General features: G+C 39.3%; 1 long non-coding RNA gene across 4 annotated transcripts; it reads right to left on the bottom strand.

Moving 5' to 3' along the window:
- Positions 1-41,253: 41,253 nt before the first annotated feature.
- LOC109575770 (uncharacterized) lies at positions 41,254-63,343 on the bottom strand. 4 transcript variants are annotated; one of them, XR_011562668.1, is made up of 4 exons: positions 54,096-63,343; positions 47,146-47,270; positions 46,423-47,046; positions 41,254-44,716 (listed from the first exon to the last, which is right to left on the bottom strand). It is a non-coding gene; the product is annotated as an uncharacterized lncRNA (long non-coding RNA). The 4 variants fall into 4 exon arrangements; XR_011562669.1 differs by lacking the exon at positions 41,254-44,716 and having other exon boundaries at positions 44,739-46,638; positions 46,875-47,046; XR_011562667.1 differs by lacking the exon at positions 41,254-44,716 and having other exon boundaries at positions 44,739-47,046.
- Positions 63,344-72,089: the final 8,746 nt, after the last annotated feature.

The following is a 72,089-nucleotide window of genomic DNA, read 5'->3' as shown; positions in this document are numbered from 1 at the left end:
TAGAAAGATGGTAAAAAATAACTCTGTATGCGAGATAGCAAATGAGACACAGATGTATAGAACAGTCTTTTGGATTCTGTGGGAGAGGGAGAGGGTGGGATGATTTAGGAGAATGGCATTGAAACATGTATATTTATCATATGTGAAACGAATCGCCAGTCCAGGTTCAATGCATGACACAGGGTGCTTGGGGCTGGTGCACTGGGATGACCCAGAGGGGTGGGATGGGGAGGGAGGTGGGAGGCAGGTTCAGGATGGGGAACACATGCACACTCATGGCAGATTCAAGTCAATGTATGGCAAAACCAATACAATAATGTAAAGTAATATAAATAAATTTAAAAAATTTTTTAATTAAAAAAAAAGATTTCAGACAAACAGTAAATTTTACAATATTACAAAAAAAAAAGAATGAAAGGTAAAGTGGAAGCACTATCTTCTTATGATCTTGCCTCAGAAGTAACATAGCCTCAGTTCTACCATAGCCTATTGGTTGGAATAGTTCCTACCCATATTAAAGTGAGGGAGAGGGGAAAGGACAACATAGACCTCACCGCTCAGCAAGGAGAATTTCAGTTACTTTGTAAGAATATGTACAATCAGGTATAGTGATGTGTGAAGCCATCTTTGGAAAATACAATCTGCCACAGCCACTGACTACTTTAACTGTTATTTTACAGATAAGGAAACAGAGGCCCAAAGAAGTCTATAGGATCCAAATCACAGTCACTAGCAGAACAAGACTCTTCAGTTCAGTTGCTCAGTCATGTCCGACTCTTTGCGACCCCATGGACTGCAGCATGCTAGGCCTCCCTGCCCATCACCAACTCCCAGAGTTTACTCAAACTCATGTCCATTGAGTTCGTGATGCCATCCAGCCATCTCATCCTCTGTCGTCCACTTCTCCCACCTTCAATATTTCCCAGCATCAGGGTCTTTTCAAATGAGTCAGTTTGAATCAGGTGGCCAAAGTATTGGGAGTTTCAGCTTCAGCGTCAATCCTTCCAATGAATATTCAGGACTGATCTCCTTTAGGATGGACTGGTTGGATCTCCTTGCAGTCCAAGGGACTCTCAAGGGTCTTCTCCAACACAACAGTTTAAAAGCATCAATTCTTCAGCGCTCAGCTTTATTTGTAGTCCAACTCTCACATCCATACATGACTACTGGAAAAACCATAGCCTTGACTAGACGGACCTTTGTTGGCAAAGTAGTCTTTTTAATATGGTAAAGTAGTAGCTTTTTAATATGCTGTCTCATTTGGTCATAACTTTCCTTCCAAGGAATAAGCGTCTTTCAATTTCATGGCTGCAGTCACCATCTGCAATGATTTTGGAGCCCAGAAAATAAAGTCTTCCACTGTTTCCACTGATTCCCCATCTATTTGCCATGAAGTGACGGGACCGGATGCCATGATCTTCATTTTCTGAATGTTGAGCTTTAAGCCAACTTTTTCACTCTCCTCTTTCACTTGCATCAAGAGGCTCTTTAGTTCTTCAATGTCTGCCATAAGGGTGGTGTCATCTGCATATCTGAGGTTATTGATATTTCTCCCAGCAATCTTGATTCCAGCTTGTGCTTCCTCCAGCCCAGAGTTTCTCATGATGTACTCTGCATATAAGTTAAATAAGCAGAGTGACAATATATAGCCTTGATGTACTCTTTTTCCTATTTGGAACCAGTCCTTGTGGTTCCATGTCCAGTTCTAACTGTTGCTTCCTGACCTGCATACAGATTTCTCAAGAGGCAGGTCAGGTGGTCTGGTATTCCCATCTCTTTCAGAATTTTCCACAGTTTGTTGTGATCCACACAGTCAAAGGCTTTGGCATAGTCAATAAACTAGAAACTGCATATCTCAACTCCTAGTCTATGTTCTTTTCCACTAAGTCACATTGTCTCATAATTTTTATAAAATTCACACTGGCGAGATTTATAGAGTTATTGCATAGACAGTATTTAGTATAGGTGAAGTCTGACCTGGCTCCTAGATAAGGTTTTCTTGATTCAGTAAATTCAGGACATAAAGAAACCGCTATTAGCCAGCAGAGCAATAAAAGTTAGGGATTTTTTTTTTTTAATAATTCTCTGACTGAAAAATTTAAATCAATGGAGAAATGTTTTACAAGTTAATCTTCCTCACTGCTGAGGACATTTAATGACATTACAAAATCTACAAGTATGTTTTCCATTGATAGTTTCATCCTTTTTTCAGGGAAATGGAGTAATAACAAGTAATTCTAGTGTGATTTAAATATCTAACCACAAGAATCAGGTATAGTTATCTAACCATTCTAAATTTCAACTGCATTACTCATTTTGATATGTTTTACTCTTTCTAATGTATACATTATTATAAATGAATCAGCTAGAGGCCCACCAACTATTGTAATGAATCAAAGTGTCGTTTTAAAACAGTTTTAAGTCATCCACAACAGAAAAGAGCAATTGGAAAAGGAGATCAGAAACTTCTGCCAGAGTAGCTTATATAAGACAAACACTCATATGCTAGTAATAACTAGAAAATCTCAATAAGCTACCTAAAAAAGTCATTTTCTAAGGCACTGGAGAGCAATCAAGACTGCCAGAACTTGAGAGCTAATCCTTGAGAGAAAGCAGATGCACTAGACTGACCATGACACCTCCTATTACCATTTCTTTCCTAAAAGGCTCAGGGCTAGGCAGTCAAGAAGGAAACAGTGGTTCAGAGATTGTGTCAATTACATAGGGTTAGAAGATAAAAATTGACACTTACGATAGCCAGGAATGAGAAGGAGCAGGATCCAGGAGAAAAAGGAATCACAGAGAAGTGAGTTAAAAATTTTCTGCCAATTTGCTAATTCCTAAATTACAAGTGAGCTATATTGCTGGCTGTCTTTTGGTGCTGAAGAGATAAAAAAAAAAATTGAGGGGACTTCCCTGGTGGTCCAGTGGTTAAGAATCTGCCTTCCAATGTAGGGTCTGGGCGTTCAGTCCCTGGTCTGGAAACTAAGATCTCATATGCCATGGGGCAACTAAGCCCACAAGCTGCAATGAAGACTCAGCACACCCAGGGGAAAAAAAAAAAAAAAAACCAACACATTTTAATTTGAGCTCCACCAAAGAAGAGATGATCTGATAAACACCTCAGGCTTTCAGTTCAGACTCCCCAAAGTCTCTGCTTTTGTGGTAAAGCAAAACAAAAAATAGACCAGCCCTCACAAAAACTTAAATTCAGCTTTGAATCATCTTCCTTAGTGACTGAATCAAGATGGCCATTCTATCGTCCATTTTTTAAAAAAAGGAAAAAATAACTCATATTTTGAATAGGGTAACATTATCCAGAGCCTTTACAATTTTTTATATAATATATACATTCTTTTTAAAAAAACTATTTAGCATACCAGGCATAGAAAAAAATCACCAAAACCAAAGTGGGGGTGGGGGGGGGGAATAGAAAATAGACAGTAGACCAGAAGGTGATCCAGATATTGGAGCTATCAGACATAAACTTTAAAATAATTTTAATTAAAAATTTCAATAAGATAAATGACAAAATAGAGACTTTGATCATGGTAATAGAATCTATAAAATACGATAGCTGAAAATAAGAACTCAGTAAACAGAGTTAAAGGCATATTAGATACAGAAGAAGAAATTAGGAAACTGAAAGATAGGTTAATAGAAAACTAAGACTAGAACATGGAGGGGGAGAAATATACAAGAGGAGCACAAGAGATATGTAGGATGTGGTAAAATGGCTAATATCTCTACAACTGCAGTTTCAGAGAAGTGGTAAGAAACAATGATTCTAAAACTGAATGAGAGTTTTCAAAAAATGATAAAAGATCTCAAGTCACAGATTAAAGAAACTATTTAAACACAATTGAGGTAAATACACCCCCCTCCCCCCAAAAAAATCACACTTAAATATTTTGGGCAAAGCTATTTAAAGCTAAAGTCAAAGAGAACATCTTAAAAGCAACCAGAGAAGACAGACACACCTCCTTTAGAGAACAAGAGTTGTCAACAGAAAAAAAGAAGCCAAGCAATTAAAGTGCAGAAAAAAATCAATTTGTTTGGCACTACATACCTGGCAAAAGATCCTTCAAATTTGAAATTGAAACAAAGATATTTTCAGGCAAATAAGAACTCTGAAACCTTATTCCAAAAGATCCACACTAAATATTCAAGTGAGTTCTTCAGGCAAAAGTACAAAGATTCCGGATGTAAGCAGAGAAATACAGGACAGAATGTAGAGCAAGAGAAGGTAAATATGTAGTTATATTCAAATGATTGTTGACTTTATAAAACAATAATACTGTAGGCTTAAAATACATGGAGAAATAAAATGATAACCATAGCACAAAATGGAAAGAGGTTAAATAGACCTCTTACTGACTGGACAGAGGTAAAAGCATCAATTTTTAGTGTATCTACTTAGTCAAGGATATCTGTGGTAATCTTAAGGATAATCACTAAAGGAATAGCATTGAGAGGGAAATTGATAATAAGAGGGAAATTTTTAAAACTTTAAATATTTTATTCATGAAAGTCAAAAAAGGAGAAAAAACAGAATAAAGAACATAAGACAAATACAAAAAAAGAATGTAACTATAACCTGAATATATCAGTAATTAAATATGTGAGTATACAGTAATACATTGTTATAGTCTTGATGTCTATGTCCCTTCAAAATTTATATTTTGAAACCCTAATGTCCAAGGTGATGGCATTGGAAGGTGGGACCTTTGGGACGTGCTTAGGTCATGAGAGTAGAACTCTCATGAATGGAATTGGTGCTCTTATAAAAGAGGCTTCTGAGGATGTGAGATCAAAGGGAGAAGATGCCAGCTATAAACCAGGAAGAGGGCCCACACCAATTGGCCAGACCATGCTGATGCCTTGATCTTGGACCACCAGCCTCCAGAGCAGTGAGTAATAAGTTTCTGTTGAGAAAGGAATGTGTAAATTTCCCTTTACATATTTCTTGCTCAAGGAAGTTTCAGATGTTACAAGTTTTTGCCATTACAACTCTTATACAAGTATGAGTTTCTCCAAGGTGTTATAAAACTAGAATCACTAAAGGCTGTACATCTTTATCAGTTCTTACCAACTTGCCTCCATCATATGACAGCTCCCCTTTCAGGACATTCTTGCCAATGCTTGGTACTACCAGACTTGTAGAAACTTGCCAGTCTGGTGGACAGGAACTAACACCTTATTGTTTTCATTTTGCTCATGCATGCTCAGTCACTCAGTTTCTTCTGACTCATTGGGACTCCATGGACTGTAACCCGCCAGTCTCCCCTGCCCATGGATTTATGCAGGAAAGAATACTGGAGTGGGTTGCCATTTCCTCCTCCAGGGGATCTTCCCCACCCAGGGATCAAACCCTTATCTCCTGCAGCTCCTGCACTGGCAGATGAGGATTCTTTACCACTGAGCCACTTGGGAAGCCTGGCATTGTTTTAATTCCGTTTACCTTATCACTGGTGAAGCCGAAATGTCTTTCATGTGTTAACTCTTAGGGTTTCTTTTACTGTTTGGCTTTTTCTTTTTCTTTCTTTTTTTTTTTTTTTTTTTGCATCATTGCCCCTTTTTGGGGAGTTATTTTTATTTTTCGTATTGACTTGTCCCTTAATTTATTTCATCAACTAGTTGTTGGCTTGGGTGAGTAGGTCCATAATGATGCTCTTCATCAAGGTGGGAACTAAAGAAATTCAGGCACATTTTCCACGAACAATGAGTTCAGTATCAGATAATGTACTGCAAATAATTACTCAAAATGACTAACTTTTTTTTTTTAATTTTTATTTTATTTTTAACTTTACAATATTGTATTGGTTTTGCCATATATCAACATGAATCCACCACAGGTATACATGTGTTCCCCATCCTGAACCCTCCTCCCTCCCCGTACCATCCCTCTGAGTCATCCCAGTGCACCAGCCCCAAGCATCCAGTATCGTTCATTGAACCTGGACTGGTGACTCATTTCATATATGATATTATTCATGTTTCAATGCCATTCTCCCAAATTATCCCACCCTCTCCCTCTCCCACAGAGTCCACAAGACTGTTCTATACATCAGTGTCTCTTTTGCTGTCAAAATGACTAACTTTTAACTTTATAATACCTTTTGCATACAAATTTTAATATGGCTAACATATTCATTTTCCTCCTTGATGGGCTTTTAAAAAAATATTTATTTATCTAATTATTTACTTACTTGGCTGAGTCAGGTCTTAGTTGTAGGATGTGGGATCTAGTTCCCTGACCAGTGATCAAACCCAAGCACCCTGCATTGGGAGCCCAGAGTCTCAGCCAGGGAAGTCCCTTGATGTGCTTTTAATATAATAAATTTTCTTAGCCTGTAGATTAAAGATATTCTCTTGTTTTAAAGTTTTATTTTCTCTCTAGATCTTTATCTTTACGAATTTCATTTTGCATGTGACATGAAATAAAAATCCAATTCTTTTCCCATACTCAGAGCCAATTGTCTCAGTATTATTTATAAAAAGATCTATACTTTCCTTATTGATTTATCCTTCCAGCTCTATTACACATAATGTCACACTTGCATATGGGGTCTAACTGCCTGTCCTGTGCCAAAATCACACTATTTTAATTGCTATCATTTCATATTAAATCTTGTTATTCAACAAGGTAAACTCCCAATTTATTCTTTAAATTATTTTGGCTCTTTTGGACACTTTATTATTCCATATAAATTTGTATTTCAATTTGTCAAATTTCAAGATTAAAAAAAATTGGAATTTTATTAGAATAAAGTGACTTTATGGATTAGAGAGAAATGACAGATATTGTTTTCTCATTCATAATCTCTTTCGTATGTCCATTTATTTAATTCTATCTTGTCAGTCAGTTCAGCCACTCAGTCATGCCCGACTCTTTGCAACCCCCATGGACTGCAGCATGCCAGGCCTCCCTATCCATTGCCAACTCCCGAATTTTACTCAAACTCATGTCCATTGAGTTGGTGATGCCATCCAGCCATCTCATCCTCTGTCATCCCCTTCTCCTCCCTCCTTCAATCTTTCCCAGCATCAGGGTCTTTTCAAATGAGTCAGTTCTTCTAGATTATCACAGCATACCTGACTTGAGCTCCCTACGTCATACAGCAAATCTCCACTGGCTATCTATTTTACTTACTGTGTATGTTTCCATGCTCAGGTGGCACTAGTGGTAAAGAACCTACCTGCCAATGCAGGAGACGTTAAGGGATGTGTGGGTTAGATCCCTGATCAGGATGTCCCCCTGCAAGAGGGCATGGCAACCCACCCCAGTATTCTTGCCTGGAGAATCCCATGGACAGAGGAGCCTGGAGTGCTACGGTGCATAGGGTTGCAAAGAGTTGGACACAGTGGAAGCCACTTACCATAGTACAGCACAATGGATACGTTTCCATGCTGCTCTCTCAATCCGTCCCACCCTCTCCTTCCCTCATTGTGTCCAAAAGTCTGTTCTGTATGTCTGTGTCTCCTTTGCTGCCTTGCTAATAGGTTATCAGTACCATCTTTCTAGATTCCATATATATGTTTTAACATATGATATTTTTCTCTTTCTGACTTACTGCATTCTGTGTAATAGGCTGTAGGTTCATCCACTGCAAATACATAAAAATCCATGATTTCACCCTTCTATGAAGTCAGACATATATAAGAATACTAATTTTCAGCAGTGGCTTTGGAAGATGGCTCACTCTTCAGTCACTCTTTAAGTAACTATAGTGAAAAAAATGAGCCTGAAGACAGAGGGAGGAGCCAGGTCATGAATGACTCGTGTGCCAAGCTGAGGAGTTTGTATTTCATCCTGCAAACAATTAACTTAAATCAGATTTGCATCTTGCATTTGAATTTTAGAAACGGATTCAAGCTCACAGACTGAGCATGTATTCTAAAAGTAGACACCCCAGTTAAGGGACTTCTCTGGTGGTCCAGTGGCTAAGACTCCACATTCCCAATGCAGGAGTTCAATCCCTGGTCAGGGTACTGCTGCTGCTGCTGCTAACTCACTTCAGTCATGTCCAACTCTGTATGACCCCATAGACGGCAGCCCACCAGGCTCCCCCATCCCTGGGATTCTCCAGGCAAGAACACTAGAGTGGGTTGCCATTTTCTTCTCCAATGCATGAAAGTGAAAAGTGAAAGGGAAGTTGCTCAGTCGTGTCTGACTCTTAGCGACCCCATAGACTGCAGCCCACCAGGCTCCTCCGTCCATGGGATTTTCCAGGTAAGAGTACTGGAGTGGGGTGCCACTGCCCTCTCCAATCTCACACGCTAGTAATGCTCAAAATTCTCCAAGCCAGGCTTCAGCAATACGTGAACACTGAACTTCCAGATGTTCAAGCTGGTTTTAGAAAAGGCAGAGGAACCAGAGATCAGATTGCCAACATCCACTGGATCATCGAAAAAGCAAGAGAGTTCCAGAAAAACATCTATTTCTGCTTTATTGACTATGCCAAAGTCTTTGACTGTGTGGATCACAATAAACTGTGGAAAATTCTGAAAGAGATGGGAATACCAGACCACCTGACCTGCCTCTTGAGAAACCTATATGCAGGTCAAGAAGCAACAGTTAGAACTGGACATGGAACAACAGACTGGTTCCAAATAGGAAAAGGAGTACGTCAAGGCTGTATATTGTCACCCTGTTTATTTAACTTCTATGCAGAGTACATCATGAGAAACTCTGGGCTGGAAGAAGCACAAGTTGGAATCAAGATTGCCAGGAGAAATATCAATAACCTCAGATATGCAGATGACACCACCCTTATGGCAGAAAGTGAAGAGGAACTAAAAAGCCTCTCAATGAAAGTGAAAGAGGAGAGTGAAAAAGTTGGCTTAAAGCTCAACATTCAGAAAACGAAGATCATGGCATCTGGTCCCATCACATCATGGCAAATAGATGGAGAAACAGTGGAAACAGTGTCAGACTTTATTTTTGGGGACTCCAAAATCACTGCAGATGGTGATTGCAGCTATGAAATTAAAAGATGCTTACTCCTTGGAAGAAAAGTTATGACCAATCTAGATAGCATATTCAAAAGCAGAGACATTACTTTGCCAACAAAGGTCCATCTAGTCAAGGCTATGGTTTTTCCAGTAGTCATGTATGGATGTGAGAGTTGGACTATGAAGAAAGCTGAGCACCAAAGAATGGATGCTTTTGAACTATGGTGTTGGAGTAGACTCTTGACAGTCCCTTGGACTGCAAGGAGATGCAACCAGTCCATTCTAAAGGAGATCAGTCTTGGGTGTTGATTGGAAGGACTGATGCTAAAGCTGAAACTCCAGTACTTTGGCCACCTCATGCAAAGAGTTGACTCATTGGAAAAGACTCTGATGCTCGGAGGGATTGGGGGCAGGAGGAGAAGGGGACGACAGAGGATAAGATGGCTGGATGGCATCACGAACTCGATGGACATGAGTCTGAGTAATCTCCAGGAGTTGGTGACAGACAGGGAGGCCTGGCGTGCTGCAATTCATGGGGTTGCAAAGAGTCGGACACGACTGAGTGACTGAACTGGAACTGGATGACAAATAATTAGCACAGAACCAAAAACAGAGGTGATGAAGATAGAGTGGGGAAGACAAAATCTCTGAATTGTAAGAGAGGGGCAATTGTATTATATACTCGTAGTGAGACAAAGGGAGAAATCTAGAATGGTTCCCAGGTTACCAGCTGGGATGACTAGATAGATAGAGGTACCCTAAAAAGACAGAGGGAGATGGTAAAGGACAGGGAAGCCTGGCATGCTGCAGTCCATGGGGTCATAAGAGTCAGACACACACACACACACACACACACACACAAAAGAGTCAGACACAACTGCACAACAAAACTAGAGAGGGAATAAAGGAATACAGACAGGTGTTCAGGAACATATACCGAGTTAAGAAGTACTTGCAGACAGATTAGTCAAAAGGCATTTGGAACTCTGGATCTATAGCTGCTCAAGGGGAACCCAGACCTGGGAGATTGCTAAGGTTGTAGGTGTCAGTGAGGTGTCACTGACATGTAGGTGTCACATGGAAGTGTAAACTAGTTCCAGTCTCTTTTCCCTATGACATGCTGTATCCATCTTACGTTACCCTAAGGTCTCAGTAAAGTACATTCAAGGACTTAAGCAGATGAGAAGTTGCCTCTTGAAGAAAATTTGGCCTCAGCTTCAGGGACCTTCATGACCCATCTCCATTTGCAAGTGAGTTGACCTTTCATTCTGGTAAAAACACAATTGAGCATTATCTTTATCTTTCATAAGATGTCACCCCGCCATCTGCTCATCTATAATCCAAAGCATATCGTTCTGCCATCAACAGTATATGCACACTTAACTTCTCATCACAGAAGTTCACCTGGAATAGTCAAGGCCCTTAGGTTGATAGGCTAACGCCTGAGATTTGTCCTCTGTCCACGCCTCTAAGCCTTCCATAGGCTACTTTAGTATTAATGGAGCACCACATTAGCTTAGTTCCTCTACCAAGTACCACTCCAGTGTTATTCCCAGACTGCAACAAAGCTCAGCATAAGAACTAGATACTTGAATAAGGCCCAGTGCATTTGCTTTTCTGGAGATACTGTCTTCTGTATTGTTCAATGTCTCCTATACAAATTTTTTCATGATACATTTTTCCTGCCTTTATTTCCAGTAGGATTTTTATTACAAATACAGTAAGTGCTTATTGTTTAAAAAGTTTTTTTCCCCCAAGCAATATAAAAGCTCCCGTATCCTTCTTTTCTTGCCCACACAGTTCTAACTCCCAGGGGTATTCAAGTAGTCAAGATTCTTTCTATTGTAAGTGACAGATCTGTAATTTGATGGAAGTTAAATGCCGGAGAAGAAGGGAAGGCCGCTAGGGATAAGGCAAGAAATCAAAGCAAACACTGCTGAAACCAGAGTGGTACCAAAGGCCTCAGGGAATGAGCCTGGGGTGTGAGCTTCTGGTCTCTGCTTTGACATGCACATTAGTTATTCTTAGTTATCTTGGGTGGTGAAGAACAGGGCTTCACATGACTAAGGGAACATACCCTGCATCACTGTCATCCAATGAGAAAAGGGATGTTTTTTTCTCCCTTAGAAAAATCCCAGGGATATGCTCTGATTAGCTTGGTTTGGGTCAAAGGAGTATCTGCAGTTGGCAGTGCTCAGAAACTCATGACTAAAATAGAAGGGGAGCTGTTCCCTTAAGGAAGAGGGACACTGTTATCAAAGTAAGGGGAAAGCATGCTAGGCAGCAAAAGTGTCAGGCAACTTAATATTACCATCAATAGTTTCCTGAGTATCTTCCAAACATTTTCTCTATATTTACAAGCATATAAAAATACTTTTTATGTTTTACACAAATAAAACATACTATGAAAAGTTCCTTTTAGGAGTTTAACAAGCAAAAAAATGTCCTTTCACTAAGTATACTTAGATGATATGCTTTCTCTTGATCAGATAATGATCATTTTCTAATCCACCATTTTTTTCTTGGATATAAAGAAGCTCAGAGCTAAATTTAATGTTCAATTACCATAACCATACTAAATCTCATGGTTAGAGTATTTACTTCCTTTTTTCATGCTTTTAGATTTCTAATTCCTAGCTCATCTAGCCTTATTGTATAAATGTTTTTTTATTGTAAACCATCTAAAATTCTTCCTCAAAGAAGACAGGATTTTTACAAGTTCGTCTAACACTTATTTTTCAACTTTATTATTTTTCATGATGAATGTTTATTATACAAAATTTAGAAAATAAGTGGGAAAGTAGGAGAAAAAAGAATAATCCATGTTCCCACCCCTCAATATTAACATTTTAGTGTACCACTTAATTTCAAGACTAGGAGAAACAACCAAGACATATAACCAGCTCAACTGAATAGACTCCTTGCTAATCAAAAAAAATCTCTGGAGCTTTTGACTTATGGGGAGATCCAAGGAAAGGAAAACACTGAACAGGAAAAAAGATCTCTGAAATTTTGACAGTGGTTGTCCAGAATCTATTCTCATAAAATTAGTACTAATATAGAGTCTATTAATCCATCCTCCCAAATGTAGTCAATCAGCACCTAAATTAAGATAGAATTGAAAAACAAAATGCTGCCTTTTTGTTAAGCTTCTGCAATTGTATCCAGCCACAAAAATAAGTGGGAAAATTATTGCAACTAAAACAAAAGGTCTTATTTTTCTAGGTTTCATAGCCAAAATAGTGTTTTTAAACACATTTAATAACTGTATTAGAAACCTTCAGATTCCAAATTATGTAAAGTTAAGGTAACAGTAACAAAAGACCAGTCCTAGAAAAACTTTGAGAATCATGTGCATACCTGCCCCCCTTTAACCTCTAACTCTAAAAGAAAATTAAGTAATCATACAAGTGTTTTTAAGTCTGTATCAGCTGGCTTGGGCTGCCATAACAAAATGCCACAGACTAAATGGCTTACGCTTATTTTGTCATGGTTCTGGAGATGGGGAGTCTGATATTAGGATGCCAACATGGTTACCTCCTAGTGAGGCCTATTTTCCTGACACAGATGGCTGCTTTCTCACTGTGTGGTCACGTGGCCTTTCCTCAGTACATGCACACAAACAGAAAGCTCTGGTCTCTCGTCTTAAAGAACACTAATCCTATTGGATCAGGGTCCTACCATTATGACCTCACTTAGCCTTAATCACTTCCACAAACACCTTGTCTCCAAATAAGAGTCACATTCAGGGTTAGGGCTTCAAGATATCAATTTGGGTGGGGGAGAAATAATCCAGTCCATGGCAGCCCCTTTGCTCTGATAATCACACTTGCATGTGTGCTCACACATGCCCAGTTGTGTCTGACTCTTTGTGGCCCCATGGACTGTAGTCTGCCAGGCCCTTCTGTCCATAGGATTTTCCAGGCAAAAACACTGGAGAGAGTTGTCATTTACTATTCCAGGGGGGTCTTCCTGACCTAGGGGTCAAACCTGCGTCTCTTCCGTCTCCTGCATTGGCAGGTGGATTCTTTACCACTGTGCCACCTGGGAAGTCACATCTCTGCAATAATTTAATTTAGCTCTTCATATATTGAAAATCAGCATTAGAGAGGGGTGAGTTCTTTACCTCTTTTCAGAATAACAGTTCACCCACCAATAACTTCACACAATAAAAAAAGATGTTTCTTAAAACTTAAATGTGATATATAGGTGTTCTTTGGAAGGAATGATGCTAAAGCTGAAACTCCAATACTTTGGCCACCTCGTGTGAAGAGTTGACTCATTGGAAAAGACTCTGATGCTCGGAGGGATTGGGGGCAGGAGGAGAAGGGGACAACAGAGGATGAGATGGCTGGATGGCATCACCGACTCGATGGACATGAGTTTGAGTGAACTCCAGGAGTTGGTGACAGACAGGGAGGCCTGGCGTGCTGCAATTCATGGGGTCGCAAAGAGTCAGACACGACTGAGCGACTGAACTGAACTGATAGTTGTGAAAATATACATGTATATATACATGTATGTAGGTGTGTTGGTGGGTAGAGAGAGACAGAGTCAAAGTTCTCTATTTCTGCATCATCTGAAACCTTTATCCATCATCCTAAGATATGGGTCCTAAAATACCCAGTATAATATAACATAGCTAGGTTAGTAGGTAGATAGGCACTTTTCACTTTCTTCATGCATTGGAGAAGGAAATGGCAACCCACTCCAGTGTTCTTGCCTGGAGAACCCCAGGGACAGGGGAGCCTGGTGGGCTGCCGTCTATGGGGTCACACAGAGTTGGACACGACTGAAGAGACTTGGCAGCAGCAGCAGGCAGTTATGGAGAAATCACTAGGAACTAGAACTCAGTGACCAAAGTGGGTACACAGAAAAATAACTGGATTCAGAACAGACAGTGCAAGCTGAAATTACAGTACTTTGTTTTGTCCTATATTTTACGTAAAGTCTGCTATGTTTAAATATAGAACCAGGGACTTTCCTGGTAGTCCAGTGGTTAAGACTCCATGCTCCCACTGTAGGGGGTATGGGTTCAATCCCTGGTCAAGGAACTAAAATCCCGCATGCAGTGCAGCATGGCCAAAAAACTTATAAATAACAAAAAGACTATGTTCGGTCAAATTTTAAATAGTCCTATTTTCTGTATGTCTGAGTAGCATGTTTTTCTTTGAATTCTTTCATCCAAAGTAAAAAATTAAACAAACAAACAGAAAACATAAATCAAACATTTCGGCCCTTTCCTGGTCCTCCTACCATGGCCTGACTCTATTCAGAAAGTCTATATTTTTCCCCATGACATCTGAAGTACAATATAGAAATTCATCCCTTTAGTGAACTGGGCCTTTGCCCAAGATTTTTATTTTGCATTTAACAAAATAACAGCAAATTTCAGGTATTAGAAGGATCGAAACAACCTCTTTCTATTCTGTTGTCCTTAGAACACCATCTTTTATTCATAGCTTCTCTTGTGGTGCTAGGAGGCAGATTCTGTTGCTATAGTAACGCCCTGCATATCCTTGGGGATAGCTTACAGTTTTACTTTTTTTTTGAACAACAAAGAGCCATTGATACTACATGTTGCCAAAGGTTACAAAAGTTGAATTCTAAAATGAAAATATTTCTTCTATAGAAGTGGTACACCATATGCGTCCCACAAATTCAAAGAAATATGTACGGATATGACCTTTGTGTGAACACTGATGAATCTAGTATAATACTGTTTGGCTTCAATGGATTATTCACAGCAGAAGTAGTTGAAGTGTATGCCTTGTTTTCTAAGACTACTGTGGGGGATAAGGGGTTTACTCCCAGTATCTGTTAAGATCCAGGAGCAGGAAAGAAAAAAAAAAAAAAATCAAAGGTACCATCACTTACATTTTGTTACTTTGTAATCACCTTCCCTTGCCCACCCCCACTAAAATGAACTGCTATATCAAAATCCAATTACACTTTGACAGTAAATAGATCCTTAAAGAGTGGTTGTGACTGAATCCTTGTTCCTCGGGATAGATATTAAATATATGAGAGTCTCAAGAGCTCTGAAATCTGTATTCCTAGCTTCATTTTAACTTGATTCTCTTCATCTGTGAAAAAATAATATTCCTTAGCTAGCTGTTTTTTTAAAACTAGGAAAAAGTATTTCTTTTCAAGTATCTTTTCAGGATAAGTTATCTCATCCCCCTAGAAGTCTGAAGGGATGCTCTGAGAACCACTGGTGAGAAGTTAGAGGCTCCAAGGAATCACTTCCTGGGGAAACAGCTACAAGAGCTTATAAAGGGTCTGGAGGTAGGAATCTGGATTTTTCTTCTTAACAGGAGAGACAGCTACAGACTGAAAAAATGCAGATAAGATGCATATACAAATACATATACAAGGAATGATGTCAATCTCCTCCACTCACTACAGCCTGGGCAAATTCTCCTCCTAGCAAACTAAGCAAACCCCACAATTCAAGGCCATTTATTCACTCATTTATCAATATTTATTTACTAAGTACATGCTACATTCCAAGCCACTCAAAGGCTTTTCAAATGTTACTAAATGCCTGACTGTACTCTTGAAGAGTTAATCTCTAATTCAATAAAGTCTTTTTTGGTACAGTTTTTATAGCTACCATATGGAGAAATCTATTAAAAATAACAGATTCACAAGGTAATCAGAGCTAGCAACATAAGCTCAAAGACAGTGTTTCTAAATACCATCTCCCACCAAAAGGAACAAGGTTTCCTTAGAGAAATGACTGATTCCAGAAATGATTGGGATAGGAAAAACACAAGGTAGACTAGAATTTCTTATTCAAGAAAGGAAGGAAGTGCTTAAACATCGATAGAGTCATATGGAAACATACTGGGGCTAGTTTGAAGAACCTCCCACTGGCCACATCTTGGACAATTTGATCACCGTGAAAAATGACAGAAACAGGTCATAATGCAGTTGATGAAAAATAACTCAATGAATCCATCATGAAACTCAGAAGAAGGAGAAAATATGGTAGAGGTGGAGAAGGAAGAGGAGGAGGGAAGGGGTGGGGAGAAGAAAGCTCAGTTTTACAGAACACTATCTGTTATAATTGAATTGTCTCCCACCCAAAGTCCATATGCTGAAGCCCTAAGTCCCAATGTGACTGTATTTGAAGACGGGACCTGTAGGAAGGTAATTAAGGTTAAATGAGGTCACAAGGGTAGAGCTTTGATCCTACAGGACTAGTGTTCTGTAGGAAGAGGAGAGGAAGACACACCAAAGGGTTCTCTCCCTCCACAAGTCACACGGGAGAGGCCAGGGGGGACACCTTGAGAAGACAGTTGCCTACAAGTCAGAGGGAGGATTCACCAGAAACCAACCCTGACGAGACTTTGGTCTTGGACTTCCAGCTTCCAGAACCATGAGAAAATACATTTCCGTTGTTTAAGCCACCAAGCGGTGGTAGTTTGTTGTGGTAGCCTGAGGCAACTAATATGCCAACTATTGAATGTCAAGAAAATGATAGAAATAGAAAATCTCTATTTTCAACCCACAGTGAAAAAATCATAACAGATGCCAAAACCAAAGGGTAAAAAACTATTGGTTTTAAAATATCACCACACAGGTTAACTGTACAACAGGGGCTTTAGGCATGATACCAACTTAACCAAATGACCAAACTTAGCATCACCAATAGTGGGACAATCTGATATGAACCTCTTGATGGATCCACTAAGAATTATAGACCAGCTATCCAGTATCCTTGCCATGAATATTTAATCTGTATCTAATAATGAGAAAACAATCAAATAAATTCCAGAAAGGGATTTATACAGCATTTGGTGTCCTATTCATTCAACTTTCCTGTGGTTTGGAATTCCTCAAAATACACAGTTTAAAAACAAGAAATGTAAATGTATAAAAGGTTAAACGTTTTATGGCACATAGCTCACCCTAACTGCTACTGACCAGGCACCTACCAAGACCAACCTGTACAACTTAATGGTTAGAGAGCATGGATGCTGGTCCCCATAGACCTACCTTCCAAGCTTGCTGCTCAGACCTTCCACAAGTAACAGGATCACCAAGCCTTAGTTTTCTGCGGTAAAATGAGACCACCACCTAAGTGATAAGCAGTTGAGAAGATGAAATGAGGCAGATAAACTATCTGGCACACAGGAGACAGTGATTATTATTACCCAGAAGGATGAGGGTAGGAATTGGAGGCTATTTAGTCTCCATTACATACTGCATACTCTGTGGTAACCTCTCTCACTTACCAATCAGTTACTAATAACAAGTGACCGCACTGCATTATTAGTAACCATTTTTGTGGCAGGAGTGTTTTGAACCACATTAAAAGGCAAGGTCCAAGTCTTAACTCTAATATCTCCATCTCCCAAAGGACCTTGTACCACGTTATATGGTGATTTCTGATCTACATGCAGTGCTAGACCAGTGCTTCTTAACCCTGGCTATACATTGGCATCACTCAGGAAGCTTTTCAAAAAATCTGATGCCTGGACTCTACCTCCAAATATTTTTATTTAGTTATTAGTCTGGGGTACAGACAACATATTAAAAAGAGACATTACTTTGCCAACAAAGGTCCGTCTGGTCAAGGCTATGGTTTTTCCAGTGGTCATATATGGATGTGAGAGTTGGACTATAAAGAAAGCTGAACACCAAAGAACTGATGCTTTTGAACTGTGGTGTTGGAGAAGACTCTTGAGAGTCCTTTGGACTGCAAAGAGATCCAACCAGTCCATCCTAAAGGATATCAGTCCTGAGTGTTCATTGGAAGGATTGATGTTGAAGCTGAAACTCCAATATTTTGGTCACCTGATGCGAAGAACTCACTCACTTGAAAAGACCCTGATGCTGGGAAAGATTGGGGGCAGGAGGAGAAGGGGACAACAAAGGATGAGATGGTTAGATGGCATCACCGACTCAATGAACATGAGTTTGAGTAAACTCTGGGAGTTGGTGATGGACAGGGAGGCCTGGCGTGCTGCGGTCGATGGGGTCTCAAAGAGTCGGACACGACTGAGCAACTGAACTGAACTGAGTCTGGGGTAGGACCCTGGCCTCAAGATTTTTTTTAATTCCTAGGGTGATTGTAAAAGCTCATGTTTTGTTTGTGTATCTCCTTAGTGAAATGGCACCAGCCATTGCTGCCAACTTTCTACCTTCTCTGGAGAAAGCTGGTGTGTAAGGTAAAGCTGGGTTTGCATTTTGACGTCATCCTTCTCATACAAGCAATGCTTAGCCTCTTGTCTCCTGAGAGAGAGTAGAAGCCAATTTCAGACAATCTGTCAGACTTTTATGTAGGTTGTATCAGTGAAGAAAACATCTTTCTCCTCTACCCTTCTAAGTTCTTGACTGGGACCCCTATAACAAAAGACAGATTTAACAGGGACTTCCCTGGTGGCTCAGATGGTAAAGCATCTGCCTACAATGTAGAAGATCCGGGTTCAATCCCTGGGTCAGGAAGATCTCCTGGAGAAGGAAATGGCAACCCACTCCAGTACTCTTGCCTGGAAAATCCCATGGATAGAGGAGCCTGGTAGGCTACAGTCCATGGGGTCACGAAGAGTCGGACACAACTGTTACTTCACTTTCCCTGTGGTCCAGCAGTTAAGACCCTGTACTTCCACATCATGGGGCACAGGTTCAATCCCTAGTGGGGAAACTAAGATCCCACACGTGGCACAGTGTGGCCAAACTTTTTTTTAAATAAATAAGTGATATAAATCCATATTCAGTTCAGTTGCTCAGTTGTGTCCAACTCTTTGCAACCCCATGAATCGCAGCACGCCTGGACTCCCTGTCCATCACCAACTCCCGAATCCATATGAGTCATCCACAAAAATAAAGAATATTGTAATGAAGTTTAACTCACGCAGAAAAAAAAAATTTTTTTTAAGATTAACAAAAGAAAAGCATACAAATTTATTTAGCATACTTTTCATGTGATGTGGGAACCTTCAAAAGGAAGACCCAAAGAAATGGTTAAACCTGAGCATTTTTATATTAGGTTTGATGAAGAGCAGAAAGTCATGAAAAAGCAGCAGAGGGCAAAGGGCATGAAGCAAGTAGATAGGGAAGCTTAGCAATAATTGTTCATTCAGAATCCTCTCTGGTCCCTAGATTTTAAGAGATAAGGATGCTCCTTTCCTCCAGATATAATGAGGGCATCTCTAATATGAAATTTTTTATCTACTTCAGGGGAAGGTCAGAAGGTCCTTCTTGCACATGCTGGTTTCTCAAATTCCTTCAGTTTAAAATACTCAATATGACAAAATACCATATTTGGCAGCAGCATGTCCTGAACCCCATCTGTTAACCTAAAATGTGACACAGTTATGCTTTACTTTATCAAAACTTATAATTACACCTAATGTGGCTCTTTTTCCAGTTGATGAAAACTGTAAAGGTGACTTTTCCTAAACCAGAAGTTTGGGTGAGGCTTCACAGCAGAATAATCATATAAACAGCAGAAATGTAACCATAATATTGCAATATTTGATAATTTGGACTTCTACAATTCAGAAAATATTTTCATATATTTCCTAGAGAAACTGAATCAGAAAGCAGACCATTTGAACTCTTAAAGAAATGGAAAAGTGTGAGATCAGAAATCAGAATCAGTGAGCATCAGAATATGAGAATAAGAACATGTTAGCACATACATCTAGCCAGTGGCCGATGCTGAAGAAGAAATTCAAATAAAAAGTACCGAGGCATTGGTTGGAATGCTGAGTATGCCCCTTCCCACAATCCTCCAGCCACAGTGGCCCCTCTGGCTGTAGATCTTAGCTGCAACCCTAGTAATATGACTTATCCAAGTACCATTTCCCTGCCCTTGGCTGTGCCCTTACAGACCTTGAACTGCTGGAAAAGTACCATGTGTCATCAATAAAGTATAAAGGGAAAGACATTCACAAAGCATAGTAAGATATAATTACTAATGATGGTCTTGTTTCTTCAAAGGAACCAGGTTGAGACCACTTCCAAAAACTATTCAATTTCCCACTTAATAGCCAGGTAACCATGGACAAGTCATTTAACCTCTCAAAGTTCAAGTTTTCCTTGTCTGTCAAACAGAGATGATAAAGTACTTATTTTATAGGATTATTATGAGGATTCAATAACAGAATGTATGTCAAATGCTTAACTCAGTTCTTCATACACAGTATCATTGCTAAATGGAAATTATTATTATATTATTAATATAATAAACCCAAACCCAGCAGTTTCTTATATGGAAAAGTAAAGATATGGAACCCAAACTAACCCTTATACCCATTAATTGATGTATGAGAAAGCTTTAAAATTTCCAGACAGTAATCAACTGATTCATCTCAACTTTGCTTTAACAGTATCTTCAAACAAAATTTAGATATCTAAAGCCATTGTCCTTTAAAACCCAAAGACTTTATTGCTTGTAGAAAAGATAGCTTAAGATTTTACAAATGAATTCCCATTCTTTTTACCATAAGACATGCCCTCCAAAAATAAGAGGTGACATGATAGTGGGATCACATCCACTCATTGCCAAGACATTTCTAGCTAATAATAAGGCATTTGAGATCTAAAATTTTTAACTGAAAAGAAAAACTAATCAAACTCATCAAGAAGACCTAAAGAGCCTCTTGATGAAAGTGAAAGAGGAGAGTGAAAAAGCTGGCTTAAAACTCAACATTAAAAAAACAAAGATCATGGCATCACTTCATGGCAAATAGATGGGGAAACAATGGAAACAGTGAGAGACTTTATTTTTCTGGGCTCCAAAATCACTGCAGATGGTGACTGCAGCCATGAAATTAAAAGTTGCTTGCTGCTTGGTAGAAAAGCTATGACCAACCTAGACAGCATAATGGAAAGCAGAGACTACTTTGCCAACAAAGGTTTTCCAGTAGTCATGTATGAGTGTGAGAGTTAGACTATAAAGTTCAGCGCTGAAGAATTGATGCTTTTGAACTGTGGTGTTGGAGAAGACTCTTGACAGTCCCTTGGACTCCAAGGAGACCCAACCAGTTTATCTTAAAGGAAACCAACTCTGAATATTCCCTGGAAGGACTGATGCTGAAGCTGAAGCCCCAATACTTTGGCCACCTGATGCAAAGAACTGAATCCTTGGAAAAGACCCTGATAGTGGGAAAGATTGAAGGCAGGAGAAGGGGACGATAGAGGATGAGATGGCTGGATGGCATCACTGACTCGACAGACATGAGTTTGAGCAAGCTCCAGGAGTTGGTTCAGGGAAGCCTGGCATACTGCAGTCCGTGGGATTGCAAAGAGTCGGACATGACTAAGCGACTGAACTGTAGTGAACTGAAAAGGATGCAAATGAGAGGAAAACTGCTGGGTAAGACAACATGCAACAACAATGTACTAAAGAGTTGGAAACTGGAGGAGAAAAAGCAATATGACAGGCTTGATTGGAACAGAAGAGAAAATTTAGTGATTACCTAGTGTAGGGAAAGAAAAAACTTTTCCTCTATCCTCTCAGATTCCGAACATAGGGGCCTGTGAATCAAACAGAAAAAAGGGAACAGGAGAAAAGGCATACAAACTTTATAGATGTTAGTATTTTACAGACATGAGGGCTTCACAGAAAAAGTTAAAATGGAAAGCAGCAAACAGGGGAGGGGAATGCTTCTCAACCATTTTAACAAAGAATAAAACTGTGGAGGAGTGACTAGACACAGAAAAGGAGGCAAGAGCTCCCAGGAGCGGTGAGTTGTGGGAAGCTGGCTGTTTAACATGGTTTATTGTAAAGACCCACCCAGAGCTGCCTTCAGGATCTTGGTGGTGTAAGAGAGGGGACGCCTCTACAAATTTATGCCATGTTTACAAAGGAAGATTTATGCCCTTTTCTTTTTCAGGCCAGAGGGACTATGGTAGAGAACATTTCCTGTGACTTCCTCAACTGCCACAAAATAATCTTTATGCCAAAGTGGCATATTTGGGGGTGGCATATTCTGGACTCCTTCTCTAGAAAGCAACGGAGAACCCAGACGGAAGCGTTTCCAGAGACAACTTGCTCTGAATCACAGAGATCGACAAAACTGTCGATCGACAAAATCACAGAGATCGACAAATTTTACCACACATTATGAAGTGGCTTAAAGGAGAAATAAATGGCAACCTACTCTAGTATTGTTGCCTGGAAAATCCCATGGACAGAGGAGGCTGACGGGCTACAGGGTTGCATAGAGTCGGACACAACTGAACACGCACACACAGGCAGACAGAGAAGAAACAGAAGTAACCTAGACAGGGTATATACCTAAAGGAAGCTAAAGATTCTTAATACAAAGGTGGAAAGAAAGGGAATTGATTTTAGAAATGCTTTAAAAATAAAAGGGACAAAGCAAAACTGGTACAAAGGTTTTGGGGAGAAAAGTGGAGTTTTGAAATTGTTGTTATCTTTTACTAGCGCTTTTTGAAAGTTTAGGAAACATATAACAAAAGTATCATAACCAAGACAGACATATAAATATAGATAGCATGTAAATCAATTTTACATTTAGTCAACTCAATATGAGGTAAAGTGAAGTTGCTCAGTTGTGTCCAACTCTTTGCGACCCCATGGGCTGCAGCCTACCATGCTCCTCCATCCATGGGATTTTCCAGGCAAGAGTACTGGAGTGGATTGTCATTTCCTTCTCCAGAGGATCTTCCCAACCCAGGGATCAAACCCAGGTCTCCTGCATTGTAGGCAGATGCTTTACCATCTGAGCCACCAGGGAAATCCCAATATGAGGTAAAACAGCTTCTAAATGTAAGGATTCTAGCCTTTAACAAAGAAAGATCTATTACTGTTGTAATGAAACAATTCCCACAAGATGAAGTGCTACTTTTAAGTCCAGATACTGAGTGGGTCTCTGGCAAACTACTAAACCCCTGGAGGCCTCAATCATACTATGGCTACAATAGGCTAAATGGACCCAGAAGCCCCCACCCTCATAAAATGCTGTTTCAGTATAAATGGATATGACTCGAGGTATATAACTCAATGGATATGATCTCAAGGTATGATTCTTCCTTTTCCTTCAGTTCCACTTTTTTTTTTTTTAACATTTATTTATTTATTTTGCTGCACTGGGTCTTAATTGCAGCATATGGGATCTCTGTTGTGGTGATTTCGACTTGCAGGCTTAGTTGCTCTTTCTGTGATCTTAGTTCCCAGACCAGGGATCAAATCGGTATCTCTTGCAATGCAAGGCAGACTCTTAACCATCAGACCACCAGAGAAGTCATTCAGTCACATTTTTAAAATAGAATACTTCCCGCATAAAAATCATTCCCTTACTTATGACAGGATTTAAAACACACACACACACGTTCTTCTCAGCTCCTTTTATGGAACAAGATTACAGGTATTACTAGGTTCCCCAAATCTCACAAAACCAAAATTCTGAATATTTTAAAACATATTGCTATCTCAAAAAGTTGTAAAAATTCTAATCATTTTAATAAAGCTGGTTTGGAATAAAGTATTCATATGTTATTAAAATACCATCTTGAAAAAATTACAGAACACTTTTCAAATTTCACATGCATCTGAGAATTAGTTCTTTAGACATCTACATTGATGACATCTAAATACGGGACGAATGTCTCTCCCATAGAATTGAGAAGCAACAGTGTAGGGTTAATCAGTATTAAGCAAGCTGTTATTATAATTAATCATGTAGATAGATCACAAATGACTCCTTAAGCTTTTTCAGTTATTCTTTTGTGTTTTTTGCAAAATTTCAAAACAATATATTTTTTATCCTATATCTTGAGTAAAAATGAAATCTACTAAAGTTATAATACTAAACATGCACAAATTCTGGTTCCCAAAGCACACTTTCTGGTCCCTTTAGACCCTGGAAATAATTCAGAGTACCAGCGACATTGGAAATGCTGTCCATGATCTTTCACTTTTAAGCATGTTTTTTCCAGTCAATTTTGCAACCCTTTCTTCTCATTCTAGTTATCGGGGGCCTTTTCTAAGTACTGCCAAATAGGAAATTACCACAAAGACAAGTGGAAGGAGAAAACATTTTTAAAATAACTTCACACACCGCCTGCAATTCTGGTAAATGCCTTCCTCTCAGAGAGTGAGGGCATTTTTGAGATTTCTGTCAAATAGCTCTAGCGGAGCAACCCCACAGGGATCCGTGTTCCCTTTTCAGCTCAGTAATCAAAAACTTTGACTGGTCCATGTCTGCTTTTGTCCACTTCTGACCTACATGTTCCTGTGAGGGATATCTTTGTCTCACTTTTCTTTGGTCACTGAGTTCATGTACCTCAATAGGCTAAGTCTCACAGTCCATTAACAAGAATTCTCAGCTCAGCCCCAGGCCACCCAGAAACCCTGGTTGCATGTTCTCGCTGAATGGCTTCACCGGTGGCCCATTCAAATGTGCTCATGTCGGAAAAAAGGGTTGAATGGGGCACCAATGTACACCATTGCCCAGGCAAAGTGACTGGTCTTCTAATAAAGCCTCCCCCGGGGTGATGTTAAGCAGAGTTATCAATGGTGCGGAGGCTGAGCCAGGACTAATGCTCCCATCATGCCATCAACAGGTGGCACAGATGCAGCCACTTCAATATGAAATCACAGTGCAAAGTTCACTGGCAATTCAATCCCCTCTCCAGCTTCCAACCTCCGGATGAAAGTGTAGTTACGTCTCCTTCCCTTGCTGGTTCCTGGGCAAGCTTGCAGAAGACCTTCTGGGTGGGAGAGGAAGTGGGTACGACTTGTTTCCAATTGTTCTAAGGTTTACACCCTCGTCTGAGAAGCTTTCTTAAAGCCCTTTTCTCATAGAAACAGATAAAGCATTGCCTCAGGTAACACCCCCAAAGCACTAAAAGGCCATTTTAGTTCAGCACAAGAATATTTTGATTATGCAAAACAGATGTTACATTATGGCCCTGGGTGCTAATTCTCATAAGAAAACATCTTGAATTGCAGCTAATTTTTGAAGGTATGATAACCAAACCAAGTCTGCAGCACCTCTTTCCCTAGTCAGGGCAAATGAAAGATACAAGAAAAAAAGTTGAAGTAGCTCCTAATTTTTCCTTCTAAGCAGGTATGTTTGAGAAGAAACATAAAAGGAACCAACCAGTTAAGATGTTCACAACTTTTTTTCCAAACTCACTTGACGACCCCTGGATTTCCAAATTATTCACAAACACACAGCATTCCCACTCACCAGAATAGTCCAAAATTAAGTCCCCCTATCACTCAAACTTGACACCAAGACGACCCACAGCACTGAAACAGTGACCCATAGAGTTAACAGAAGTTGATAACAGAAATTCTTAAGCTTGTCTCACAGAACAGAGAAGGGAATAGCTTGTTAAAATCCTTTCTTCATTGATTAACCTCAGTTTACTTAGCTTTTCGGCCCCCCCCCCCTTTTCTTTTTTCTCTTAAATTGCGTACCTTCCCAGCTTCATACAGTCCACTTGGATTACAGGAACCTGTAGTCAGCTCCTGTCCAATGCAGGCCAGCTGGGGCAGGCTGAGACCACGGGCCCCAAAACTGAGCCTGCGCAGACGTCTTAACCCTCACCTGGTGACATCAGAGGACTTGAAAACTCCATTCTCCAATCATGGCTCAGAGCCTGCATTTTGATATGCAGAAACGTCTAATCTAGATACACCTGTGTAGAACACCAATTACCTCACCTTTTCCCCTGCCTCCAATCAACTTCCCCTCTTCCCCTAAGACCACCCTTCTCAGTCCATAAATATCCCCACCCCCACACCTTCAGGGAAGCAGCTCAGGGACTTGTTTTCCAGTCTCCTGGCTTGATTGCTTTGTCAATATACCCCTTCTCAGCTGTAAACCTTATTTTTAATTTGGGGCGGGTGGGCCAAATGAATCTAATTTAGTAACACCATGGGCCCAATGTACCTAATAGTAGTAACACTGCTGCCTCCCAGATTCTTAATCCTTAAACCCTTGTGACAGTCTTCTGAGCCAGGTCATCATCAGAGCAACCTCAGCCTTGCAGGAAGGCTCAACATTCTGCTTGGCCCCTCCCTACAAGTCAAACATATGAAAACTGCCTCAGTTCTTTCAAACCATTTTTTCACTCTTAAAAAATGAATAGAGAATCTTACCATCACATCTTCCCCAGTGTGGAACTCATTAATTCATCCCTAATTTCTTATAATGGACATAGATTGTTTTTATACTTGGAAAAAGTTATTTTTAAAATAGTAAAGTCACTTAGTCTTCAATCTTCTATTGCTCAGAATTGGAATTTTTGTCCCCAATTCCCTAAGAAAATACTTGCATGACATGTTAGTAAGAGAAGCAACTGCTTCAGTTTTAGAAATGAAATACAAGTCCACTGAGAAAAAAATTTCCTGCCTTCTCTCTTCATAATTTCCCTCCTTAATCACATTTAACCCGAAGCTATTTAAGGTGTAAACTTAAATTTTTTTTTTTTTAATCTATGGCTTCTTGTCAGAATAGGTGTTTCTAGAATCCATACTCCTCTAACTGGGATAGCATTTGAGGGAACCTACTTAGGTCTTGGTCCAGGACCACAACCATGTTATGGGATGTGTGTGTGTCTGTGTGTTAATCGCTCAGTCGTGTCTGACTGTGTGTGTGTGTGTGTGTGTGTGTGTGTGTGTGTGAATCACTCAGTCATGTCTGACTCTTTGTGACCCCATGGACTGTAACCGACCAGGATCCTCTGTCTGTGGAATTCTCCAGGCAAGAATCCTGGAGTGGGTTGCCATTCCCTTCTCCAGGGGATCTTGCTGACCCAGGAATCGAACCGAGGTCTCCTGCATTGCAGGCAGATTCTTTACCATCTGAGCCACCAGGGAAGCCCCATGTGATACTGTAGCTCTCCTGTTTTGGTTCCTCTGGTATACTGCCAAATAGAGAATGTAATGGTCCCTTTAAAAAATAGCAAAAGTAAGTGAAAATAGGGTTGGGTTCATAGCTGGCCCACTGACTGGCATTATTTCTCTCATCTCTATTCCTTATGTAGATCAGCTTAAGAAGTCAGAACCTTTACAGCATTTTTTAAAAGATGCCTCTGAATTTTACTTTCTTCACTGCCTCCAAAGAGGCTTCACAGAATGCTCAGAAGAACCGGCCAATCCCCCAGCTGTCCCTTTGCTTACAATTCCTTCCCTCCTCCCTGTTGTCCCCTGCGCTACTTCCCCTCCCCCAACCACCCAAACTTCACTTTGAAGGCATCCTTGACTTCAGAGAAGTTAGAGCATGTCACGAACGTCTTCTTTCTCTATGGCAGGCTAACAGAGATAATGGGTCCCTTGGGAGAGAGGAAGCTGAGGAAAGACAGGGATTCCTTTGGACACTTAAGCAACTTACTGACAAGGCTCAGCAGATTCGGATTAACAAATGAAAAAACGGAAAGCAGCTGAGGTCGTTCCACTAACCCCTTTTTGCTATCAGGAAAAGGCTGCTGGGGGTTGCTCCTCTTGCTTGGTAAGAGGAGGGGAGGTTGTTGTTGCCAAGGGAGTGATTTTCTAAACTATCTTTAGGTCACTTATTGAAGACTCTAAATAAATGTTTCAGATTATTGAGACTATTAATTAAGACTACACCCAGGAAAAGCTGTAGAGCATTTTTGCTCACTGGACAGAAATGGAACAAATGAATGAATTCTAGTTAAGGAAAATTCAATATCAATTTGCAGCTGCTGAGCAAATCAGAAAGAATCTAGCAGAAACCTTTTTCCCCCCACCAGTCTACATTTTTCACTGGAGATAAAGGACAAAGTTACTCTCCCAATCTCCCTAACTTCAGTAAAGAACTCTTAATAACATTCCTTTGATGTTAAAACCTGTCCTTTTCTTACATGAACTAGATAACACATGTAGGGACTTTAACTTAAGAATGTATCTACCAATCTGTCTCTTCAGAATAAAATCTGCCTCCATTAACCTTTATGCTGGAGCTCACTGACCATTGTTCTTATTGGATCTTAACTCCAAAATTTACTCAAACTTGCCACCTCCTTTCCAAAGAAAGACTAAATTGGAGGTTGCAATAGGGAAACATTCCAAATAGGAATTAGACTTCACGTTGGCTCTAATTCTTCCTTTGTGGCGACATAGTAGCCAGATGTTGATGATGCTGGTGAAGGCTGCATAACCATCCTTCACATAAACAGCCCAGTTTGGAAGGCAGAGGGAATAGATATTCATCCCAAAGTACAAAAATAGTATAGATCACATTTAAGGCATTAATACAGATACATAATGAACATTCTTCTGTGTATTCTGTTATTGTTGTTCCAAGCAAGTGGTATTTATTTGGGAAAACTTGTATTTTTTTTACCTTTTTCCCTTGTGACCCTAGAGCAGAATTAGCTTGGCATTGTGTCATCTCTACCCCTAAGGGGAAAATCCCTTCACTGAAGAAAAATCTTGCTCCAAGAATCATATGCTCAGCTGCTAGAATAAGAGAACTAACCTAAAAAGATGCAAAGAAGGTATGGGTGCGTGCTCAGTCATATCTGACTCTTTGCAACCACATGGACTGTAGCTCGCCAGGCTCCTCTGTCCATGGGTATTCTCCAGACAAGTACACTAGAATGGGCTGCCATGCCCTTCTCCAGGGGATCCTCCCAAACCAGGGATTGAACCCAGATCTCTGGAATTACAAGCGGATTCTTTACCGTCTGAGCCACCAGGGAAGCCCCAAGCTCCTAATGCAGTGGCATGGGTGGTGCCCCCTCTGGTGGGGGAACTAAGATCCTGCATGCCACACAGTGTGGCCTAGAAAATAAAACAAAATAAATTTTAAAATAAGTAAAAATACATAAAAATAATGATAAATAAATTTAAAAATGACAAATCAATTATGCCAACACCCCTAGCAAATTTGTCTACGTTTCCAGAGTTGGCCATAAGCTGCAGATGCCATCTTTCTGGACTGCCTTTGAAATTCTGATGTTTTTGCACTTCAAAGAGGTACCAAGACAATGGATGGGATGTAGAGAGTGGGTCCTAGTCCGCAATTCAGAAAATGTTAGACTTATTTTATGAGCCTAAATGACTTTGTTTCATTGTCAAAATCTTCCTTCACCAAAGGATTAAAACTAGCCAGAACACAATAAATTGTTAATTATGTAGTCTATTAATTCAGACTTTCTACATAAAATAATTATCAATGAAGTCTCTATCTCAACTGGTTAGTGAACATCTTTATTATTGATGTGGCAAAACAAATAGGAGGGCCTTTAACAAAATTATTTTAAATCTACTGTCACTTCCCTTTCTTGTAGCATTCTTAAAGACTCTTTATCATCATCAAATGAACCTTCTGTTCACTTCAATTCCATTGACAAGAACTGTAAGCTCCTGTGTTAATTCTATGTAATAAATCAACACTTCTAAATAAGATTTATATATTTAAAAATAAATATTGGTAACGTTACTGCTCAGTACAATTTTCTATATTAGAAAGGCCACATAAAGTTTTTAATCTTTTAACGGCTTAAAAAGTAAGTGGTGACTGGCACCCAAACCTAAAAGAAAGCCAGCAACAGGTCTCAAGAAAATTGCGCAGAGAGCCCATCAGACATTAAGTAAATATACTTTACTTCTGTTTCCAATCCCTTTTTGTTTGGTTACCATGGCAACCTGTTTTGTGGGGGTCACTTGGAATGTATAAGAATTTGCTGCAATTAGATGCTTGCATCCTATTGGCCAGTATGAGTAGTAGTAAAACTAGAAAGAAATAAAAGACAGCAAAAGGCCCTGATGAATGTGGACAAAGCCAACATGAACTTTAGGAACCAAAGAAAAAATTTGTAAGCCTAATTATCTTTCAGAGCTATTTTCAAAGTTGTTCTTAATAAAACATCCACATCCTCTAGCCTGTGATTTCTCACCTTGTTGACCTTCCAAACTACCCTTCAGCTGTAAGACCTATATTGCAATTGATTGTATTTTTGTTATTCTTTAATTGTTTTATGCATATGTCTTATGCCTTTAAGAGATTACAAAAGTCTGTTCGTGGTAGGGGCCACATCTTAAACTTTTGAGGCAGCAAAAAGGAGAAACCCACAGAAGGGGAATTACATGTGATGGGTTGGGGTCTAGGTTCTGAAACCAATGCATTGTACAGCATTTAGCCATGTCCCTTTAACTTCACTAAGTCTTGATTTCTTAACTGATTTTATTGAAGTATAGTTGATTTCCAATGTTGTGTTAATTTCTACTGTATAGCAAAGTGATTCACTTAAAAATATTCTTTTCCATATTCTTTTCCATTGTGGTTTATCACAGAATATTGAATATAATTCCCTATGCTACACAGTAGGACTTTACTGTTTATCTAGTCTCTATATAATAGTTTATATGTGCTAACCTCTGTTTCTATAAGAGTCACCATTTAGGGATGTCATTTTTAGATTATTTTCTTCTCTCTGCAGTGTTAGGCCTATGATATACTGTTTATTTCCTGAATTAAGTTTTAATTGCTCAATATTTTCTTTTAAAATTGTCTTAGGCAACCCTAAATATATAAAGATAATTGCCTTTTCTTCAATACTCACTTTGTTATGGACTCAGACTGTAAATTTTAAATCCATAGTTGGAGGGAGTGAAGGTGTTCTACTTCTAGGATGCAAAGAGGAAGCAAGTTAAATATATAGTTATATTCAGAGAAAAAAATAATAACAGCATCAGTACATGCTCAAAACCTTGCTTAGCCTGACTCATGAGAGGCAAAGCTACATTACTGTTGTGTGTCATCCAGATCTAGAGATTCTGAATGACAGAAATTGTTTACTTACAATAGCCTCATTGTGGTGTGTGTGTTTTTTTATTTGAAATAGTATCTACTAAAGTTTAGACTTATCACTAGACATATCAAATGATTTCAATTCTCAGCTTGATTGTTTACAATTCAAAGATTATCTAAATTCTCCTCCACTCACTATGATCACTCCAAATGCTTTAAGCCCTTGTTCAGCCTGCTCAAGGAGGTTATCCACTCAGGCTTTATTTCAACACCTTCAATGGCAAGAAACCCACCATGTCCCAAAGCCGTTCATCCTGTGTTCAAGCAGCTCTGTTAGATAATTCTTCCTTATATTAAAACCAAAATCCCCCTTCCCTGTTATTCTCAGGCTAGAACTGGTCTCATGACATTGTTTGGAATTCTTTTCCTTTGAGTACATATAAGTTTTCCAAGACTTTCTTCAAAAGGCACCCAGAGCTACACACAATCCTCTGTGCTGACTAATGTTCAGTCGCCCAGTTTGCCCAAGTTCATGTCCATGATACTGTGCATATAATAGATGACTATCACCTCCAGAGGTTAATTCAACAAGCATGATTATGCGTCTGTTTGGGGCTCTGTGCTGGAGATACAAAGATAAATTAGACAACATCTCTGTTTTCAGGGAGACAATGGTCTAGAGGAAGAGCCAAGAATGTCAGCAAATATGTTCAACAGAAGGGATGAGGGCTAAGGCGGAGAATACAGTAACGTTTCAAGAGTATGTTTTCAGTGCTCCCTGGGGAGTAGGAAAGAGCCAGGAAAAGTTTCATAAAAGAGGTATTACCAAGGAATCCACACAGAAAGAGCTTTCTGGGAAGAAGCAATAGTATAAGCAAAAGCCCTGACATAAAGACTCAACATGATAAATTCAGGGAACTCCAAAAAGTTCATTATAACTGGGTATGAAATGCTGGGTATGAAGCATGGGAAGTATGAGCTCATATACATACTCAAAGAAGCATTTGAGTATGAGAACATCTATTTTAATTGATTTTTACCCCAAGAACTAGTCAAATATTAAGCATTACTGATATTTCATTTGAATTGACACTGGCACCCTCAATAGGTTTAAATGTCAAACTGTCACATATCACAAACAGTGACATGTAAGCAAAGCAACTTGAAAGAAAAATGGGAATTCCACACATGAAGCCCTGGACAGTTAGCCATCACCATTTTGTTTTTATTTAAAATGCTGTATATATTAGCTACTTTAAAGTAGATAATCCTCACAAAATAGACAAGTGACTTTTTTTTTTAATTTTATTTTTAAACTTTACAATATTGTATTAGTTTTGCCAAATATCAAAATGAATCTGCCACAGGTATACATGTGTTCCCCATCCTGAACCCTCCTCCCTCCTCCCTCCCCATACCATCCCTCTGGGTCATCCCAGTGCACCAGCCCCAAGCATCCAGTATCGTGCATTGAACCTGGACTGGCGACTCATTTCATACATGATATTATACATGTTTCAATGCCATTCTCCCAAATCTTCCCACCCTCTCCCTCTCCCACAGAGTCCATAAGACTGTTCTATACATCAGTGTCTCTTTTGCTGTCTCGTACACAGGGTTATTATTACCATCTTTCTAAATTCCATATATATGTGTTAGTATACTGTATTGGTGTTTTTCTTTCTGGCTTACTTCACTCTGTATAATAGGCTCCAGTTTCATCCACCTCATTAGAACTGATTCAAATGTATTCTTTTTAATGGCTGAGTAATACTCCATTGTGTATATGTACCACTGCTTTCTTATCCATTCATCTGCTGATGGACATCTAGGTTGCTTCCATGTCCTGGCTATTATAAACAGTGCTGTGATGAACATTGGAGTACACGTGTCTCTTTCAATTCTGGTTTCCTCAGTGTGTATGCCCAGCAGTGCGATCGCTGGATCATAAGGCAGTTCTATTTCCAGTTTTTTAAGGAATCTCCACACTGTTCTCCATAGTGGCTGTACTAGTTTGCATTCCCACCAACAGTGTAAGAGGGTTCCCTTTTCTCCACACCCTCTCCAGCATTTATTGCTTGTAGACTTTTGGATCGCAGCCATTCTGACTGGCGTGAAATGGTACCTCATAGTGGTTTTGATTTGCATTTCTCTGATAATGAGTGATGTTGAGCATCTTTTCATGTGTTTGTTAGCCATCTGTATGTCTTCTTTGGAGAAATGTCTATTTAGTTCTTTGGCCCATTTTTTGATTGGGTCATTTATTTTTCTGGAGTTGAGCTGCAGGAGTTGCTTGTATATTTTTGAGATTAGTTGTTTGTCAATTGCTTCTTTTGGTATTATTTTCTCCCATTCTGAAGGCTGCCTTTTCACCTTGCTGATAGTTTCCTTTGATGTGCAGAAGCTTTTAAGTTTAATTAGGTCCCATTTGTTTATTTTTGCTTTTATTTCCAGTATTTCTGGGAGGTGGGTCATAGAGGATCCTGCTGTGATATATGTCGGAGAGTGTTTTGCCTATGTTCTCCTCTAGGAGTTTTATAGTTTCTGGTCTTATGTTTAGATCTTTAATCCATTTTGAGTTTATTTTTGGTGTTAGAAAGTGTTCTAGTTTCATTCTTTTACAAGTGGTTGACCAGTTTTCCCAGCACCACTTGTTAAAGAGATTGTCTTTAATCCATTGTATATTCTTGCCTCCTTTGTTAAAGATAAGGTGTCCATATATGCGTGGATTTATCTCTGGGCTTTCTATTTTGTTCCATTGATCTATATTTCTGTCTTTGTGCCAGTACCATACTGTCTTGATGACTGTGGCTTTGTAGTAGAGCCTGAAGTCAGGTAGGTTGATTCCTCCAGTTCCATTCTTCTTTCTCAAGATAGCTTTGGCTATTTGAGGTTTTTTGTATTTCCATACAACTTGTGAAGTTATTTGTGACAAGTGACTTTTGAAAGATCTCATCAAACAAAGGCAAAACTAAAAACTCTAATAAGATAAGCAAAATAAGAGTTTAAAAAAAAAAGGGAGCGCTAATCCTTCTACTCTATGTAGAATCTTTTTGTCAGGTAAAAATACTAACAACACATTCAAATCTGTTAAGTCATTGACATATGACTTAAGATATGAATTTACATGTAGAATATGAAGACTTTACAAAGTTTACTAAACTCAATAAAGTTTATAAGCCTCTTTTGCAGAGTTTTTATTTAATAACTTTGGTTATTTTCTTCCTGCCTTAGGAAACATGGTCAAAAGCATTCTCAAGGCCATGTGGAGACCTCAGCAGATGATGCAGTGACTCTACCCAGAACTTTTTGTTGTTGTTCAGTCGCTCAGTCATGTCTGACTCTTCTTGACCCTGTGGACTGCAGCACGCCAGGCTTCCCTGTCCTTCATCATCTCCCGGAGCTTGCTCAAACTCATGTTTGTTGAGTCAGTGATGCCATCCAACCATCTCATCCTCTATCATCCCCTTCTTCTCCTGCCTTCAATCTTTCCCAGCATCAGGGTCTTTTCCAATGAGCCGGCTCTTTACATCAGGTGGCCAAAGGACTGGAGCTTCAAGTTCAGCATCAGTCCTTCCAATGACTATTCAAGGCTGATTTTCTTTAGGATTGACTGGTTTGATTTCCTTGCAGTCCAAGGGACTCTCAAGAGTCTTCTTCCTCCTGTGGACATCTTACAACAGCACCAGTATCCCTGTATCTGAGGGTTCACTCTAGATCTGCAAATAGGTAGGCCAAAAGTTTGTGTCAGGTGTGTGCAGGCTCAATTATGTCTGACTCTTTGTAACTCCATGGATTATAGCCTGCCAGGCTCCTCTATCCATGGAATTTTTTACTGGGTGATTAATGTTTAGCCAATGACAGACAAGAGTCAGAAAGTATTTACTCTGCTTCAAGTGGAACAATTGAAAAAAATTCTTAAAAAAAAAAATTCTTTTTATTTTCGGCTGCGCTGGGTCTTTGTTGCCAGGCAGGCTTTTCTCTAGTAGCGGTGAGCGGGGGCTACTCTCGGTTGCAGTGTGTGGGCTTCTCGTGGTGACTGCTCGTCTTGCAGAGCACAGGCTCTCAGGAGCATGGGCTCTTCAGGAGCTGTGGCACGTGGGCTCAGTAGTTTTGCCTCCCAGGATCTAAAGCAAAGGCTTAATAGTGTGGCACACAGGCTTAGTTGCTCCCAGGCATGATCAAGCTCCCGTCTCCAGCATTGGTAGGGTTGCGGATTCTTTACCCCTGAGCCACCAGGGCAGCCCTCAGAAAAATTCTGTACTGGCTCCTAAGCTCTCCATGGGAGTGAACCCTAGTTTCCCACAGCAGGAACTGCCATGCAAATTTGAGGTTAGTAGACATTTATCTCACAGCAAAGAATGTAAAAGGAACTTTCACATATAAAGATGAGTTGTACATTTTTCTGTTACAAATAAACAAATGTTCAAAATTTGTTTACCTATTCTATGATGAAAATACATTGTCATTAACATACTACCCAGATTTTTTTTAAAGTAAACGAACACCAATCAAACTCCCAGCAAGTTATTTCATGGATATTGACAAACTAATTTTAAAGTTTTTATGGAGAGGTAAAAGGCCCAGAAAACTCAGCAGTGGCCACAGGACTGGAAAAGGTCAGTTTTTATTCCAATCCCAAAGGAAGGCAATGCCAAAGAATGCTCAAACTACCGCACAATTGCACTCGTCTCACACGCTAGTAAAGTAATGCTCAAAATTCTCCAAGCCAGGCTTCAGCAATACATGGACCATGAACTTACAGATGTTCAAGCTGGTTTTAGAAAAGGCAGAGAAACCAGAGATCAAATTGCCAACATCCTCTGGATCGTCGAAAAAGCAAGAGAGTTTCAGAAAAACATCTATTTCTGCTTTGTTGACTATGCCAAAGCCTTTGACTATGTGGACCACAATAAACTGTGGAAGATTCTGAAAGAGATGGGAATACCAGACCACCTGACCTGCCTCTTGAGAAATCTGTATGCAGGTCAGGAAGCAACAGTTAGAACTGGACATGGAACAACAGACTGGTTCCAAATAGGAAAAGGAGTACGTCAAGGCTGTATATTGTCACCCTGCTTATTTAACTTATATGCAGAGTACATCATGAGAAACTCTGGGCTGGAAGAAGCACAAGCTGGAATCAAGATTGCCGGGAGAAATATCAATAACCTCAGATATGCAGATGACACCACCCTAATGGCAGAAAGTGAAGAGGAACTAAAAAGCCTCTTGATGAAAGTGAAAGAGGAGAGTGAAAAAGTTGGCTTAAAGCTCAACATTAAGAAAACGAAGATCATGGCATCTGGTCCCATCACTTCATGGGAAATAGATGGGGAAACAGTGAAAACAGTGGCTGACTTTATTTTTGGGGGCTCCAAAATCACTGTAGATGGTGACTACAGCCATGAAATTAAAAGATGCTTACTCCTTGGAAGGAAAGTTATGACCAATCTAGATAGCATATTCAAAAGCAGAGATGTTACTTTGTCAACAAAGGTCCGTCGAGTCAAGGCTATGGTTTTTCCAGTGGTCATGTGTGGATGTGAGAGTTGGACTGTTAAGAAAGCTGAGTGCTGAAGAATTGATGCTTTTGAACTGTGGTGTTGGAGAAGACTCTTGAGAATTCCTTGGATTGCAAGGAGATCCAACCAGTCCATCCTAAAGGAGATCAGTCCTGGGTGTTCATTGGAAGGACTGACGCTGAGGCTGAAATTCCAATACTTTGGCCACCTCATGCAAAGAGTTGACTCTTTGGTAAAGACCCTGATGCTGGGAGGGATTGGGGGCAGGAGGAGAAGGGGACGACAGAAGATGATATGGCTGGATGGCATCACTGACTCAATGCACATGAGTTTGGGTGAACTCCGGGGGTTGGTGATGGACAGGGAGGCCTGGCCTGCTGTGATTCATGGGGTCACAAAGAGTCAGACGACTGAGCGACTGAACTCAACTGAAGTGAAAAGGCCCAGGCTAGCCAACACAGTTTTGGAGAACAGAGTTAGAGCACTGATGACACTACACTTCAAGACTTACTGTAAAACTACTTATCAAGGACATGGAAGCAACCTAGATGTCCATTAACAGATGAATGGATAAGAAAGCTGTGGTACATATCCACAATGGAGTATTACTCAGCCATTAAAAAGAATACATTTGAATCAGTTCTAATCAGGTGGATGAAACTGGAGCCTATTATACAGAGTGAAGTAAGCCAGAAAGAAAAACACCAATACAGTATAATAATGCATGTATATGGAATTTAGAAAGATGGTAACGATAACCCTGTGTACGAGACAGCAAAAGAGACACTGATGTATAGAACAGTCTTTTGGACTCTGTGGGAGAGGGTGAGGGTGGGATGATTTGGGAGAATGGCATTGACATGTATATCATCATATGTGAAACAAATCGTCAGTCCAGGTTCAATGCATGATACAGGGTGCTCGGGGCTGGTGCACTGGGATGACCCAGAGGGATGGTATGGGGAGGGAGGAGGAAGGGGGGTTCAGGATGGGGAACACATGTATACCCGTGGCGGATTCATGTCAATGTGTGGCAAAATCAATACAATATTGTAAAGTAATTAGCCTCCAATTAAAATAAATAAATTTATATTAAAAAAACTATTTATCAAGACAGTGTGGCACTGGCAAAAGAATAAACAAATAGATCAATGCACAGAATAGAGAACCCAGAAATAGACACACATAAAGATAATTGGTCTTTGACAAAGGAGCAAAAGCAAAACAATGGAGTAAAGATTATATTTTAAACTAATTGTGCTGGAACAACTGGAAATTTACATGCCAAAAAAAATTAATTTAGACACATGCCGATACCTTTCACAAAAATTAACTCAAAATGGATCATAGATCTAAATGTAAAACAAAATACTGTAAAACTCCTAGAAGATAATAGGAGCAAACCTAGATGACCTTTGGCACGGTGATGTCTTCTCAGATACAACACCAGAGACATGATCCATGAAAGAAACAATTGATAAGCTGGACTTCTTTAGAATTTAAAACTTCCGCTTTACAATAGACAACATCAATAGAATTAGAAGACAAATCACAGACTGGGAGACAGTACTTTAAAAAGACACCATCTGATAAAGGACTGTTATTGAAAATATACAAAGAACTCTTAAAACTCAGCAAGAAAACAAACAACTCAGTTGAAAAGTGGGATCTGAACACACACCTCACCACAGAAGATATATAGATGGAAAATAAACATATGAAAAGATGCTCCCTATCACATGTCATCACGAAAATGCAAACAATGAGAAACATAAAACAATAATGAGATAATACTACACACCAATTAGAATGGCCAAAATGTGAGATACTGACAACACCAACTGTAACCTTTGTGTAGAGTTCTACATTTGGGTCTTGTGCCTCAAAAACCAACAGTGCCTCCTCAAACAGAAAATCCCTTTGCCGTTTCCTGCTCTACTTGTAGACAATGCACACGTTTGACAATATAAACCAAACACACAAACTAACTTACATGACTGGACATGTGAACACACGTTCACATCTTTGAAAGTTCACAATTTGAAGGTTCATTCATATGTGGGTGACTTACTGTAATACTAAATGAAAGAGGCCAAAATGAAAAGGCTACATATTGTATGATTTCAACTATATGACATTCTGAGAAAGGTAAAACTGCTGCTGCTGCTAAGTCACATCAGTCGTGTCCGACTCTGCAACCCAAAGACGGCAGCCCACCAGGCTCCCCGTCCCTGGGATTCTCCAGGCAAGAACACTGGAGTGGGTTGCCATTTCCTCTCCAATGCAGGAAAGTGAAAAGTGAAAGTGAAGTCACTCAGTCGTGTCTGACCCTCAGCGACCCCATGGACTGCAGCCTTCCGAGCTCCCCCGTCCCTGGGATTCTCCAGGCAAGAACACTGGAGTGGGTTGCCATTTCCTTCTCCAATGCATGAAAGTGAAAAGTCAAAGTGAAGTCGCTCAGTCATGTCCAACTCTTCTCGACCCCATGGACTGTAGCCTTCCAGCCTCCTCCATCCATGGGATTTCCCAGGCAAGAGTACTGGAGTGGGTTGCCATTGCCTTCTCCGAAGGTAAAACTATGGAGACAACAAAAACATCAGGGGTTGCCCAGAGTGGGGGATAGAAGAGAGATTAATAGAACAAAGAGGATTTTTAGGGCACTGAAATACTATGAATGGTATTAGCATGGATATATTTCATTATACATTTGTCAAAACCCATAGAATATACAGCATCAAAAGTGAACCCTAAGGTAAACCATGGACTTTGGGTTATTATGATGTCAAAATGTTGAATTTTAATGTCAAAAATGTTCATTTTTGGTCAAAAGTGTACCACTCTGGTGAATGATGTTGATAATTAAGGAGGCACTGTATACGGAGGTGTATGTGGAATCTGAACCTTCCTCTCAATTTGGTTATAAATCTAAAACTGCTGCAGAAAAATTGTCCTTAATAAATAAATAGACTCAATCTGTCCTTTCAGAACAAAGGTGAGAGTTTAGCCATGAGTGAGAAAGAAACAATTTTTCAAAAGAAACATGTATGGACAGAGCATATTTGAAATGGCACCATTTCTATTATTATGCAATTTCATTAGCAAAAACAATGTGAAAGTGTTGTTCTCACACCTGCACACTTAAAAGCACAAAAATGATTTTCTAACATTCTCAAATTTTGTAAATAAAGGATTTCATGGGAGCTCTTTTTGTTCAAAAAAAAAACATTAAAATGTAATGCCTTTTAGTTAGTTCACAAGAACAACTGATTGAAATTATCGAAGTTGGAAATGTATTACTCAAATTTTAGAAAAAAGGTTGGATAATTGTTGGATGTGACTGAAAAATACAAACTGTTTTAATCATAGCCAATGATGCATTTCTCTTTTTGTTTTTGAAGTACGCTGTGTTTAGCCACTGTAGCAATCAAAAGCAAGCATCAGAAATAAAAACCAAAAACTGTATCACTGTATCAAAAAAAAATTGTTTTTAAAAATTAATGAAGCCTATTTAAATACATTGCAAAATAGATGTTCTATTAATAAATGATATTTTGAACGAGTTAAATTCTTAGAGTACCTCATTTTAAAAAAATTTCTGTTTTGCGTATGTTTTATCATGTACTAAATAAACATTTATATATGTACATTTATACTTATATTGGATATGCATGCTCCAAATACTGTTATGGATAGAGCACAGGTAATGAGAAGGAAGAATGAAAACCAATGGAAGTGTTTCAAGTTGGGAAATATGATCATATTTGCATTTTAAGAACGCATACCCTAGAAATTGTGTAGCTAGTCATGCAAGTTTGGAGACTGACAAGCTAGGAAACTGAGAGTTGAGTAGGATAGAGAACAGAGGAGCCCGGCGGGCTACAGTCCATGAGGTCACAAAAGAGTTGGACACAACTTTGTCCACAACTAAACAACCACAGAGTAGTTAGGCCTAAAACAACATGATAGCAAGGGAGAGAGAGATGAACAATGGCTAACATGAAAAACAAAAACACGGAAAACCAAATGTATGTGGGGATAAGGAAAAGATCTGAAATAAGGACGACTTGACTCAATAGTTAGGGGCATAAGGAATTTCACTGGTAGTGTAGTACTTACGAAGACAGGCCCTCCCAGACAAGAAATATCAAGAGAACAGTGGATTTAGGAGAGAAAGCTCATATCTGTTGAATCTGAATTGCTATGAGAGATAAGTATTGATATCAGAAGACTGGGCTTACAGAGTCAAGAGTTTCAGCTTATATACTGCTAAGTCATTTCAGTCATGTCCAACTCTGTGTGACCTCATAGACGGCAGCCCACCAGGCTCCCCCATCCCTGGGATTCTCCAGGGAAGAGTACTGGAGTGGGTTGCCATTTCCTTTTCCAATGCATGAAAGTGAAAAGTCAAAGTGAAGTCGCTCAGTCGTGTCCGACTCTTAGTGACCTCATAGACTGCAGCCCACCAGGCTCCTCCGTCCATGGGATTTTCCAGGCAAGAGTACTGGAGTGGGGTGCCATCTCAGCTTATATAATTATACTTTATTTCTTGATTAATGTGGCCTAAAAATGATTGTTTTGCTTTATTTGGGGAAGGAGAAGGGTCAGTTATTTCATCCTGTTAATTCATACTGAGCTTAAAATTAACTAAACTCTTAAATTTTTTACATGTGGTAATGTTAAGGCATTTCTCTTATACTGTGTTTTTGTCATTGAGTCTTTGGACTTAAGAACAAGGCTTCCCCCTTGTGCTTATCCTATTTTATTTTGTTCAAGACAATCCATCAACTGACTCATCAAGTGCTGTTTGGATAGTGACAACTATCAAGGCCATCAGAGTCTCCAATTTTATTTCATTACTTGCTGCTGCTGCTGCTAAGTCACTTCAGTTGTGTCTGACTCTGTGCAACCCCATAGATGGCAGCTCACCAGGCTCCTCTGTCCCTGGGATTCTCCACACAAGATAGCTTCTGTTAATTGAAAATTGTATTATTTCATTTTGCCCCTCCTGGCTCCCAAGCACCTGTTACTGAGTTGATTGGAGGAGAAGGGGACGCCAGAGGATAAGATAGCTGGATGGCATCACTGACTCGATGGACGTGAGTCTCAGTGAACTCCGGGAGTTGGTGATGGACAGGGAGGCCTGGCGTGCTACAATTCATGGGGTCGCAAAGAGTCGGACATGACTGAGTGACTGATCTGATCCTATTATCATCAATATCTGCCCAGCTGCTAATTTATTTTATGTTGTTGTTGCTGTTGTGTGCGTGTTCAGTCACTAAGTTGTGTCTGACTCTTTGTGACCCCATGGACTGTAGCCCACTAGGCTCCTCCGTCCATTGAATTTCCCAGGCAAGAATACTGGAGTGGGTTGTCATTTCCTTCTCCAGGGGATCTTCCCCACCCAGGGGTCGAATCCACGTCTTCTCATTACTACGCAGGTTCTTTACCACTGAGTCACCAGGGAGGCCCATTGTTGCCGTTACTCTCCCTTATACAACCTTTCCAATCCCACTTATCCTCCTTAAAGCTTCCCTCTACCATATTGGAACTGCACTGGAAGAAGAATTAAGGGCTCTACAACCTTTACTTTCCCACTGATTACAATGATGTATCTCTTCATTTTTTCAGATTCATTAATTCAACAAATATTTCTTCAGTGTCTACCATGTCTCAAACTCTTTTCTAAAAGCTATGATCAGGGCTTCCCTGGTGGTTCAGTGATGAGGACCCGGTGCTTTCACTGCCATGGGCCCGGGTTTGATCCCTGACCAGGGAACTAAGATGCCATGCAACGTGACCAAATAAATAAAAATAAATAAATAAATAAAAGCTGTGATCATATTAGACAAAAGTTTTTTTGGGCCTTTTCATAGAATTTTAATATTTTTCTACAAGTATTTTCTACATTTTGTTAGATCACTTTCTAGATATTTCAAGTTTTGTTGCTATAATGAAGGCACAGTTTCTATTATTTTTTAATTGACCAGTGCAAATATAAAAACTCTGTTGTTGTTATAGTTGGTCTGCTATCCAGCACGTCATTGAACTCTTCCATCTGTTTTAATACTCTGCTGGTTGTTTTAAGTTTTCTGTGTCTTTCTTTTTCGTCCTTAACATTTCTTACATCTTTGTCTTGCCTTACTACATTGGCCAATGGCAATTACTTTTGCAAGAATTCACAAACCACTCTCTTGACAATTTAATACAAATCGATAGTGACTACCAGTTTACAGTTTATAAATTAGCTTTTCTTCTTTTTCTGGGAAGAAAGTCTGTTAAATTCTCTAGAACCTCTTTCTCCTCAGAATCTTTAAAAAATCTCAGTCCATATTGTACTGCATATGTGAAAGTTGCTAAAAGAGTAGATTTTAAAATTTCTTATCACAAGAAAAAAAATTCTGTAGTTATGGTGATGAATGTCAAATAGACTTATGGTGATCAATTCACAATATATACAAATATCAAATCATTATGTTGTACACCTGAAACTAATACAATGCTGTGTACCAATCAAACCTCAACAACAAAAAAATCTCAGCCCAGATTTTAAACAATTTTCTAAATGAGATTTTGTATACATTCCCTGAGACTACTTTATCTGCCTAAAGTCATGTTTCAATTTGTCTTATAAGAGATTCAGGTAAAGACTCTATAATAGCAGCTGTAAACATAGGTTAAATATATTTAATTCCTGTCTAGCAATAGATATATTCCTATCACATTATTATACTCAGAGTTGGCCCCTCCAAAAATGATGAGTGGAAAAAGAATGGAATGCATCATAAGGACTATAGCGTGCATGCATGCTCAGTCACTAAGTCATGTCTGACTCTCTGCGACTCCATGGACTATATCCCACCAGGTTCCTCTGTCCATGGGATTCTCCAGGCAAAAATACTGGAGTGGGTTGCCATTTCTTCCTCCAGGGAATCTTCTTGACCCATGGATTGAACCCATGTCTCCTGCATCTCCTATGTTGGCAGGAGGATTCTTTACCATTGAGTCACCTGGATAATGACAAATTTTAATAAGACACCAAATATTATAGTAAAAGGATGAGGGCTCTGAAGCTGAAGTTAATTTAGTATGTCATGGTTGCTGCTGCTGCTAAGTTGCTTCAGCCGTGTCCGACTCTGTGCGACCCCATAGACGGCAGCCCACCAGGCTCCCCCATCCTTGGGATTCTCCAGGCAAGAACACTAGAGTGAGTTGCCATTTCCTTCTCCAATGCATGAAAGTGAAAAGTGAAAGGGAAGTCGCTCAGTCGTGTCCGACTCTTAGTGACCCCATGGACCGCAGCCTACCAGGCTCCTCCGTCCATGGGATTTTCCAGGCAAGAGTGCTGGAGTCGGGTGCCATTGCCTTCTCCAATGTCATGGTTAGTTCAGAGTAAAATCAGTAGTTAGTGCCTAATTTGTACATACTGTGTGAAGAAAGAGATAACCTCTGTATTTTGTTATTTTTCAAAAGCACTAAATTTTTGTTCAGTTGAAAATATTTTCAGAATAAACCTATCTGGCCATTTCATGGACATGACACATTTGTTTATGAATCAATTATTGTAAATGAGATTGAATTATTATGCTTCTTTTCATTATGCAAATTCATTCATTACACTTTTTGGTTTGGGGGTGCTGTATTTCAGTGTCTGGTTATATTAACACTAAAACAAATACTTGACATATATTTGGAGTGTACTCAGAATAAAATTTAAGTGGTTTGTTGTGAAGTCAGGAAAATTGTTGAGACAGCAAACACATAAAAACAGATTTACTCAGCTAATACATGTTACTATCCATTGCTTGGGTAAAGAAATTTACTAAGAAATAGTACATATATATATAGAGAGAGAGAGAGAGAGCGAGAGAAAGAAAATATTTGAGCAGAGTTCAAGGTAACAATTATAGAAAAGCCGCCATATTAATAGGAATCAATAAACTGACCAACTTTTTTCTCTCTACTTTCTGCCAGAGAGACTATTATAAGCAAAATGACAGAAATGGAAAAGGGGAGAAATCCATACACTACATGTAGAGTATATTCTCCAGGATTATATTTCATTTTTTAAGTGATGATATTGTACTTTTTCATCTTCACAAGTTTGAATCACCTCCTCTAATAAAGTTTATTTATCATTTGCAATGACCACTTTCATACTCAAAAATAATAATAATTACATCAAGAAAATAGCAGGTGATACTCCTGATTTTAGCGTTTGCTTTCCAAGAAATGTAAACCATTCATTTAATTTTTTTTCCTGCCATCAATTTACTTAATAATTTGGATCATTCAACATCTCCATTAAAAAACCATAATGTGGCTATAAAAAGGATAAGAAAAACTCATACTAAAAGGAGAGCCAAGCAGCAGATAAGAACAGAGCTGGTTAAAAGCACTAAAAGCAGAAATATTTACAGATCATTCATCTTCAGCTTTTTCTAGAGCAACAAATCCAAACAGTGCTATGCCTTCTGTCGCTTTCTTTCACTTTACAGATGCTGAAAACTTTCAAGTTTCTATCTCCTAGAAGTGGGATAGGAAAAAAAAAGCTGGTTATTATTCCTAAACCCATTGAAATTGCATTTGTGGCATCAAAATGGATTTTTTTTTAAGCAGGATGTTGGATTGACAGTAAAGCAGCTGCTCTGCAGCAAACGAAAGCAAAAATTAATAAGAGACCTTAGCAAAAGAAAGACTATTGGTTTTGCACACCCAGAGCAAATTGGCTGGATTTAGAAGAGCACACTTTGATCTTTTCCAGACTAATTACTGCTCTGTGGTTTGACTGTTTTGTGCATTAGTTGCCCTTCATACAAAACCGAAACTGCTGTGGTACACAGCTGTAATACAAATGAAAATTTGACATTCAGTAAACAAAGCATGGCAAGGGTCATTCTTTTAGCACAATAACTGCATAATACAATTTTAGAATGCCTTTTGTATACAAAAAATTACACATTTTAAGGCAGTTTTGAACTCAGAGTAGGCAGTCAAGGCTGTTTGTAAAGGATAGAGAAATTGCTCCCAACTCTAATCTATAAATACAGATTGAAAACAGTTTATTTCAACATTTAGAAATGCTGAGGAATTTACATATTTACAGAAATAAGTGTGTCTGTTTTTAGAAGATGGTTTTTCATTTGTCTATAAGGTTAATTGGGAGCAGATTTCTTAAGTAGCTGTTTGCAGTGGCAATAATGGTGTTGATTCACCAATTTGATTCTAGATTTGCTTCTGGGAAAGAATTCAGATTATTTTATGTGGAGACTCTATATTAAAGTATTTAATGCTTTCTTTATGTTTCAGAAAATATAATGAATTAACATTTTCAACAACTACCAAAATTGAAGAACTTTCCATTTTTCATTATATAAATATCACCATAATTATTAAAGCATAAATCTCTATCTGCATAAGAAATACATTTACCTTACAACTGAGTTTTCCTTCAAAAAGGGCCTGACTTTATGCAGTTTGTATTTTTAATGTATTTTGACAATCACTCTAACAAGCTGTACAATAACTTATCATCATATTCCCAAAAAGTAGATCAAATATATTGAAAGGCTTTTATAATACCTGACTCAGTTTGTATTTAAACCAAATTAACCTTTGGAGCTAGCTATACAAATGTTACCTAGTTTTTTTTCCAACACACATATTTATGCAACTTTGAGAATATCTATAAATTCAAACAATTTACAATAATCCCATTATTTAATGCTGAAATATGTAAAATACAGAGAAATATTTGATCAAAGAATTGACTTATCAAAAAACATTGCTTTTTGCTTTATTTATGCTTTGTTTCAAATGTTTCAAACATTTGAAAAGAGGTGATTTAAAGAAGATTAATGATACAGTTTACTCAATTAACTGTTCATTAGAAACTGAAAAAAAACTTATCCAGGATTGATTAATAACCAATAACCATAACCAAGCCAGTATACCATGAGTGTTGAAAATACTGAATTCTTCCATTCAACCATTTAAAAATACCACACATTAGATGTTGAGCAAGTTTTATTTCAGTCATTATTTCTTTAATTGCTATATGATTTATATAAATTTTATGACCTTCAGAGCCTCCCCTTTTTGCTTTCAAAATTTAGCTGGATACATTTTTCATAGACACACAAAGCTGCTTCATAAATGCCTGTTTCTCTGGCTCATTTACCTTTACCTCACAGAACAGCTATCTTGGGTGGGGGTTGAGGGGGGGTAGTTACCTATTCACAGCAAGACTTGAGAATTCAGCACAAAAGATTTTCACAATATGTTTAGGAGAGGCCCAAAGCTCCGGTGCTAAGCGCCATGTGGAAAGGTAGATAAATACATAGAGACAGAACTGTAGACTTTAGCCAAGTGGCTTGAAGAATAACAGAGAATCTATAATGCTTTCTGCTTCAGTGGCAATCAAACTCAACCTCTGCAAATTAATCAGCCTGCAAAACACCAAGAATGGAGAAAAGAGGATATTGATTCCTGGAGAAGTCACCTATATTTTATTTTCCCATTAAAAATAATCACAGAACGCTATCTAAAATGTGAACATTTTCCCCTCCCTGAAGTATAAAATAGACCAGTTCCTTTTTGATAATATTTCAAAGATTATCTCAGAATGACTCCATGAAACACTTTGGTTTTAATTTTTATCATGGGAGAAAATTATTAAGTATACCCATAAAAGCATTATTGGCCATGCACTTTTTCCGAGGGTGTTAGTGTCCTGGGGTTATAGTAATTTACTGATGACACTGTTCGGTGTGCTTTCTTTCCTATGACCACTGACTCCTTAATGTCCCTTTCCATTTAATTTTATCCTCAGTTGTCCCTTCAGGTTTGGAAACTATCTGCAAAGAAACAAGAAATTTAAAATTAGTTTTATTTTTCCCTTTTCAAAATAAGTTTCCTGGTTAAACACCCAAATGAAAGACCCCCTTCTGACTTACCTTAACTCATAAATCTAAAGCAAATACGTTCATTGGGTTAAAATTTTTTACAACAAAACTTCTGAAAAATGGAAGTTGGGTTTTACTTAGCAGTGGAAGCTGTTTTTCATGTTTCCATAATTATCCTGTAAAACAATAAATAATTCTTTCATGTGCTATACAATCAATTACAGCCTTGTGATTGAAAGACTTTTTGAATACCACCCCCCACAATAGTTAATGTCCCAAGTTTGTGCTTTGGGAGTTATTAGAGTTAGTTATCATAAACACTGTTTTAAATTTTAAAAACACCTAATTAAATGGAAGCCATTCATAAATAGCAACAAGCACAAATCAGAATGAAATAATAAAGTCTCCATGTCTGTCCTCTTTTCCCACAAGACTCTTAGAACATTTTGTCCCCAGGGAAAAACTGAAATTTGTCAGCTAGCTAGACAGCTTTGTTGAGTAAACTGGCCACCACTGTCACCAGCGTGTTTGGATATTAAAAAATGGCAGCAACTGTCATCCACCGCTAGAAATACTCCCCAAAGCAAGATGGCGCCAGGTCATTCCGAGACCAGGTCATATTGGTCATGCCACTCTGCTTCCTTCTGGCAAGAACTTAACTCCATCCAGATCAAGAGAGGAAAAAAACTCTCAACCTCTGGGTGAAATGTGTTTGCAAGAACTCTCATTGAAAAAACTTATCTTCATTTTCTTAAGGTTGGAGGTTACAGGGTAGTTTTAAAATGGACTTAATACTTGCTGATTACTGAGAAGATTAAAGGCAGAAATGGCCAAGACTGGATGGCAGGGTCGCTACCAAAAACTTCACACCACCACTCTCTTTTAGCCTGCTTTTCACTCCTGTGTATTCAGATGCTCAACTAGATTTGAAAATTTCAGGATTTATCAAGAGCTAGACAAGATAACATATTTCAAACATTTCATCATCAAATGAAGGTTGGTTATAGAGCTGATTGGCCTTTCGCCTTAGGGAAATTATTTCACATTTCTCTTCCTCATTTATAAAGTGGGGTAATAGACAGTTTGTGGAATAAAGCCTCACAAGGGCAAATGAATGAAATTGTACCTTTAAATGGTTTAAAGTCAGGAACAATTTGAGTTAAAAATATTATTTTTCACACATTGTGATCTTACATCAAAGCAAGGGGAATATGCTGCTTATTCATTTGAACAAATCCAGTAGCAATCATGCTTATTAAATCCTTGTACATAGTTCTGTGATAAAAGCTGTGTTGTCATACAGGAGGCTAATCATCTCAAATGAGAGACCTTATATGAAAGTAGTGTATAAAGTATAAAAATATAAAATACTACACTTGTAATAAAAATAGTAATAGTATTAAGTGCTTGTGTGTGAGTGCTAAGTCATGTCCGACTCTGTGACCTCATGGACTGTAACCCACCAGGCTGCTCTGTCCACGGAACTTCCCGGGCAAGAATATTACAGTGGGTTGTCATTTCTTCCTCTAGGGGATTAAGTACTTATCCTGTACCAAACAGTATATTCTACAAGGGTTTATTTACCATCACAGCAACCTTGGGAGATAAATGCTTTTGTGTGTGTGTTAGTCACTCAGTCGTGTCAGACTCTTTGCCACCCCATGGACTGGGGCCTACCAGGCTCCTCTGTTCATGGGATTTCCCAGGCAAAAATACTGGATTGGGTTGCCATTTCCTTCTCCAGGGGATCTTCCTGACCCAGGGATTGAACCCGGGTCTCCCTCATTGCAGCCAGATTCTTTACCATCTGAGCCACACCCTAGGGCTGAAATGTTTTTATCACCATTTAAAAATCTGTACACCTAAGACCAAAGGACCCTGAGTCACTTGGCTGTTTCACACAGCAAGAAGGAGAAACTAGGGAAGAGAGAAACAAGGTCCGTCTGATTTCCAAAGCCCAGGACATGGAACACCCCACACTATGTACACGATGGCTCTGGCAATGATGTTTGCCTTTCCGCTGTATTAGATGGCAATATGGTGGTTTTGTCATGATTGACAATTTATACCTTTGAAAATGCAGATGCTGTTTTGAGTTAAAATGTTGAAACATGGCATATTTTGTACATAAAAGGTATTTTTCTAAATTACTCTTCTAGTGCAGCATTTACTTTTAGAGGAAAGGAAGTAAATAATGGATCCCAGAAGAAATTACTTTTGTTCTTATTTTGTTGTTCATATGAGTACAATAAGTGCTAGAAACACAAACCAATTACATCATTACTTGTTAACTAACATTCACATTTTTAAGTGTTTAGTGCTAACCTTTGAGGCACCAGAAAATATTGCTGACAGTGGCGTAATCACATCATTGTGTATTAAGTGTTTAGTGCTAACCTTTGAGGCACCAGAAAATATTGCTGACAGTGGCGTAATCACATCATTATGTATTCAAATAAACACATGATTGCCAATTCTGCATATGAAATTTCTAACCTGGAAATTTCTTGGTATGAAAATAACAGCTCCAACAGTAATTCACTAAGTCATCTGAGTCAAGAATTTATAGTTAGTCGTAGTTCAGTCGCTCAGTCGTGTCCGACTCTTTGCAACACCATGGACTGCAGCATGCCAGGCTTCCCTGTCCAACACCAACTCCTGGAACCTACTCAAACTCGTCCATTGAGTCGGTGATGCCATCCAACCATCTCATCCTCTGTCGTCCCCTTTTCCTCCCACCTTCAATCTTTCCCAGCATCAGGGTCTTTTCAAATGAGTCAGTTCTTTGCATCAAGTGGCCAAAGTATTGGAGTTTCAGCTTCAACGTCAGTCCTTCCAATGAGTATTCAGGATTGATTTCCTTCAAGATTGTCTAGTTGGATCTCCTTGCTGTCCAAGGGACTCTCAAGAGTCTTCTCCAACACCACAGTTCAAAAGCATCAATTCGAAAAAAAAAAATCTAAAAACAAAACAAAAGCATCAATTCTTCGGCGCTCAGTTTTCTTTATAGTCCAACTCTCGCATCCACACATGACCACTGGAAAAACCATAGCCTTGACTAGGTGGACCTTTGTTGGCAAAGTAATGTCTCTGCTTTTGAATATGCTGTCTGGGTTGGTCATAGCTTTTCTTTCAAGGAGCAAGTGTCTTTTAATTTCATGGCTGCAGTCACCATCTGCAGTGATTTTGGAGCCCCCAAAAATAAAGTCAGTCACTGTTTCCACTGTTTCCCCATCTATTTCCCATGAAGTGATGGGACCAGATGCCATGATCTTAGTTTTCTGAATGCTGAGTTTTAAGCCAACTTTTGTCCTCTCCTCTTTCACTTTCATCAAGAGGCTCTTTAGTTCTTCACTTTCTGCCATAAGAGTGATGTCATCTGCGTATCTGAGGTTATTGATATTTGTCCTGGCAATCTTGATTTCAGCTTGTGCTTCATCCAGTTCAGCATTTCTCATGATGTATTCTGCATATAAGTTAAATAAGCAGGGTGACAAAATACAGGCTTGACATATTCCCTTTCCGATTTGGAACCAGTCTGTTGTTCCATATCCAGTTCTATCTGTTGCTTCTTGACGTGCATACAGATTTCTCAGGAGGCAGGTCAGGTGGTCTGGTATTCCCATCTCTTTAAGAATTTTCCACTGTTTGTTGTGATCCACAGTCAAATGCTTTGGCATAGTCAATAAAGCAGAAGTAGATGTTTTTCTGGAACTCTCGCTTTTTCATTGATCCAACGGATGTTGGCAATTTGATCTCAGGTTCCTCTGCCTTTTCTAACTCCAGCTTGAACATCTGGAAGTTCACAGTTCACGTACTGTTGAAGCCTGGCTTGGAGAATTCTGAGTCAAGAATTTATAAGAATCCTGTTTTTCAAATATACATTCTATCATTTTGATTATGATAACAACAAGCTATATTCTTTACAACAGAAGAAACTGACAAAGAAAAGCTATAATAGATGGTGAAACAAAGTGCTTTAGTTTCTTCTAAAAGTGAAGTCATCTTAAACTGGTTCAACCACTTAAGGCTACTTCTAACTTCTAAAATATTTTATAAGAAAAAATCAATTCCAAACACTCATTCACCACAATTTATACTTCAGACTATTGTAATTAATTTTGGAAAGTGGTATATAAAAGAAAAACGGACTACAAGTTCACCTACAGTAATATAAATCTTGCTAAAATAGTGAAAATGATAACTGGAAGTTTCATTATGATGCAGAGGAAATATCTCCTAATATCAAATATTTTCCTTATTCTACCATTATAGATCTATGAAAAGCTCGGAGAAACATTAGGAGCTGTGTTTTGAAGAAACTTAGTGTGAACTTCGCTAACCATGATCCAAATTAGTTTTTTGATTACTCTTTCAAGAAATTGCAGTATTTCATGCAAAATGGTATCACTTTACTACTAAGGTAATTTTTTTTTACTCATCATGAAATAAAAATCTATATTTTGCTCTTCCTTGCATGTCTCTTTAAAACCTCAAACCAGAAGAATGAGTCATATTTTAAACCATTTTCTTTTTTAATCTTCTTCATTCTTCTATTTCTAAAGGGATATTTAGTTTTAACTAGATTGCAATTTCATTTGAAAAGACCTGAACAGGGTTTCTAGAAGGTTTTAAAGATTACCCACGGACAGTATTTTTGGCTGCTGCTGCTGCTGCTAAGTTACTTCAGTTGTGTCAGACTCTGTGCAACCCCATAGACAGTGGCCCATGAAGCTCCCCTGTCCCTGGGATTCTCCAGGCAAGAACACTGGAGTGGGTTGCCATTTCCTTCTCCAGTGCATGACAGTGAAAAGTGAAAGTGAAGATGCTCAGTAGTATCCGACTCTTAGTGACCCCATGGACTGCAGCCTACCAGGCTCTCCCATCCCTGGGATTCTCCAGGCAAGAACACTGGAGTGGGTTGCCATTTCCTTCTCCAATGCATGTATGCATGCTAAGTCGCTTCAGTTGTGTCTGACTCTGTGCAACCCCATGGACAGCAGCCCACCAGGCTCCTCCGTCCACAGGATTCTCTAGGCAAGAATACTGGAGTGGGTTGCCATTTCCTTCTCTGGTATTTTTGGCAGCTACCTTTAAAGATGCAAGGAGCTGTAAAAAATGGTACATCTAGATTTAATACAGATAATATTTGGTTCTTTGAGATAGAAACAATGTAATGGTGATATTGCAGAAAAGATAGGTAAAATGTGCTTTTACATCTAACATCTCTTTGGACAAGCCGAGTGTTCTTTGTAGAATTGTATTATATTGACAATGCTAACTACATGAGTGAATTTCTCATACAATGACAACAGAAACATCTGGTATTGTTTTTAATTCAAATAGTTAAATATACACAATATTATTTCATGTTTACTTACAATGAGAGTATGAAACTCAATGCATGTGGCAAAAATTATTGTCATATCATTTCTATGAAAAATAAAGGGGCAAGTATTAAACTCCTCATTTTTCAAATACTTAAAGCTAGCTATGAAAAGCCAAAGGTAAATATAAGAACTAATAATAACAAATTATAAATAATTAAGAAAAGTTTTTTTCTTCTTTTTTTATTGTATCTATATGAGATGACAAATTCTAATTAAATTTATTTAGCAATCATTTCACAATATATTCAGTTCAGTTCAGTTCAGTTGCTCAGTCGTGTCTGACTCTTTGCGACCCCATGAATCGCAGCACGCCAGGCCTCCCTGTCCATCACCAACTCCCGGAGTTCACTCAGACTCACGTCCATTGAGTCAGTGATGCCATCCAGCCATCTCATCCTCTGTCGTCCCCTTCTCCTCCTGCCCCCAATCTCTCCCAGCATCAGAGTCTTTTCCAATGAGTCTACTCCTCACGTGAGGTGGCCAAAGTACTGGAGTTTCAGCTTTAGTATCATTCCTTCCAAAGAAATACCAGGGCTGATCTCCCTCAGAATGGACTGGTTGGATCTCCTTGCAGTCCAGGGGACTCTCAAGAGTCTTCTCCAACACCACAGTTCAAAAGCATCAATTCTTCAGTGCTCAGCCTTCTTCACAGTCCAACTCTCACATCCATACATGACCACAGGAAAAACCATAGCCTTGACTAGATGGACCTTTGTTGGCAAAGTAATGTCTCTGCTTTTTAATATGCTATCTAGGTTGGTCATAACTTTCCTTCCAAGGAGTAAGCATCTTTTAATTTCATGGCTGCAGTCACCATCTGCAGTGATTTTGGAGCCCCCAAAAATAAAGTCTGACACTGTTTCCACTGTTTCCCCATCTATTTCCCATGAAGTGATGGGACTGGATGCCATGATCTTCATTTTCTGAATGTTGAGCTTGAAGCCAACTTTTTCACTCTCCACTTTCACTTTCATCAAGAGGCTTTTTAGTTCCTCTTCACTTTCTGCCAATATGTAAGTCAACCATTAAAAAATTCATTGTTTTCCTTTGTCCAAGTACTGTGCTATTTTACAAAAAAATTAGTTAATGGGGCTTCCCAGGTGGTTCAGTGGTAAAGAATCTGTCTGCCAATGTAGGAGACACAAGGGACACAGATTTGACCCCTGGGTTGGAAAAGATCCCCTGGAGCAGGAACTGGCAACCTGCTCCAGTATTCTTGCCTAGAAAATCCCATGAACAGAGGAGGCTGGAGGGCTACATGGGGTTGCAAAGACTCAGACACGACTGAGCACACACACATAGTTAATTCCTTATAACAATCACATGAGGTAGGTAGGCATCCATTTTAAAGATGAAGATAAGCTTAAAAAGATTAAACAACTTGTCAAAGGTCACAGGCTGACTTTAAGTCTACTAAAATCTTAAATATAGTCTAGTAACTGTCCCTCACTGTTCAACAGCTATGAAAATAATGAGAAGCATAACTTTCTTAAACACACTACAAATTACGGTAACAAAATACAAATTGGGGATTTTTGCATGGAAAATGTAGAAATTGGGATTTCTGGAATATATTAAATAAACATTTATTAGCAAATATATAGTAAATACCTTCTATGGTCTAGGTACTGGGCCAGGTGTCTATGATACAATGATGAAAAAGGACATAGTCCTTGCTCTCCAAATAAGCACTGTCTAAACAAATATTTAACAGATGATTGCAATACAACAAGAGAGGTGCTATCATAATTAGAATGCATGTGTGTGTGCTCAGTCATGTCCAACTCTTTGTGACACCATAAGCTATGGCCTGCCAGGCTCCTCTGTCCGTGGAATTTTCCAGGCAAGAATGCTGGAGTGGGTTGCCATTTCCTCCTCCAGGGGATCTTCGTGACCCAGGGATGGAACCCACATCTACTACATCTCTTGCATTGGCAGGAAGATTCCTTACCACTGAGCCACCTGGGAAGCCCCAGTGATGAGAATAGCTAATCCTTTTTGAGGACTTATAATGTGCCAGCTATTGTTAATAAGCACTTTATCTATTTACTCAAGTAACCCTCTCAGCAATCTATGTATACTATAGAGATAAAGAGGTAGGTTTAACATCTATTGGAACACAGAGAAGAAAATCTTCCACTGTCTAGAGAAGTCAGGAATTTGAGCTGAGTCTATAGGATGCATATCTCGACAAGAGGGAGTAACATATCCATCAGTATAACATAAATTATCCCCCAGGAACCCCAAATCCCCAAGTCTTGGTGGCTTATAACAACAAAGATTTATAGGTCCCAAACCTGTCAGCTTAGCTTGGGGACTCACTCCGGGACCCAGACAGAGTCTCCTTTGTCCAGAGCACCACTAATTACTACAGCAAGAAAAGGGGATTTCACAAATTATTCAATGGCTCTTCGAGTCTCTATCTATGAGATATTTGTCACTTCTGCTCTGTTTTCATTTGCCAAAACAAGTTACATGGCCATACCTACCTTTATTGGAGAAGGGAAGTGCCATCTTACAATATACCCGGAAGTAAGACACAGGAACACCAGGAAATAACCCTACTGCCTACAGGGTGGTGGAAAGGATAAGCAATCTGAGGAAAAGGACACATACAAAGGCATGGGAGTGAAAGAGTGTTTGGCACACAGTGGTTCCCACTCTAAAAGCACAGGATGCACAAGAGAAGTGTGAGGAGGAGAGGAAAAGGTAGGTGAGTGCCAGGGCAGGAAGGTTCTTAACATACTCGGCAAGTGTCAACGTCATCTTTTAGACCATGGAGAGTTATTGCAAGATTTTACGCAGAGGAGAAATCTCAATACTACCAAAATTTTCATTCAGAAAAACCATGCTATCCGAAGCATGAAAGAAAAATTAGAAGAGATTAGAGACGAGGGGACTGTGTGAGGTCACTGTTGCTGTGTGACAAGTTACCACAGACTTAGCAGTTACATAAAACACATCCATTACCTCACAGTTTCTGGAGGTCAGAAGCGAACTGAGTTGAGCTCTCTGCTTTCAGGGTTCACCGAGTTGCAATCCAAGCATCCACTGGGTCATCAGAGGCTCGACTGGGCAGAGTTCCACTTCCAAGCTCCCTCACACTGTCAGGAGAATTCTGTTCCTTGCAGTACAGAACTGAGGGTTTTAGTTTCTTGCTGAAGGCCACCCTCGGCTCCAAAGGAGTCACTCACAGTTCTTTGCTACCTGGGCTTCTCCACATGACCACTATTTTGTGACAGCTTATTTATTCAAAGCCAGCAAGGAAGAAAGTTTCTCACCTCAGGGAGGGTCCAGACCAGCTTTTAAGAGTCTCACCTGATTAAGCCAGGCCCATTTAGGATAATCTTGATGATCTACTGATTTTGAAGTCAATTGATTAGGAACCTTGAAAAGATATTTCAAGATTCAAGGTGAAAAGTATGAGATCCCAGACTGTTGGGTTCAAAAATGTTTGATTCACATACACCTTAAATTTATATAATTTGACTTTTTATTAAACTTTAATTATCAGTTTGGTCCTTTTTCTCTTATATGTAGAACTGAACTCTGATAATTCTTAAAGTAAATATTCTTTTAAAATATTTTGATCTTTATAAGAAAAAAGCCACAAATATTTCAAATATTTCTGGACATTCTTGCTGTTGTTGTTATTGTTCCATCATTAAGTCGTGTCCAACTCTTTGTGATGCTATGGACTACGGTATTGCTGAGTTTTCCAAATTTGCTGCCACGCTGAATGTAACATTTAAACAGCATTATCTTTTAGGATTTTAAATAGCTCAGCTAGAATTCGATCACCTTCACTATCTTTGTTCATAGTAATGCTTCCTAAGGCCCACTTGACTCCACATTCCAGGATGTCCAGCTCTGAGTGACCACATCATCATGGTTATCCAGGTCATTAAGATATTTTTTGCATAGTTTTTCTGTGTGTTCTTGCCACCTCTTCTTAATCTCTTTTGCTTCTGTTAGGTCCTTATTCACTTCTGTCCTTTATCATTGCAGGTAAGCTATTTAAAATCTTAAAAGATGATGCTGTTAAAGTGATGCACTCAATATGTCAGCAAATTTGGAAAACTTAAATAGTGGTCACAGGACTGGAAAAGGTCAGTTTTCATTCCAATCCCAAAGAAGCGCAATGCCAAAGAATGTTCAAACTACTATACAGTTGGGTTAATTTCACATGCTAGCAAGTTTATGCTCAAAATCCTTCAAGTTAGCCTTCAGCAGTACATGAACCAAGAACTTACAGATGTACAAGCTGGGTTTAGAAAAGGAGGAGGAAGCAGAGATCAAATTGCCAACATTCACTGGATCATAGAGAAAGCAAAGGAATTCCAGGAAAACAACTACTTCTGCTTCATTGACTACACTAAAAGCTTTTGACTATGTGGGTCACGACAAGTTGTGGAAAATTCTTAGAGATGGGAATACCAGACCACCTTACCTATCTCCTAAGAAACATGTATGCAGGTCAAGAAGAAGACATGGAATAAATGACTGGTTCAAAATTGGGAAAGGAGTACCACAAGGCTGTATACTGTCACCCTGCTTATTTAATTTATATGCAGAGTACATTATGTGAAGTGCCGGGCTGGATAAAGCACAAGCTGGAATCAAGATTATCAGAAGAAACATCAACAACCTCAGATACACAAATGATACTACTCTAATGGCAGAAAGTGAAGAGGAACTGAAGATTCTCTTGATGAAAGTGAAAGAAGACAGTGAAAAGAGCTGGCTTAAAACTCAATTAAAAAAACTAAGATCATGGAATCTGGTCCCATCTCTTCATGGCAAATAGAAAGGGAAAAAATGGAAAGTGACAGATTTTCTTTTCTTGGGCTTCAATAATTACTGTGGATGCTGACCGCAGCCATGAAATTCAAAGACGTTTGCTCCTTGGAAGAAAAGCTATGAAAACCTAGACAGCATATTAAAAAGCAGAGACGTCACTTTGCCAACAAAGGTCCATATAGTCAAAGCTATGGCTTTTCCAGTAGTTAGGTATGGATACAAGAACTGGACCATAAAGAAGGAAGTCTGCCGAAGAACTGATGCTTTAAAATTGCGGTGCCAGAGAAGACTCTTGAGAGTCCCCTGGACAGCAAGATCACACCAATCAACCCTGAAGGAAATCAACCCTAAATATTCATTGGAAGGACTGTTGCTGAAGCTGACGCTCCAATACTTTGGCCACCTGATGCTAAGAGCTGACTCACTGGAAAAGACCCTGATGCTGGGAAAGATTGAAGGCGGGAGGAGAAGGGGACGACAGAGGATGAGGTGGTTGGATGGCATCACTGACTCAATGGACATGAGTTTGAACAAAATCCAAGAGGCAGTGGAGGACAGAGGAACCTGGCGTGCTGCAGTATGAGGTCATAAAGAGGGGGACATGTCATAGCAACTGAACGACAATATTGTAGCATTTCCACAGCTTCCTATCAAAACAGTTGTTTTAAAACATGTACATATATATGCATAGGCTAACTTATACATATTTGTGCTATTTTTAAAGGGTAAAATAATTTAATGAGTATTGTGCAAAACTTCAGCTTATATAATCAGAATTCCGATTCTAAAAAAAATGAAAACCAAACATATTAAAAGGTGTTAGTTGAGCCAAAGGCATGCATTTAGGGCTTAAATGCAGAGACATTTAATAGCTACATTAGAAAGTGATGAACCATCTGCTTCAATTGGCTCTAACTAGAAATATCAGAAAGTGTGCTCATTATGAGCCATAAATGTACATAACTGACTAAAGGGAGAGAAAAAGCCAGGTAATGTCAATGGATGTCTGCACATCCACTGCCCTGTTTCACTTTCAGAGACGTTCTTAATGCTTGCATTTTTCAAATGTGACAAAAATGCCCAATACAATTATTTTAGATTCTGTGTCAGATACCATATAGTTTAGCTGAAATTAGAAATAGCCAGCAATTGAGGGAGATCAGTTGAGAACAGATGTTAAACTCACTGTAAAGAGGTTGATTTCACTCCTTTAGGAATGAAAAACACTAGTTAAGAAAGTTTTAAAATAATCTTTAAGTGAAGACTCAATCTCTCAACTAATCTTTACACCTGGGAGTAGGGGAGAAAAAAGCTCCCAATTGTCGCTGTTCTTCAAAAAGAAAGTTCACGAAGAATCTCTGCTATCCAGAATTTCTAGGAATCCCAAATACTTACTGTTCAGAAATATTTTTTACATCCTGAGATTTGAAAAATGTCATATTATTTGCACCAAAGAAAACAACTTATTTCATAGAAAACAAACTATACTCCCATAAAAATTAATTTAAATAAATAAAGTGTGTTTCTTGTAAGCAGCATATAATTGAGTTTTACTCTTTTAATCCAATCTGGTAATCGATGCCTTGCAATTATTAGAGTGTTCAAACATTTACATTTCATGCCATAATTGGTATGTTAAAGTCTATCATGTTACTATGTTTCCTGTATATCCCATTTGCTTTTTTCCTTCTCTTTTTTGTCTTATTTGAGATTGAATAAAATATATATATTTTGATGGGTATTGAATTCTAATTTAACAATTTTTTCCCTCAGTACTTGAAAGAGGCTGCTCCACTATTTTCTCATTTGTCTTGTTTCAGATAAGAAATATACTGTCATTTCTTTATCTTGATCTACTTATGCTCATTCCTCAGTAGGTAACATGTATGTGGTAGGCAGAAAAATCCCCCATACATGATTTAGATGATAGTTGTGATTGGGATTTTTGAGCTACTGAGACTTAGATGATTTTTTTATTTGTGTTGATGCTTTAATTGGAGATCTTACGATGTGATGAACATATTTTCCACATGGGATGTGCATTGGCATACTTAGGGTCCAGAAGATAGACTATGCTAGCAGAATAATGACTCCCAGAGACGTTCGTATTCTGTTCCTGGAATCCTTGAATATGTTATATTACACCAAAGAGTAATTAAGGTTGCAGTTAGAATTACAGGGAGATTACCTCATATTATCTGGGGGTGGGGGGGAGGTCCAATTTAATCACAAGAGTCTTTAAAAGTGAAAGAAGTAAAAGAGAGTCAGAGAAAGACTGGATTTAAGTCTTTAAGCTCAAAATGGAGTTAAGACTTAAATGTGAGACTGGAAACAATAAAACTCCTAGAGGAAAACAGAGGCAGAGCACTCTCTGACATAAATCACAGCAATATCCTTTTTGATCCATCTCTCAGAAAAATAGAAATAAAAACAAAAACAAACAAATGGGACCTACTTAAGCTCAAAAGCTTCTGCACAGCAGAGGAAATAATAAAGTGAAAAGACAACCCACAGCTTGGGAGAAAATAATTGCAAATGATGTGACCAATAAAGGATGAGTCTCCAAAATTCACAAACAGCTCATGACGCTTAACAGCATCAAAACAAAAAAACCCACTCAAAAAATGGGCAGAAGACCTAAGCAGACATTTCTCCAAAGAAGACATACAGATGGCCAATAGGCACACGAAAAGATTTCAACATTGCTAATTAGAGAAATGCAAATCAAAGCCACAAAATATAACCTCATATCAGCCAGAATGGCTATAATCAAAAAAATCCACAAATAATAAATGCTGGAGAGGGTATGGAGAGAAGGGAACCCTCCTACACTGTTGGTGGGAATGTAAATTGGCACAGTCACTATGGAGAACAGTATACTACTGCTACTACTACTAAGTATGGAGATTCCTTAAAAAACTAAAAATAGAGCTACCCTGTTGTTCAGTTGCCCAGTCGTGTCCAACTCTGTGATCCCACGGACTGTAGCATGCCAGGCCTTCCTGTCCCTCACCATCTCCCGGAGTTTGCCCAAGTTCATGTTCATTGTGTTAGTGATGCCATCCAGTCATCTCATTCTCTGATCCCCTCTACTCCTTCTGCCCTCAATCTTTCCCAGCATCTGGGACTTCAGTGAGTCATCTATGCACATCAGATGACCAAAATGCTGGAGCTGCAGCTTCCCCATCAGCCCCTTCAGTGAATATTCAGCGTTGATCTTCCTTAAGATTGACTGGTTTGATCTCCTTGCTGTGCAAGAGACTTTCAGGAGTCTTCTCCAGCACCACAGTTCGAAGGCATCAGTTCTTTGGCATTCTGCCTTCTTTATGGTCAATGAAGCTATGAGCCATGCCAAGCAGCGCCACCCAAGATGGATGGGTCACAGCAGAGAGTTCTGATAAATGTGATCCACTGGAGGAGGGAATGGGAAGCCAGTATACTTGCCGTTAGAACCGCATGAACTGTATAAAAGGTCAAAAAAAGCTACCATACGACTCTGCATCCCACTCCTGGGCATATGTCCAGAGAAGAACATAATCCAGAAGGATACATGCACTCCAGGATTCATTGCAGCACTGTGTACAACAGCCAAGACATGGAAGCAACCTACCTGTCCATCGACAGAGGAATGAATAAAGAAGATGTGGCACATATATATAATGGAATATTGTATCAATATTAAAAAGAATAAAACAATGCCATTTGCAGCAACATGGAAAGACCTAGAGAGAGTCATACTGAGTGAAGTAAGTCAGACAGAGAAGGAGAAATACCGTATGTCGTCCCTTATACGTGGAATCTAAAAAGAAATGATACAAATGAACTTACATGCACATTAAGGCTCCTCCATGGTAGAGAAGTGCTCAAAAATCAAAAACATAAATGTTTCTATATGCACCCCTGAAGGACATAAAATAGGCTATTTTATCTTAATCTGGTCTAATAAATTCATTTCAAGAATAATGCTTTAATAATGCTATCTACTAATCCAACTAAATTCCATATTCTATCAGGATTAAAGAATTACATTCGGCTTTTAAAGCTCCTTTCTTCTGAGAAACTCAGACTGCTTTTCCATACAATGGCTTTAAATGTCACAGTGGCACCAATAATTTCATCTAAAGGCAATAAGCATTCCCAAATAAAGCTAAATCCCTACCCCAACCCCAATTGTTAACATCTGCTGGAATTAGGCAAACTCCTTGTTTTGTCACTTAAGAAACCCTGAGGAGGATACTGTTTAAGTAAATACGGTTTAAGAGTTAAGAGAAGGCATTCAGATACAAAACAACTAAATTTTGGTAAAGCAAGTTCATAATTTCAGATAATTTAAGGTAAACTATTTTCACACACAAACCCGTACAACTTTTAAAACTCATATGTCAGATATGTTCATTGTCAAGAAATTAGAAGAAACAGACAAGAATATGAATCCACCTGGGTGTTCTTTGGAAGGACTGATGCTAAAGCTGAAACTCTAATACTTTGGCCACCTCATGCGAAGAGTTGACTCATTGGAGAAGACCCTGATGCTGGGAGGGATTGGGGGCAGGAGGAGAAGGGGACGACAGAGGATGAGATGGCTGGATGGCATCACCAACTCGATGTACATGAGCTTGGGTGAACTCCAGGAGTTGGTGATGGACAGGGAGGCCTGGCATGCTGCAATTCATGGGGTCGCAAAGAGTCGGACATGACTGAACTGAAATGAACTAAACCCCACTCTCCAGCATAACCTCTGTTAACATACTGCTGTACATCTGTTGAGCTGGTATTTTCTGATTGTCCCCTTGGGATCCCCTTGAATCCTGCCCACCCTGCTCTGTGTTTTATGGGTTGATCTACATGGACTGCATCAGTGGACCTTTTGCAGTCTGACTTCAGGTTAAACTCAAATGAATGAAGGACACCAGTAGGAGAGTAGGAGAGGAAGTAGGAGAGGAAGGAAAGAAAGGCCAAGATACTCATTTTGCAGCAACCACACTGTGGAGCTGCTCTGGGAAGACTCCATCACTTTAAGAAAAGTCACAAATCCTGTCAAAAGGCCACAGAGTTCTCCCTAATGGCCTCTTCCTCTGGCTCCTTCGAGCCTCCCCAGTGGTTCAGTGGTAAAGAATCCACCAGCTAACTCAAGAGGTGCAGGAGTCGTGAGTTTGATCTCTGGGTCAGGAAGATCCCCTGGAGTAGGAAATGGCAACCCACTCTCCAGTATTCTTGCCTGGATGATCCCATGGACAGAGGAGCCTGGCAGGTTACAGTCCAAGAGGTCAGGAAGAAGTGACACAAGCACAGCTGGCTCCTTCAGGCAGGCACAGATGCGGCAAGAACATCCCACCCTCCACACCCTTATCAGCTGCAGGTTCTTGTACCATATCTCATTGTTTCTCTATGTCCTGCCTACACCTTGTGAATAACCCCTATATGGAACCTGGCCCAAATTACTCAAATTGAGTGTGCCATCTGGGTCCTGCTGGTACCTTAACTAAAACTCCTGTCCAGATTTTTAAGTATCAATTATATACAAACACACACATACAAACACATATTCATGTTTTTGCAAAATACCTGCATAATTCTCTAGCGATTGTTATAGCTATATCAGAATCTATACAAATTACTATTATTCAAAATTTCCAGTTTCCATTTTTCTGTTCTAAAGTGATGCAATGAATACCTATGTACATACACATATCTTTGCCCTTTTGTCTATATTATTATTCTAGGATATATTCTTAGCAGCAGTATTTCTGGGACAAAGGGTATGTGCACATTTAAGTCTTTTGATATTACCAAATAGTCCATCATACTGGCTGTAATGATATTCATCTCCCCACACACAATACAAGAAGCCCAAATGCCCATTATCTCACCCACTCACAAACACTCTACCAAAACATTCTTGCAGAAAGAAAATTAACCTCTTCAATTCTATTGTATTCATACCATTAGTACTGTGCAATGAAGCTATACCCAAAGCCAGCAGGTTGCTAGCTGGATAACAATTCAAACATCAGTTCTTAAGTCCAATTTCAGAAATCATAAAATAGAGTTTTCTGACATCTCCTTCCCTTCCCGCATGCCCTGTCCCCTACCCCCAGTATACAGAGCCTTTAAAAAAAATTTTTTTTTGAAGTATAGTTGTTTACAATGTTGTGTTAATTTATTTTGTACAGCAAAGTGACTCCATTATGTATCAGTTCAGTTGCTCAGTTGTGTCCGACTCTTTGAGACCCCATGAACCACAGCATGCCAGGCCTCCCTGTCCATCACCAACTCCTGGAGTTTACTCAAACTCACGTCCATTGAGTCGGTGATGCCATCCAACCATCTCATCCTCTGTCGTCCCCTTCTCCTCCCATCCTCAATCTTTCCCAGCATCAGGGTCTCTTCAAATGAGTCAGCTCTTCGCATGAGGTGGGCAAAGGATTGGAGTTTCAGCTTCAGCATCAGTCTTTCCAATGAACACCCAGGACTGATCTCCTTTAGAATGGACTGGTTGGATCTCCTTGCAGTCCAAGGGACTCTCAAAAGTCTTCTCCAACACCACAGTTCAAAAGCATCAATTCTTCGGCGCTTAGCTTTCTTTATAGTCCAACTCTCACATCCATACATGACCACTGGAAAAACCATAGGCTTGACTAGACAGACCTTTGTTGACAAAGTAATGTCTCTGCTTTTTAATATGCTGTATAGGTTGGTCATAACTTTCCTTCCAAGGAGTAAGTGTCTTTTGATTTCATGGCTGCAATCACCATCTGCAGTGATTTTGGAGCCCCCAAAAATAAAGTCTGACACTGTTTCCACTGTTTCCCCATCTATTTGCCATGAAGTGATGGGACCAGATGCCATGATCTTCGTTTTCTGAATGTTGAGCTTGAAGCCAACTTTTTCACTCTCCTCTTTCACTTTCATCAAGAGGCTTTTTAGTTCCTCTTCACTTTCTGCCATAAGGGTGGTGTCATCTGCATATCTGAGGTTATTGGTATTTCTCCTGGCAATCTTGATTCCAGCTTGTGCTTCATCCAGCCCAGCGTTTTTCATGATGTACCCCGTATATAAGTTAAATAAGCAGGGTGACAATATACAGCCTTGACGTACTCCTTTTCCTATTTGGAACCAGTCTGTTGTTCCATGTCCAATTCTAACTGTTCCTTCCTGACCTGCATACAGGTTTCTCAAGAGGCACCCAGACACACACACACATATATATATTCTTTTCCATATTCTTTTCCATTTTGGTTTATCACAGGATACTGAATAGAGTTCCCTGTGCTATACAGTAGGACCTTGTTGTTATCCAACCTATATACAATAATTTGCCTAGATCTGTTTAACCTATAAGGTAGAATGTGTACAAGTTTTCCATTGATTTGTTAGAAGTGTAAAAACCTATACTGATAAGCCCTACACTAAAAAAACTAGGGCAGATTTAATAAAATTTGTAATTTCTTTTAGAATCTAAAGGCAAATTAGCAAACAGGAAGATTGAAGTCAATCTTATCAAAATGAACTGAATCCATGGTTGTGGAAGACATTGGAGTCAAGTGTTCCTGGGGGTCAGAGGAACCCCCAGGTGTGTCTCTTTCTACTCACAGCCTACTGTCTAATGCAGGAAACAGAATCAGATGTGAATAGCCCTAAAACGGGCTTAGAACCAGTGCAACTGAAAGATAAATCTAAACAGCTTCCCTGAGGAGCAAAATGAAAACACCAATCTCTAGCTAGTCAAGAAAAAGGAATATATACAGACAGGCAGGAAAGATATGGGGGTGCTAACCATAGATATGGGCCTTCTCTGGTGGCTCAGATGGTAAAGAATCTGTCTGCAATGCAGGAGACCAGGGTTTGATCCCTGGGTTGGGAAGATACCCTGGAGAAGCACATGCTACCCACTCCAGTATTCTTGCTTGGAGAATTCATGGACAGATGATGGAATTTTTTTTTCTTTACAAAATACTACCTACAACTCTATGCTAAAACTTTAAAAATATGTATAAATACAAACTTTTCTTAAAAAATAGAAATAACAAGCATTACTTAACCAGATCAACATCCATGGAAGAAATGGAAAATGTCAAGGGCAGAATAGACAACGTATTAAGAGCACAGCCTTGGGCAATTCCCTAGCAGCCTAGTGCTTAGGACTCTGCTCTTTCTCTGCCAGGGAAGCATTCGATCCCAGATCAGGGAACTAAAATCTGTCCCATGGTGTGGCAAAAAAAAAAAAAAATTGTTCAGTTGTGTCTGACTTTGTGGCCTCCATGGACTGTAGCCCACCAGGCTCCTCTGTCCATGGGATTTTCCAGGCAAGAATACTGGAGTACAGCCTTAAAATTCCATTCCAGGATAAGGTGGTTGGATAGCATCACTGACTCAATGGACAAGTTTGAGCAAACTCTGGGAGATAGTGAAGGACAGGGAAGCCAGGTGTGCTAGAGTCCATGGGGCCACAAATAGTCATACATGACTGAGAAACTGAACAACAGCAACTGTGGTTTTAGGTCATTACCAAACATGGGCTCTCAACACTGAGAAGAAACTATGGAATTCTGTTTTTCTAGTTATGTTAATTTTCTATTTTTCACATCTCTATAACAGAGATAAAATCTCTATTCTCAACTTTTCTGATTTCTGTCCCCTACACACCCCTATCCCTAATCCTTGCAGAATCCCTCGGCAGGCAATCTGAGACAGACTTCTGTTACAGGCCCAGCAAAAATCACACAGATCAGGGCAGAACAGTGCACTGCTATAAACTTAACCAAGTGATAGCCCCAATTTGAGCTGCTGTGCTATGATTTTGATGTGCTATGTTTAATGGAACAGATTGACAAACTCCAGCATATGGTATGTAGCTATTAACCTGGCAAATGCAGTCTTTTAAATGCTTATGAGGAAAAAAGATCAGAAGCAAATCACATTCATTTGCAACAGCTATCAATATGCACTCATGGTCTTGCCCCAGGGTTACATTAATTCTCCTGCTCTCTGTTACAATACAGTCCAAAGGGACTTTGATTATCTGGGCATTCCACAGAATATGACGCTGGTCGCTTACATTAATGACATTTTGTTAAACTACTTGAGCCCTGGGAGGATGTAGTGGGAGTCACGGAGGCCTCTAAATGCTGATAAGAAATATATGTATCAGAAAGTGGAAGATGACTACACAATCATTGAAGGACTTTCCCTGTTAATGAAGCTGTCCTGAGTGAGACTGGGTGGCCTGAGTCCTGCTGAAACATACCATCCAAGAAAAGACCAATTTACGGCACCTTGTACAATCTACTGCTAAGAAGGAAGCACACCAAACAGTAGTCCTCTACAGATTTTGGGAGACTGCATTTTTGGGAATCCAACCCTTTGGCCGGATGACTCCATACACTGGTAGTTTTGAATGGCCTCCATAGTAAGGGAGGGGTCGGCAGCAGCTGTAGGCTGTGCTCCAAGCAGACCTGCCACATGGATTAGGATATGTCAAATCCTATGAGCTAGAGGTATCTGTGGTAGATAAGGATGCCCTGCAGTCTCTGGCAAGTCTCACAGAGGAGAGCCGGACTTTAGACCACCAGGGCTCTGGAACAATAGCAGGAAGTTAGATATCATTTGTAAAGCAGCTTTTGACTTGCTTTTAGCCCTTAGTAGAGACTGACTACCTGATCATGGGACACCAAGGGACTATGTGACCAGAACCATTCCTCATGAGTTGCATACAAGAGGAGGTAAGTTGGGGATCAGGGAGGACTGAGCAGATCCAGAAGGCAAAGATAAGTAACCAAACACATTGCCCAGTCCCCCCACTCACTTGCCTCTGAGAACCAACACCCCTCCTTCAGTTCACACCTGTGGCCCAATAGATGTTCCCTCCAATTAGCTGACAGAAAGAAAGAGCCAAGGCTTGGTTCACAGGTGAGATACAGAAGCACGTTGGTACAAGCTCAAAATTCATCTGGAATTAATTGCTTAAAATATTTTTATTGTAAAATAAAATGTGAAGACAGAAAAAACATGCAATACACACATAAAACTCAAGAAATTATTATAAGGCAAACATACATTGGTCAAGAAGTACAATCTTGTCAGCACCTCCAGAAGCTTCCTCCATGTGTCCCATCCCAGTTGCCACTCTTCCTTTTCCCACATGAAGAAGCTTCCCATCTAAATTTTTCATTCTTTGGCTGCTCTGAGTCTTAGCTGTGATTTGTGGGTTTTCTCTACTTGTGGCACAGGGCTTCTCATTGAGCACAGATTTCTCTTGTTGCAGACCACTGATTCTAGAGAATGCAGATTCAGTAGTTGAAGTACAGACTTCTCTAGATGAGCTTAGTTGCCCCACAGCATGTGGGATCTTAGTTCTCCCACCAGAGATTGAACCTGCATACCTTGCATTGGAAGGTGATTTCTTAACCACTGGACCACCAGAGAAGTTCCCATTTAGCTTTTATGATAATCATTCCTCTGCTTTTTAAAAATAATTTTGTCAACACACTATCAGTTATTCTTGCCTCATTTTTTAAAAATATGTCTTTTGAGTTCTCTTACTCTGTTAAGTTCTCCCCTTATCTCTTTCATTTCCTTATGCATTTTCAGTTGAAGAACCTGAGCCTTTTAACCTGTAGAGTCCCACAGACAGGATTTTGATGATTGCAATTTGTTAGTACAATCCAAAATTTTCTTCTGTTCTCTGAATTTCTGCAAATTTTCAGTTGCATACAGAAACTGGATTAGACTCAGGTTCAAGACTATAAAAGGCATATAATTTCTGATTATCTCTTTATTTTGTGGTATTAGCAGTCATTAATGTTTAATGCTTATGGCCATTCATTAGAAATTGCCAAATAGCGATATTATTTTCATTTATTTGTTAGATTACCTTTATAATAATCTACTCTTTTGTTACCAAGTGGTATAGCTCATAAAGGCAAGGCAGGGTAAATGTTGGACTCATTCTCTTTATTCATCAGTTTTCAAGATAATGAGTTGTGTCCTTGCTGCTGCTGCTGCTGCTAAGTTGCTTCAGTTGTGTCTGACTCTGTGCAACCCCATAGATGGCAGCCTACCAGGCTCTGCTGTCCCTGGGATTCTCCAGGCAAGAACACTGGAGTGGGTTGCCATTTCTTTCTCTGATGCATGAAAGGGAAAAGTGAAAGTGAAAGTGAAGTCGTGTCTGACTCTTCACGACCCCATGGACTGCAGCCTACCAGGCTCCTCCGTCCGTGAGATTTTTCAGGCAAGAGTACTGGAGTGGGGTGCCATTGCCTTCTCCAGTTGCTTCCTTATCATTCTCTAAAAGGTATATAAACACATGTGCACATACACACAATCATTATAAGCTTTTCAATGTAAACATTTTTATGAGGTTCAATCCATTGTAATTATCATCATGTTTGAGCTCAAATTGTCCCATCTTTGACCACTAGGAGGCCTTTAAAGCTGGCTTCTGAATCCTTTGGATGTAACCCTAGCAGTATTTGATAGTTTCCTTTTTCTCTGGTAATACAGGATATGCTGTAGGCTTGTCTTGCTCATTTCATGCCCAAGTCCTCAATTTGACCACTCCTCCCCAAAGCCCTGTTTTCTTTTAATGAGAAATTATAATGAGAATTTACACTGTATCACAATCTAAGCATAAAGGATGCATGCTATTTCTGGGTTGATAATTGTTTTTGGACTGTTCATTGGACAGAATTACAAAATATATATAAAATATGTTACTGATAATATCACATATTGATATCGATAATTCTAATTACAACTCAAACTTTTATGTAACCACTTTTCTATTATATCTCCTTTCTTCCATATGAGAATTCTGATTCTTGAGAATGCAGAGGATTCTGTCTGTGGTCAAGAATCTGCCTGCCAAGGCAAGAGACACAAGTTTGATCCCTGGTTTGGGACAATCCCATATTCCCCAAAGCAACAAAGCCCAAGCACCACAACTATTGCACCTGTGCACTAGAGCCTGGGAGCTGCGACTGCTAGGCCCACATGCTGCAACTACTGAAGCCCGCGTGCCCCAGAGCTCACGCTCTGCAACAAGAGTTGCCATTGCAAAGAGAAGCCCTCACGTCGAAACTAGAGAGTAGCCCCCTTTGGCAGCAACTAGAGAAAAGGCAATGGCACCCCACTCCAGTACTCTTGCCTGGGAAATCCCATGGACGGAGGAGCCTGGGAGGCTGCAGTCCATGGGGTGGCTAAGAGTCGGACACGACTGAGCGACTTCCCTTTCACTTTTCACTTTCATGCATTGGAGAGGGAAATGGCAACCCACTCCAGTGTTCTTGCCTGGAGAACTGCAGGGACGGGGGAGCCTGGTGGGCTTCCGTCTATGGGGTCACACAGAGTCGGACACGACTGAAGCGACTTAGCAGCAGTAGCAGCAGCAGCATGATTGCCTAGATTTAAGAAAGTGATGAAGGAAATGTTAATAATGCAAATTAAACTTAAAAGTATAGTGTGTCTATAGCCATTACATTTTGGAATAACACCCCAAAAATGAGAAAGTACTTAAGAACCACTACCCAATTTATCAGAGGTCATTTGCATCATTGACAAATGAGTGAACTTGTGATATACATCTTCACATTTGTCTTACTCCTTAATTTATATATATATATATATATAAAAACCAATATTCACGTTAGAAGCAGTCTCATTCTCTAGTGATCTGAATGACTTCTTTGCTGAATCAGATAATAATCAGGCATTTAATTTATTCACGTTTGATTTTTGCAACACTACTGTTGGTGAGATACTTATTAAAACTGGTAGTAGATTTTGCAAGAAACAGCATCTCACACTAAAGATACAGGCTGAAAAACAGTGTTTTAACTTGAAATGCATATTATTTCTAAAATAATATAACACAACTCTTTTTTTTTCAATTTATTGTTTTATTGAAGGATAATCGCTTTACAGAATTTTGTTGTTTTCTGTCAAACCTCAACATGAATCAGCCATAGGTACACATATATCCCCTCCCTTTTGAACCTCCCTCCCATCTCCCGTCCATCCCCACCCCTCTAGATTGATAGAGCCCCTATTTGAGTTTCCTGAGCCATACAGCAAATTCCCATCGGCTATCTATTTTACACATAGCAATGTAAGTTTCCATGTTGCTCTTTTCATATATTTCACCCTCTCCTCATGTCCATAGGTCTATTTTCTATGTCTATTTCTCCATTGCTGCCCTGTAAATAAATTCTTCAGTACCATTTTTCTAGATTCCGTATATATACATTAGAATATGGTATTTATCTTTCTCTTTCTGACTCACTTCACTCTGTATAATAGGTTCTAGGTTCATCCACCTCATCAGAACTGACTCAAATGTGTTTCTTTTTATGGCTTATTAATATTCCATTGTATAACACAACTCTTAACCCCCAGTCTTAGTTATACAGTTAACCATATATTTAATACCTGTATTTTGACATCTCTCTAGTCATTTTGGTTGTCTGAAGCTCATTCTCTTATAGTTTGTTTAGGCAGCGTTCACTGGAATACAGGCATACCTCATTCTATCGCACTTCACTTTATTGCACTTTGTAGATATTGAGTTTTTAAAATATTGATGGGTGACTTCCCTGGTGGTAGTAGTTAACTTTTGGTGTTTTCACTGCCATGGCCTGGGTTCGATCCCTGGTCAGAGACCTGAGATCCCACAAGCCATGCAGTAGGGCCAAAAAAATTGAGTTTGCAGCAAACCCCCTTCAAGCAATTCTACTGGCACCATTTTCCCAACAGCATTATTTTATTTAAGGTAAGTACATTGTTCTTTTAGACATAATGCTAGTGTACACTTAATAGACTAAAGTATAGTGAAATATAACTTTTATACACACCGGGAAACCAAAAAATTTATGCGGTCACTTTATTGTTATATTTGCTTTATTTCATTGGTCTGGAACCAGGCCTGCAGTACCTCCAAGTACATTGGTATTGTTCCCTGAGTGCTTGCTTGCTGACAATTTGCGCCTTTTATTTCTTAAAGTCAAGTGTGCTGAATATAAAATCTCTGCCTCACACTTTCTTTCCCTGAGTATCTTAAATATGTTTCTCAATTCTCTTCTGGGATAAAGCATTCCACTGAAAAATCCAGTGATAATCAAGTTTTCTATTTGTCATATGCATTCTTTTTAGATAACCTCCAAATATTTTTCCTCAAAATTTAGCAATTTTACTAGAATATGCCATTACTGTTTCTTCTGATTCAATATTCTCAGTTATACTTTCAACATAAAATTCAAATCCTTTTTTCATCTCAGAAAAGTTTTTTGTAACTACATTTTTAAAGTTGCTCTATACTGTGCAAAAAAGATCTTCACGACCAAGATAATCACAATGGTGTCATCACATCTAGAGCCAGATATACTGGAATGTGAAGTCAAGTGGGCCTTAGAAAGCATCACTACAAACAAAGCTAGTGGAGGTGATGGAATTCCAGTGGAGCTATTTCAAATCCTGAAAGATGATGCTGTGAAAGTGCTGCACTCAATATGCCAGCAAATTTGGAAAAGTTAGCAGCGGCCACAGGACTGGAAAAGGTCAGTTTTCATTCCAATCCCAAAAGAAGGCAATCCCAAAGAATGCTCAAACTACTGCATAACAGCACTCATCTCATACACTAGAAAAGTAATGCTCAAAATTCTCCAAGCCAGGCTTCAGCAATACGTGAACTGTGGACTTCCAGATGTTCAAGCTGGTTTTAGAAAAGGCAGAGGAACCAGAGATCAAATTGCCAACATCCGCTGGATCATCGAAAAAGTAAGAGAGTTCCAGAAAAACATCTATTTCTGCTTT

The sequence above is a fragment of the Bos indicus genome, chromosome 21, assembly GCF_029378745.1.
Source record: "Bos indicus isolate NIAB-ARS_2022 breed Sahiwal x Tharparkar chromosome 21, NIAB-ARS_B.indTharparkar_mat_pri_1.0, whole genome shotgun sequence".
NCBI lineage: Eukaryota > Metazoa > Chordata > Mammalia > Artiodactyla > Bovidae > Bos > Bos indicus.
Note: the sequence above shows the minus strand (reverse complement) of the source record. Positions and strands in the feature narration are given on the sequence as shown.